Source organism: Protopterus annectens, chromosome 6.part0, assembly GCF_019279795.1.
Source record: "Protopterus annectens isolate FY-2018-M chromosome 6.part0, PAN1.0, whole genome shotgun sequence".
NCBI lineage: Eukaryota > Metazoa > Chordata > Ceratodontiformes > Protopteridae > Protopterus > Protopterus annectens.
This window is the reverse complement of record NC_056737.1, coordinates 1,316,715,859-1,316,787,947: the sequence shown is the minus strand read 5'-3', so window position 1 is coordinate 1,316,787,947 and position 72,089 is coordinate 1,316,715,859.

Sequence of the window (72,089 nt, the reverse complement as noted above, 5' to 3'; positions counted from 1 at the left end):
AGGAGTTCTATAGCCAGGGCAAGTTGAAGTGGGGACAATGAGTAGCCTTGATAAGTATCTCATGTATAAAAGAATAAAGGGAAAAAAGTTGCAGCAAATTTAAATACAGGCCTTGTCTTGATTGTAGCATTTCAGTTACAATGATATTATATTGTGGGAGAGTGATTTTTTTTGGTACCTTGAAAAGAAATGCAAACAAAAATGTCTGAAAGATTCTCTACATCTGAACTCATTTTTATAAATTAACATTATGAGTGTGTCATGTTGCTATACATGTTTCTGCAGTGAATAAATCCTGATTGATCCAGATGCTACAGTGTGGGGATAAGATTGTTTTATCAATTAACTGATGTATGCATAAATGTCTTGTAATCTAAGACATGGTGACATGTTGACTTTATTGCAATTGAACAACACAGGCATAGTGGTTTCCTTCCAAGATGGCAAGGCTGGGCCCTGCTTCCAGACACTGTAGGTATCTAAGAGACATGAGAGCAGCTGATGCGATACACCACCCATGCCTCCAAACATAGGTCATCAGCGATGCAGCCAGAAGTTTATTCCTGTGCATCATGGGACAGAATACACTGAGATAGCCTTTGTAAATACTTCTAGCTTTTCAGGAGGTTAAAGCAGAAAGGGAAAAATTAGATAAGACCTCTGGCTGTTATTTGCTTAATCACATAATGCTATATTAGAAAACTCTTGCCTTGTTAAGTTAGAGCAAAAAACACTGATTGTTCAAGACAAATGAACACAGTTTTTGGATAATTTTTCCTTTCCTCGAAGTTGTGCAATGATGGCATGGATATTTATAAGTTTGGGTGAGGAACCTATATCCTGTTTATACATGGAGAACATTGCCCCTCCAAAAAAAAGCTTTCAATCTTTCAATCTATGCCACTGGAATCAGTGATACTGAAGTGTCTGATCAGTTGCAGTTGTGATAACAGGGTTTGAGAAATTACATTTCAGCGTTACATACTGGAAGCAAAATCAGGTTATGCTAGCTGAGAAGAAGTAATTTTATGTAGTATAGTTGGATGCCTGATAGGGCTTACAGGGCTCCAGAATGGTGTCCCTGCTATTACAGAGATTTCCTACAGCATGAACAGTTATTGTAGAGTCTTAGTTCTTGATTCCTTTACTTTTAACATAAGAAGATAGCCCTCTAATGTGCCAGGGTTAAAGTTTGACATTCTAATTTAGTTTTCTCTAATATTACAGACATTTTCTGTTAAAGTGTTCTAGTGTAGCTTTTCACAGTGATCAAACTAATTAGACAAAACAAGCAAAAGAATCATGATGGTGACTCCCCCTTTTTTAAAGAATGGATGTGCAGCAAACTAACTCATGGCTCAGGCAGACTTGCTGGTCATGTACTAGAAAATAAGGTGTGAGATGTGATTCCTCACTCTGGCTATGGTCTTTTACATTAGCAAAGATTTATTAGCATAGATATCTCTAGACATATGTCTCAAACATTTTAAAATATAACAATGAGAGGCCAGTTGTATAAAAAGCTGTTAAAGATAAGTGTCATTCAATTTGGTAAAATTACTTTATGTAGCTTGTGATGCTGCACACAGGAATGGATGGATAATTCATAGAATAGGGACACTTGCAAGGTGGTATTCACCATACCCCAAAGTTACTTCAAAGCAGAGTACATTTTCGTTGCAGCTGTCACAAAAGGAAATACTGCTAGCCCAGCTACCTGGAATTTTGTAAATAAGCATATTTCATTTGTGAATATCCACATGGTTCATATGCTTGCCTTACAAATGTATTAGAACTGTATATTATGTGTATATTAAACTGCTGGTACAGAAGTGTGTGTTGAACGGGGTTTGTACAGTACTGAGCATAGAGGTGTGACCACAGTGTACCCTACCGGAAAAGAACAGAAATATATATACACTATTGTAGCTATGTAAATGTATATATTTTTAAGAGTGGAAACTGGAACATAAAAGATTAACTTGCAAAAATTAAGAATAGTTGATATTGAAGTAATTTATTGATGGGCCATAAACAAGAGATGTTATCTTTCAGTTTCAGTCAACAGAAGACAGGATGTCTACACTAATGAACTCTCTGTGTTGTTTTGGAAGTGTTTTATTGTTTTATGACTCCTAGCAGCTGCAAACATCTGACGGCTATATATTTTCACAGGGAAATGCTAGATGCTGCATCAGTGGGGGGTGTTTGTGAGCCTGGGAAGTGAAGTCAGGTGACAAAAAGTCATGTCATGCTGCAAGTATCCCAGTAGCAATAACCTGAGATATTAATTTAAGAACTCTCTGAGACAGAGAGAGAGAGAGAGAGAGAGAGAGAGAGAGAGGGCATTTTGTGTTTTGTCTTTGACCTAACAAGAACATCCACTAACCACCTCTGCACTTGCCTTGCAATAAGAAAGTTAGCTAGGGTACGGTAATTTCTCTTAGATACAGTTAGGAATATAGTGACGTATAAATGGATAAAATCACATAGACCACCATGCTGTGAACCATAAAAATGAACTTTAATAAAATAAAATAAAATCATGACATATGAAGAAAAAATGGACAAGAGCTTTCAGGTACAGCCATTCATCAGGTCCATCCAATCAATACATGCAAACATATATAGAAAACTATTAACCAATCGATGTTGAGAGCTCCTCCCCTTTAAGACTGGCTTACTAGGAAGCACATAGTTCAGGCCAGGTGGCTTATCAGCCATGAGTTCTGCTATCCAATTAGAGTCTGAACTCTCAGTACCATTTTCAATATCTCTGCCCCTTGCTGTAACATCGATTACTTGCAAGACCATAAAAGAAAAAAATATGGCTGTTATTCAAGGCAATACGTTGCACCCAAAAATTATATTTAGCTTCTACCCTTATGTCCCTCATATGTTGCAGGATCTGATCCTTCAATTGCCTGTTTATTTTACCTAGATAAAATGAGGAACATTGCCAGCATTTTCCTAGGTAAATAACATTACTGGTGCTATACTTGGATAGAAGAACTCATGGCTGATAAGCCACCTGGCCTGAACTGTGTGCTTCCTATTAAGCCGATCTTAAAGAGGAGTAGATCTCACCATTGATTGGTTAATAGTTTTCTATATATATGTTTTTATGTAGTGATTGGATGGACCTGAAGAAGGGGTGTACCTGAAAGTGCTTGTCCATTTTTTTCTTCATATGTAGCGCTTTTTTTAAATTTTATTAAAGTTCATTTTTATGGTGTGGTGGTCTATGTGATTTTATCCATTTTTTTCATTCATTATTTATTACTGTGGACCTTTAATCCTTCTTGGCCTCATCTTTTCTGTTAATATAGTGAAGTATAGCTTAGATGTTTTCTTTATTTATTTGAGACTGTCCTGCAATTTTGTTTTAAATATTTCCTCTGGTTTTGAACTCTGAAGTTACTGTGATGATTTATTTTCTTGTTCTTTTATTATTTATTATTAAATATATTTAAACCTATGTGTGTGGCTGATATTTGTAAGACATATTTAAGCTCTGAAATTACTTGCATATTTATTTGGTGACACTGTGGGACACTCCTAATAGCCTTGTCTCTTAGTCAAACTACCATTTGGATTAATAGTAACATTACACAGTAGGATTGGACACCCTTTGTTAAGGGCCTTAAAGTAGCTGATAAGGGGTTCTGGTGGCAGTGGTAACTACCTTATAGTATGGGCAGAAGGCTACATAGCTAGTAAGCCTGTGCCAGCCTTTCCCAGGTGTGTGTGTGTGTGTGTGTCTGTGTGTGTGTGTGTGTGTGTGTGTGTGTGTGTGTGTGTGTGTGTGTGTGTGTGTGTGTTTGTAAAACAAATCTCCATGAGTGTGTGTGTGTTTGTGTGTGTGTGTGTGTGTCAGCTACTTGGGCAGGGACACAAAACACTGGTTGGACAGAGAGAGTAATGGAGGACTTGGCTTGGAATCCTGGCTAGGGACCAAGCTCTATAGCTGTGCCAGTGGGGAGTTTACTGGGGATCTGGAGAAAGAGGTAGAAACCAGCCCCAGATTGACTGTGGTCTCTGTGTGCTCTTAAAAGAAATTGCACTTTACTATGTGTGTACTTATCATCATCCCAGTGTGTATGCCCTCCACTTTTGCCAGTGGTGAGGCTTGAGGTTCCTTGATTACTGGGCCAGTGCAGGGGTGTCACAGCAGCACATACAGAAGAAAGGTTATAAGTGAAGTGCAACTTTGTGGAGGTAACAAGTCATTGCATGGCTGGAAAATCAGAAGACTTCACACGCAGGGAAAAGATATCAGTTTTTGGTTAAGTGGGTTTGCATCTCTACTATCTTATTTGAACGCCCACTTCATGTTAGGTGCCTTTGTAAAAAAAAAAACAGCGCATTAATAGGGCTAAAGGGGTTGGAACCTTATGATGCAGAAAAGAAGATGTAGAGGTACTGTTAATAGGTTTATAAGTTCATAGGTAAATGCTAGAATATGTCAATAAGTATAGATCAGACTCAAACCCTATACCTTGTATCTGTGAAGAAATACCTTAATCATTAAGCTACCCCTACCTCCTGGCCTTTAGAGTTCTGTGAGCAATGTATGACAGTGAGGGATAGGATTATCTTTCAAACTCTTTGCACTATACTGCCTACCCTCAGTCACAAACAAGTAATTCATAAACTTTCCTCAGGATAACTGTTAGAAGTTTTGGGACTCAACTTGCTTGAGTCCCAGAACGTGGAAACTAAATGACAGAAAATCTACATTAAATATGCAAAGTCCAAGACTGACGTTTCTCTGAATATTCCCTTTTCTCTGAGGTAAGTAAGTTTTGGAGTTGGTGAATGTAAATTCAGGGGGTGTGGGGCGCTTGCCTCCACAGCAGGGGTGCATGAGGGCTTGCTCTCCTGAAAAAAAAGTTTAAAATAGAAGAGTGCTGTTCAGTTTCCATTCATCTCTTGTATTATCTGTCTTTTTTTTTTTTTTTGGTGTTTTAGGACTCAGCATTGCAAGTACTGACATTTCAATAGAGATTCCTTACTCAGTGATGAAACCTCTGGGACATTCTTGATATTTCTATCCTCTAACAGGTTAGACAATTGTAATCTCTCCCCTCTTCCAACAAAATGTCTCCTTCAGCAAAAACAATAAAAATATCCAAGAGGTGTAATTTACTTAAAACAGGAGACTTGTTACTCAGTCGTCTCTAATACATATAACAGGAAGGATTGGGGTTTCATTCAGATGCTTCAATATATACCAACACATCAGGATGGATAGCAGCATCATTAAATATGAACAAACTAGTTAACAAACAGAGCTTACATACATGCTTACATCTCAACAGTTAACTACAAAATGGCAGTCAGGCTTGCATGTGTTCAGTATTTATACTCTAGTGCAAGCCTTGGATAGCTTTTTAAAGATATATGCACATACATATTAATCTGCATCCTCCTTCTTAAAGATTGCCCCTTTATGCAAAACAATAGCAGAGATAGGCATGCATTACTATGTACATCAGAAACAAAGTACAACGTTCATGTCCAAGTTGCTTCAAATCTATTGCAACATTTAGAGATTTGACCAGATCTCATAACATAACAGTTAGGACTAGATTTAGCAACAGGGACAATCTGCAGTGCACAACTCATATCAAGAATTTCTGAATTTGTCATAGGAACAGGAATGTCCTCTGGAACTTCCTCTGGAATTGGAACACTGGACAGCTCACTCTGAGATAAAGAGTCTCTCTCACAGGCTATATGCTGTGGTATAGGCTCAGACACTGGTAGTAAATGTTTCCGATTCCAACTAAAAGTTGCTTCTTCTGATTCAACAATGTATGTTCTCAGCTCTGGACCAATATCCTTCACAACACCAATCCGATCATAATCTTTGGACGTCTGCATCCTTAACGCTTCTCCCTCTTGTAATCGCTTGAGTGGTCTACCGGTCTTATTGTAGTAGGACTTCTGGGTTAGGTGTTTCCTCAACAGATTGTGTTTCACTTATCTGCTTTTCCTGACACATGGAACCAACATTTGACTACTGAATGGTAATGTGGTTCTGGTTTGTTTCGACAGAAGTTTCTGAGCATGTGAACCAAGATGTTTACCACAAGGAATATTTCTGAGATTCAAGAGATTTAAAAAAAATCTGTAGTGTCTTGTTTTGACTTCTCAAGTAACTGTTTTGCACTTTGCACTGTGCGCTCTGTCAAGCTGTTTGACTGTGGGCACTCTGGACTGCTCATGACACGAGTAAAGTCCCATTCTTCTGCAAATCTTTTGAGCAGTTGGCTTGTAAACTGCATGCTATTGTCTGCATTAACTTTGTGGGGACTTCCATGTACAGCAAAATGCCATTTCATCTTAGTAGTGGCAGTACTAGATGTTAGGTTAAGAAGTAAGTCAATCTTGAACCAGTTGGAATAAGAGTCTACTAACACCAAATAATGTTGACCATTCCACTCAGAGATATCAGTGGTTACTGTCGACCAAGGTAGTTCTGGAACCTAGTTAAGCTGAAGTGGTTCTTTCTGTTAATGAGACTTTTTACTATTACATACTGAACAAGAAGAAAGTGCTCTCTCAATGTCTTGTGACATAGAAGGCCACAATACTACCTCTCTCAGTCTTCTTTTGGTATATTTGGTTCCTAGGTGACTATGATACAAGATAGTAATGTACTGAGGTGGCAAGGACTTTGGAACAATTAGTTTCGGACCTTTCATTATGATACCTTTGTCAGATAAAATCTCGTCACTGTATGCAAAATAATGTTGCACTTTTTGAGGTAAACTAGATTGCTTTAATGGCCATCCTTGATTGATAAACTGGTTGAGCCTTTGTAACACTGGATCTGTGGCTGTGTGACCTCTCAACTCATCAAGACATGTGGAAGAAAAATTTCTCACTTCCATGACTTCAAAATCATCAAACAAATGAGAATCTTGATTGTTGGTGTATTCAGTGGTATTTCTGGGCAATCTGGATAATGTATCAGCAAGATAAAGACATTTGCCTTTCTTGTAGACAAGATTGAAATTGTACTTTTGCAATCTCAGCATCATATGTTGCAGTCTGGCTGGAGCAGAATGCACTGGCTGACTCAGCATAGTGACTAGTGGTCAGTGGTCTGTTTCAATCCGAATAGGTCTACCATAAACATAATCATGGAACTTTGAACATGCAAGCACAATTTGTAAAAGCTCTTTCTCAATCTGGGCATACTGCTGTTCAGTTTGGTTAAGAGTGCTCGATGCACTGGCAACAGGTTGATCCACTTGTAAAATTTATTTATTTTATTTTATTTTACATTTGATAACTGGGAAAGTCTATCTGGACAAAACCCTTTTTCAGTGGAGACCTGGGGAGAAAAGCTCCACATTTAAGCACAAAATTAGTACAGATAAGAACAACGAATACATTTATGAAATAGTAACAATATTAGTACAAATAGGAATATAAATACATTTATGAAATAATTACATAAGTAAAGATGTACAGTATTCTTATATTATAAAAATATTGAGGTGAAGTCAAACAAATATATATCAAAATAGGTTACTATAGTTGTAGTACATACTATCATGTGTGGTTAACACTGCTGAATGGACTAAGAAGGAGATGATGCAGCATTTGCATTCTTAATCCACATGCTACCCCACTGTTGAACAGGGGCACATCCAGCTGCTAGTGAGGTGGGCTTTCAGGGCTCTTTTAAATTCAGTTGTAGAGATTTTGTTTGTTAGGCTGGTGGGTAGGGAATTCCATGCTCTGGCTATATAGGCACAGTCTAGGGATTCACCTGCAGAGTTAGAGGCCTTAGAGACTTCTAATAGATTTTTGTTATTGGAGCGCAGGACTCTTTTTCCGGTGTGTGGCTTTAGTATATTATTTAGAGCTGGAGTTTTTTCTGGGTGATGTAGAATCTTATGAGATAGGGATAGCTGGTTATAAAGTAGGAGATGAGAGAATTGAAGCCATTGTATTTGTTTTAGGGTTATACAATGACGTGATCTATAGGGTGAGTTGGTGGCAAACCTGGCAATTTTATTGTAGCACGCTTCTAATTTGCTGCTGTCTGTTTTTCTTAGATTAGTGAGGATAGGCGAGGCATATGTGAGTGTGGAGAGAAGGTGTGACCTTGCTATTGTTTCTTTGGTCCTTTTTGTTAAAAAGGGTTTGTTACTATATATGGCCCCGAGTTTACTGTGGACTTTTTTTATGATGTGGGCAATGTGAATGTCAAATGTCAAATTACAGTCGATCTCTATTCCTAGAAGTTTGGTGTGATTAACAGGTGAGATAATAGTCTTATGTTTGGTTACCATGTTGAAGGGAAGAGAAGGATATTTGTATTTAGAAGGATTAAATAGTAGTAATTTAGTTTTACTGGGGTTCAGAATTAATTGGTAGTCAGATAATCAAGATTCAACAGATAGGAAGGATGGTTGTGTGAGAGTGTTTAATTCTCGAAAGGTAGAGGCATTGCATATTAGCATGGAATTATCTGCATATTGTATGAGTGCAGCATAGGGTGTAGAGGTGTGGAGGTTATTAGTAAAGATGGAGAAAAGTAGTGGCCCAAGGATGAAGCCTTGGGGAACACCTAGTGTTACTGGGAGTAGTAGGGATATGTTGTTGTGCCACTGAACTGCCTGTTACCAGCCTGAAAGATAGCTTTGGAACCATGTAATAGTGGACTCTGATAGGTTTAGAGTAGAAAGGACATTGATAAGTTTATTATGTGCTACTGTATAGAATGGCTTTGAAAGGTCTATAAAGACAGCTCATATAAATTTGCCATTGTTTCTATGTTTATTTGCAGTTTCTGTAAATGACAAGAGGGCAGTAATGGTACTGTGAGCGGGATGGAATCCATGTTGTGGGTTAGTAAGTAGGTTGTGGGTGTTGAGGTAGTCCATAATTTGCTTATGTATACATTTTGGATAGCGCAGTTGTACAGCAGTAGCACTGACACATCACAGCAAGAGGTTGTCTGGTTCGAGTCTCAGCTGGGGTTCCTTCTGTGTGGAGTCTGCATGTCCTCCCTGCATTTGTGTGGGTTTCCTCTGGGTGCTCTGGTTTCCTCCCACAATATAAAGATACATCTGGAGCATTTCTCCATGGGCATCTGCTGAAACTTGGCTTCATTCTAAGTCAGTCTTTCCTGGTTAACAAATGTTAAATAAATAAAAAATCTTTCCAGAATTTTGGAGAGAGGTGAGAGGATACCAATGGGGCAATAGTTAAATAGGTCTTTTGAGGTGCCACCTTTGTGGAGAGGAATTACATAGAAGATTTTTCAGATATCAGAACCAGTGTTTTCAGCTATTAATTGGTTAATAAGAATTGTTACAGGTTAAGCTATGGCCTCAGCAGCTATTTTCAGAAAGTCTGCTGGAAGTTTATCTGCTGCTAATGTAGTGGGTTTAAAAATTTTTAACAAATTTTTTAATTGCATCCATATTAATGTGTTGCAGTGAGAAATAGGTGATATTATTGTCTGTATTGTAAGAGGTAATGAGAGTACAGGAGGGTTGAGGTTTGGAAAGGGCTAGAGTTGATTCTATAAAGTACCTGTTGAACTGTGTAGCTATGCTTTCGCTAGTGTTTTTTGTGGTGGGGGAGGAGTTCTAACTTTACGAGGTAATAGGATGTTGTTGATGGCAGACCAGAATTTCTGAGGGCTGTTTATATGTTTTTTCTGTATGTCATAATAGTAGTGGGTTTTGTCTAGTTTTACTGCCTTTTTTTACTTTGTTTCTGAGTTCCAGGTAAGATGTTTTGAGAGCTTGAGAGCCAGATTTTTATCCCAAAGTTTCATTAGGGACCTAGTTTCTTTGGTAAACCAGGGTGCATAGTTAGATTTGACCCTTATTTTTCTAGCTGGGTCAAATGAGTTTAGGAGATTTAGGAAAACTATTATAATAGTGGACAGCATCGTTAAGCTGGAGGGTTTTGAGTGGTTCCCATGTACAAGTTTTTAGGGTTAAAATGAATTGGTTGAGATTAAAATTTGTTTTGTTTCTTATCAAGTAGTAAGTGGCTGGTTTGGCTTGAAAGGTATGGAGTCTCAACATGAAGCTAGGATGATGGTCACTCAGGATGTCTGGTAACCAGATTGATAGGAGTGGGCTGGTCTATTTGTGAGGATCCAGTCCAGAATAGATTCATGCTTGGAAGTTTTGTCAATTCTAGTTGGTGACTGAATAATTTAACTAAATCCATACAGGTTTATGTAATTGGTGGGATTGTTTGTGGAACAAGCTAACCAGTCTATGTTAAAGTCTCCCATGATAATTGTTTCATGTGAGAAGAGATTATGGCCCAGTTAAGAAGGTTTTCTGGAATGACTGCATCAGGACCAAATTTCAAAGCATCATAGGAAAGTGTCATTGGCTTGTGAACATCATAGTATCTGAGAATTGGGGACTGGCAATTCTCTGTTTCAGGACATGAAATGCTCTTTGGTGTTGCTCTAACCAAGACCAGGATACATCTTTATGTGTTAGCTCTCTGAGTGGTACTGAAAATTGCCTCAAGTCTGGAATGAACCTGCCTAGGTAATTGACCATGCCAGGAAAATGTTGCAGGCCTTGAACAGGATCTGGAGCTGACATCTAGAGAATGGCTGTTTGTTTAGAAGGGTCTGGTTGTAATCCTGTACTCGTGAATAAATGACCAACATAAAGGAACTTTCTGTAGTCTGAATTTGCATTTTTGTGCATTAAGCTTAAGATTAACTTGACGTGCCCTTTCTAGAACTTTTCTGAGGTTTTTTTGTCATGCTCGGCTTCATCACGACCTCCTACTAGTATGTCTTCTACTATGATGTCATAAGGATACCCAGAAGAAATTTTCTCCATTGCACGCTGAAAGACTTCACTTGGCAGAATTTATCCCAAATGGTATTCTCAAAAATCTGTACCTGCCAAACAGAGTACTGAAAGTAGTGAGCAATGAGGATTTTTTGTCAAGCTGAATTTGCCAAAACAAACTCTTTGCATCTAAGACAGAAAAAATAGTGGCATTTGGCATCAAGACTGTGACTTCTCTGACTGTGCACATTGGATGATGAGGTCTTTTTAGCACTTTGCTCAAATCTTGTGGATCAGTACATATTCTGATGTCATCTGAGCTTTTCCTATGAGCTATCACCATGGAAGATACCCATTCTGTTGGAGTTTCAACTGGACAAATCACACCATGTTGCACCAGTTATCTAACTCGGCTTTAACTCTGTCCTGCATAGCTATTGGAACTTTCCGTTCTTGCCTGATAACTGGACTGACCTCTTGGTCTAACTTCATGGAGTGCAGAACTAGAAGTTTGCCTAGTTTGTCTTGAAACAGATATGCATAGGTAGAAAAATGTGCTGGGCAAAATTAGAGTAATAGTCTTATAAGCTAACATGGTAGACCTCCTTATTAAATGAAATCAGTACCATTTTCAAAGAGTGTCTGAGCCATATTATGACTGAATGTGCCTCTTGACCACAAAAAATAGTAAATTGAAGCTTCTTCTACTCTGCTGGAAGTAACATGAAAGCACTACTGAGCCATTGGTTTGAATTTCTTCACCTACGTAAACAACATGTTTCGCACACCTTGCCAAATTAAGCCTTTCACCTTTAAGCACTCTCGCAAATGTTTCTGCAGACATAACATTGCACTTGGAACCTGTGTCAACTTTGAGCTCTGAGGGTTTACCATTTATCTAAACAGTACAAAATACTTCATCTTGGCCCTTAAAGCAACTGCATTAACCATTTCATGAAGCACTGACACACCATCAACATAAAGAGTAGGCTGGTCACAGTCTAACTGATCAACTTGTTTTTTAAAATGTTCCCTTTTAATAAAAGAGTGCCCACATTCTTTTGACTTACAAAATCTTTTGAAGTGATTCCATTTATTACATTTGTAGCAATGTTGACCAAAAGCTAAACATTTCTCCCTTTTAGGTTCATAACTTCCACCACAACTACGAAAGTTGCAATGAAAATGGGTGGCACCTATTCACTCCCACCTTTATGCTTGTTTGCTGACTCACTGCTATGCTTCACTGAGGCTGTGCGAAGTCTGGAATTTGCGAGACAGTTCTGGGGTTTACTAATATGTACTGCAGGGGTTTCAGTTGCCATGTTCTTTTAATAAAGTGCTGCATACTATCAACATGAGGTTTATTACTGTGTCTTCTAGAGCTGCTCTCATTCATAAGCATAGTGTATGTGCTTTTCTATGAGCTCATATATCTGACAAATCACAATGGCCTTATTCAAAGTTAAATCACTGTCACAAAGCAAAATCTTTCTCACAGCATCATCTTTTATGCCACACACAAGTCTGTCTTTTATCAATTCATCCCTTAAGTCACCAAATCTGCACATTTTAGCTTTATTTCTCAGGTCATTTATATATGCTGCAAAAGTTTCACTAGGCTTTTGATCCCTTGTATAAAATAAGTGCCTTTCCATTGTAACAGTTGTCTGAAGGTTACAAATTTCTCTAAATTTACGTTTTAAGCACACTGGGTCCTTCCTTTTCTCAGCCTGTACAACAATATGGTGGTTTTCCCCCTCTCCAGCATAAATAGCAGGTGTATACACAAATTAGCATTCCCTTTCTATGGCTGCTGACCCAGCTAAATTAAGTAGAATAAATACCTTTGTATGATCATCTTTATCAGAAAATGCAGCCCGTATAAAAATGTCTTATTGTTGCTCAAACAGTCTCCAGTTCTCAGCAATATTACTATCAAACACAATTGCACTGTGCTTTCGAAATCCATCTGCCATGCCCATAAAGTATACACAAACACAATGAAAATATGGCCTTTATGTACAAACAAACTGTTCTGTGAGCTTGTAACAACATCCAAATGCACAATAAACTCTTTGAAATACTTTACTTTGAGAAATATGCTGTGTAATGGCTATACTCTGTGAAATATGCCTTGTAATAGCTGTACTTTGTGAAATAGTTTTACTGTAACACTGCACAAACATGCAAACCCTTCTGAAAACTCGGATATCTTTGCTTAATGCGAAAATACATATGCTTTGCAAAATGTGGTAGTTTCCCTTTATTTTATTTGTTTTATGCAATCAGACTTTATTTCAAACATTTCCTGTAGTAATTTGAATATTATTATCAATATTGTACATATCTGTTTATGCAAAAATTATTTAGAATGCTGCTGAGTAATTTGACTTATCAGCAGATTAGTTAGCAGCAATAGTTAGTTTGATCACTGGGAAAAGCTACATTAGAATACATAGAGTAACAAAAATGTCTGTAAAGTTAGAGAAAAAGAGATTAGAATATCAAACTTTAACCTTAGATCTTTAAAGGCTAGTGCATGGGTCATTAAAATAGGCATCGCCTTTCTCTTCCAAGAGATGTGAGCTGAGGAAACTTATTAAATCCATTGTTGGAGATCTTGTAATAAGAGCATATCTAGATGCTGACACAAACTGAACAAAGGATTCATGTCACTACACTGAGATTTTAGGATGACATATGCCAAGAGAGGACATGCCATATTAGGTGACTATATTTGCTTCTAAGATTTTCCAGAGTTGACAATGTATGCATTTGTCATATGAGCTGAGGACTTAATTTGCCTTAAAAAAAAAAGATAGCAAACCCCATTGTAATTATTACAGCAAATATTATGTGATTGTGTAGACACTAGGCATCCTGAAAAGTTCAGTAATCAAACAAGTCACTTTCTGAATCTGTGGATATAAATTATGCTGTTAAAGGATGGGGTTGGGTTATAAAACTCCTGTGTGGGATGAGTGTACATAAGGTCTACTGTCATGCAAGCTATTGATCATTATGTGCTGCAAGACAAACAGATGGTTTGCTCCTCAGAGGTAAAATAAAGTCTCTCAACTGATCTACTTCTTTAAAACTCATATAAATTAGTAAAGCTGGATGGAACAGGGTAGACACCATTTTGTATTATAGCTGCTAGTTTAAAGTGTAGCATTTTTATGAGACAGTGTAAGTGAATGATGGATTAATTTTAATGACTGAAAGCAGAGGATTATGGGGACTAAGAGCCTCTAATCGACACAGGTTAACTTGGAGGTTAATGTGAAATGAAGACTATGTAGTTCATGCAGCAAAACAAGCATTTCAAAAAGCTGAGTGACTGAATGGAAGTTCATATATAATATGTACCACTATAATAAAAGGCATAACCATTCAATAAGATCAGTTAATGTAGTACATAACAAAAAAAAAACAATTCAGTATTAGAAAGAAAACTCCATCTGGATACTGATGATACAAATCTATGACAGTTCAATGATAAAAATAATGTTTTCCTATCCTTCATGTTTTCCGTACAAATGGATCATAGACAAGTACCTACACCAACAAAAGCATGGCTTAACAGCAGAACATACTTTTTTCCTTAAAAGCACAATTGAAATTTCTCCAATACCTAGTTGCACACAGGGCAAATAGTTTGCAGTGACAAGCACTGTCCACATAGTTGCAAACCGGATATGCCTGATAGTGACTGATATTCTCACTCCAACTGTCTAAACAATAAAAAAGGGTCAGTTGCCATGGATATGAACTTTCCTACTGTCTCCATTACTGGCTTGGTGGGTATGGGCATCCTGAGGCAATGTAGAAATCATGTTTACTGATAGCCAGTCAGTTCTCAACCAAACTGATATGGTATGTGAGAGATGTATTTACACAATGTCATCTGTCACATAAAAGTACTCCTAATGTCAGTAAGGTTGTCAGTAGTAAATACACTGTACCCATCACACACAATTCAAAGCAAACATATAAACCCACATATGCTGGGGCACTTACGTGTAACCTTCCTAAACTACAAAGACCTCCTAGACAAAGTGCACATAACAAATAACCTCAGCAGCCCCAAGTGCACTCTTCTAAAATAGCACCCACATCAACACATATTGCTACTAAGCCCATAAGGCAAGTCACCACACAATCCAACATTCTAGTCATTGGAGACTCCATCGTAAGACACACTGATGTCCCTCTCACCAGGCTGAGTAAGGAGAAAATTACAGTCAGTTGCTTATCAGGGGCTAGGATCTGCCACATTATGCACGCACTCAGGTCATTGGACTACAATTACCAATATGACTCAGTCACAGTGCATGTGAGAGTAAATGACCTGAGACATATCTCCCTAGACTATATGAAGAGAGACATCATGGAGCTCTCAGAATATGTGTTTCAGGCTAGTAAGAGCCTAGCACTGAATAGCATTTTACCTTCTCCAAGGATGGTGCTACAATATGAATTGGCTTAGTTTCTGGTGTCATTCTAAGGGGGTGCAATATTTGTCAGCATGGAAGGAGATGGTCAACAGACCACTCTGCTTTGCCAGGAATGGTCTGCATCTCTCCCCTCTAGGCTTTCAAATATTAGCTAAAACATTGTCTTCCCATAGTGCCTTTTTTAGGCAATGCCAAACTGAAAGTACTTCCAACATAGCAAATCAAAACCAAGAAAATATAAAGGTATTACTGTTGTCGCCTCACAGTTAGACATTGTCTCATTTGATTCTCAGCTAGAGCGTCTTCTGTGTGGCAATATGCATGAATGGGCGTACCTTCGTTGAAGGTTGTGTGTCAGAGCTGGCAACTCGGCACGTAAAAATCTACTGCCAATTATTAGCGGACCGGAGTTCCGCTGTGGCGACCCCTTAACCGGGAAAAAGCCGAAAGACACAACAACAACAACAACTATTCAGTGCTAGGAGTCTAAACAGAAAACTCCACTCCCTATAAGCTATCTTTACCCTAGAGAATGCTGATGTCTGTGTAGTCATTAAGACATGGTTTAAAACTGCGGAGACCACACCAACAGTGCAAGGTTATAATGCCTTCTACACATTTAAGCCAGCTACTTCACAGGCGGGGACTCTGTTTACATCAAAAATAAATATACTTCAAGGCTGGTCAAACAGGACAATGCACTTGAGCTACTCCATGTTCAAATCACCATAGGTAAAATACAATACCACTTCCTTGGAAGCTATTGGTCCCCCTCTATGACACAGGAAACCCACACCAGATATTTAAACTTATTAGAAACACTAACCATCTAACCCAACACTATATTCATGGGTGACTTTAATTACTCCACTATTAACTGGGAATCCTATATGACACCAAACATACATACACAGAGATTCCTGGATTTTGTAAACACAAACTCCCTAGACCAGATAGTCAGTACACCAACCAGGTGTGCAACCATACTGGATCTGGTCCTCACTAATATGGGAGACTGCTGCACACCCCTTACTGTAATGCCTTCCCTGGTAAGGTCAGAATACAAAATGGTCTCCTTTGAAGTAAAAATAAACCCTGGACCCCCAGCTAAACCTGGAATATTCAGGAACTTTTCTAAGGCTAACCTCCTGCTATTAAGTGAGAACCTGGCAGAATTTCGGGCCCCCATAAACCCTGAGAGCACTTCTGCCCATGCAGAACTGTTTACACAAACCCTGCATAGAGGTAGCTGTACTGACCAGGAAGAAGTACATAACTAACTCAATAAAAAGCCAGCCTGGTGGAATCACAAAATCAATCATCTATATAACAGGAGGAAGAAAATCATGGCAAAAATTAGGAGGTGCAGCATCCAGCAGGATAAAAGCACTCTCATCAAACAAAACAAACAACTCAGAGGCCAAATTAAGTTTACCAAAGCTAAATTTAAGGTATGTTTGGCCTCCCAGGCCAAGGACAACCACAAAGCATTCTTTAGCTATGCCTGAAACCTCAAAGGCAATACACAAGTGTATGCTGAGCTCATTGTAAATGGAGCCACCTAAACTGAACCAGAAGATACAGCAAACCTCCTGGCTGATAAATTCAGCTCAGACTCTACTCCTCTCTCCCCCTCAACCTTCCCTCAGGAAATATCAGATATACCCACCCTACTTTCACTAGGGAACAGATACTTAATGCTCTCTCTAAGACCAAGAACACTGCATCAGTGGGCCCAAACAATATCCCAGGATGCTTTCTAAATAGTATGAAACATGACCTATCAGGGCCTCTGGAATTAGTATTTAACTGTAACCTCCAAACAGGCTTCATACCTCATGAATGGAGAAAGGCAGCAGTCATCCCTCTGCACAAAGGAGGGCCATCTACAAACCATGGAAACTACAGACCCATAAGTCTCACTAGTCTTATATGTAAAGCCATGGAAAGAATTATCATGGAGATGATCAGTAGAGATCTAGTAAACCTCCAGACACTGGACCCAACCCAGTTTGGATTCATCAAGGGCAGATCATGCCTACTCAACCTGGAGGACTTCTTTGAGAAAGTCACCAAAGCAATGGATGAGGGCAAAATCACTCACACTGCCTACCTTGACCTGGCCAAGGCATTTGACACAATACCCCACTCAGGCATTATTGACAGACTCAAGAGGTTAGGCACAAACCCATATGTCAGAAGGTGGATAGCTAACTGGCTCACAGACAGGACCCAGGAAACTAGAATTGGGGAGTCTACCACTACAAAGAGGCCAGTCACAAGTGGAGTCCCTCATGAATCAGTCCTTGGACATCTCCTTTTTGGCATTTACTTCTCAGAAGTCAAGGCCAATGTCGGTGGTCTCTGGCTGAATAAATTTGCAGATGATTGGAAATTAGGAGCTGTCATTGAATCTCACACTAGCACAAATGTTCTCCAGGAGGGACTGACAGAGATAAACAGCTGGTGTCAGAGCCATGGACTAAAACTAAATGCCAAGAAATGCATAATAGTATTCTTCGGGAAGTCATCCATCCCTGGTAACTATCATATTGACAAAACACCCCTTATAGTTGACCCAGTAGTCAAGGCCTTAGGGAGACACATAGATAGTAATCTAGCCTTTGGTTATCACATGTCTACAGAGGTGAGGAAGTCATTCTATGCTGCCCAACTTATAAACAAAGGTATGACATCTAAGTCCAAGGAAGTCATTGTTCCACTGTATTCGACATTCATCAGCCTTGTCATTGAGTACAATGCCCCCTTTGGTATGTACCTAACCAGGCATATCCAACAATTGGAATGTCCACAGAGTTCCTCACTAAAAAAGTATGGGGTGTAAGTAATATGTCCTATGCAGACCGCCTCAAGGCCTATCCCTGTATTCTGTCAACCTACAGGCTTTTGAGGGGAGATATATGCCTGGCATACAGGGCATTTTCAGACTCCACTCTGTTGGACCTCCTGCATATCCACAAAACAAACAGCACCAGAATTACCTGTTCAAAAGACTTAAACCTTACCTGTGATATAAATAGGACCTGGTGGAGAGATAGGTATGTATTCCAGAGACTAGCCCTTCTATGGAACAGGCTCCCCATCCATGTGAAGCAGAGTTCCTCCCTAAGCAATTGCAAGTGCAACTTGGACAATTGGATGGGAAACCAGAAATTCATGCATGGTTTTGGGCCTATGTCTCTAATGGACAGAGGTAACCTATAAATGGTTCATCTCTCAGGCCGATGCTTACATTTATCAAGTGTAGCAGAACTTGTCAGACATTTGGGATGCATGGCTAGGCTTACAAAGGCCCTTGTGGTCATTAGCATAGTAAACACCTATGAAGCTATGAACAACACAGCAGCAGCAAATTCAACCTGTGGACAGAGGAGGAAGACAAAGATGCATATGCTGTCTTAGTAACTAAAGACAAAAGTATTAAATTCAAAGGAGGATCTTCTGGGATAGCTCCACAAATCCACTCATGATACTTTTTGAAATCTAACAAAAGTTTAAACCAAAACAGTAGGCAATACACACCTAGCTATCCTTATGTCAACTAAACTGAATTGAGTCAAGTTAATTAACACAAATGCGAAGAGCCCCCATGCCCTGGTCAGTTAGAGAGGTAGGGTGAAGGGATCATACATGTTGGTAACACTTACATACAATAACATAGGTCATATTAAACATGCACATAAGAAAACCTGTACTGTCTATGACTCACCTCTTCTACAAGATGCAATGTCGGATTCTACAAGCTGCGAGTATAAATTGCAATAAGCATCATGGAACTTCTTCCACCAGTGGGAGGTGGTAATGATGACCTTTTTATTTTGAATTGATGGAAATGCCTGGTGACCATTTCCAAAGAAATTTACTTATTTATTTATTTATTTTACAGCCCAGTTTTTCAGCTGATTCAAGGTTCACAAGATATTTTAAGGCTTTGAATCTTCTTGCATTGAAGAATATATCTCTTAGTCCAAAAAATGTTGCCCTGCGTATTATATAAGGAAGTGAAAAGATAACTGCATGGTCTTCTATTGTTTAATGAAAAGGTAAAAATGCTTTCTTTTTTCCATTAGACATTTTGAATAGCTATTATCCAGAGTAAAATGGCTTCTTGAATAGGAAACATAAGCCATTCTCCAGACAAAGTGTAGAATCCCATATCTTTTCTTCTATGATAGGAAGGTCACCAGTCTGTTAAGGGTGGAGTGTTTTAGGAAGATCACCAGTCTGATGAGGGTGGGGTGTTTTAGGAAGATCAGTCTGATGAGGGTGGGGTATGTTAGGAAGGTCACCAGTCTAATGAGGGTGCGGTATGTTAGGAAGGTCACCAGTCTGATAAAAGTGGGGTATGTTAGGAAGGTTACCAGTCTGATGAGGGTGGGGTATGTTAGGAAGATCACCAGTCTGATGAGGGTGGGGTGTGCTAGGAAGATCACCAGTCTGATGAGGGTGGGCTGTGTTAGGAAGATCGCCAGTTTGATGAGGGTGGGGTATGTTAGGATGACCACTAGTTTGATTAGGGTGGGGTATGTTAGGAAGATTACCAATCTCATGAGGGTAGGGTATGTTAGGAAGATTACCAATCTGATGAGCGTGGGGTATGTTAGGAAGGTCACCAGTCTGATGAAGGTGGGGTATGTTAGGATGATCACCAGTCTGATGAGGGTGGGGTGTTTTAGGAAGGTCAGTTTGATGAGGGTGGTGTATGTTAGGAAGATTACCAATCTGATGAGGGTGGGGTATGTTAGGAAGGTCAACAGTCTGATGAGGGTGGGGTAGATCACCAGTCTGATGAGGGTGGGGTATGTTAGGAAGATCACCAGTCTGATGAGGGTGGGGTATGTTAGGAAGGTCACCAGTCTGATGAGGGTGGAGTGTGTTAGGAAGATCACCAGTCTGATGAGGATGGGGTGTGTTAGGAAGATCACCAGTTTGATGAGGGTGGGGTATGTTAGGAAGATTACCAAACTGATGAGGTTGGTTTATGTTAAGAAGGTAACTAGTCTGATGAGGGTGGGGTATGTGAGGAAGATCACCAGTCTGATGAGGGTGGTGCATGTTAGGAAGACCACCAGTCTGATGGGGGTGGGGTATGTTAGGAAGATCACCAGTCTGATGAGGGTGGGGTGTGTTAGGAAGATCACCAGTCTGATGAGGGTGGGGTGTTTTAGGAAGATCAGTCTGATGAGGGTGGGGTATGTTAGGAAGATCACCAGTCTGATGAGGGTGAGGTATGTTAGGAAGATCACCAGTCTGATGAGGGTAGGGTATGTTAGGAAGATCACCAGTCTGATAAGGGTGGGATGTGTTAGGAAGATCACTAGTCTGATGAGGGTGTAGTGTGTTAAGAAGATCACCTGTCTGATGAGGGTGGGGTGTTTTAGGAAGATCAGTCTGATGAGAGTGGTGTATGTTAGGAAGATTACCAATCTGATGAGAGTAGGGTATGTTAGGAAGGTCACCAGTCTGATGAGGGTGCGGTATGTTAGGAAGATCACCAGTCTGATGAGGGTGGGGTATGTTAGGATGACCACCAGTTTGATTAGGGTGGGGTATGTTAGGAAGATTACCAAACTCATGAGGGTGGGGTATGTTAGGAAGATTACAAATCTGATGAGAGTTGGGTATGTTAGGAAGGTCACCAGTCTGATGAGGGTAGGGTATGTTAGGAAGATCACCAGTCTGATGAGGGTGGGGTGTTTTTGGAAGATCAGTTTGATGAGGGTGAGGTATGTTAGGAAGATTACCAATCTGATGAGGGTGGGGTATGTTAGGAAGGTCACCAGTCTGATGAGGGTGGGGTATGTTAGGAAGATCACCAGTCTGATGAGGGTGGGGTATGTTAGCAAGATCACCAGTCTGATGAGGGTGGGGTATGTTAGGAAGGTCACCAGTCTGATGAGGGTGGAGTGTGTTAAGAAGATCACCAGTCTGATGAGGGTGAGGCATGTTAGGAAGACCACCTGTCTGGTGAGGGTGGGGTATGTTAGGAAGATCACCAGTCTGATAAGGGTGGGGTATGTTAGTTAGATCACCAGTCTGATAAGGGTGGGATGTGTTAAGAAGATCACTAGTCTGATGAGGGTGTGGTGTGTTAGGAAGATCACCTGTCTGATGAGGGTGGGGTGTTTTAGGAAGATCAGTCTGATGAGAGTGGTGTATGTTAGGAAGATTACCAATCTGATGAGAGTGGGATATGTTAGGAAGATCACCAGTCTGATGAGGGTGCGGTATGTTAGGAAGAGCACCAGTCTGATGAGGGTGGGGTGTGTTAGGAAGATCACCAGTCTGATGAGGGTGGGGTATGTTCGGAAGATTACCAATCTGATGAGGGTGGGTTATGTTAAGAAGGTCACCAGTCTGTTGAGGGTGGGGTATGTGAGGAAGATCACCAGTCTGATGAGGGTGGAGTATGTTAGGAAGATCATCAGTCTGATGAGGGTGGGGTATGTTAGAAAGATCACCAGTCTGATGAGGATGGGGTATGTCAGGAAGATCACCAGTTCAATGAGGGTGGGGTATGTTAGGAAGATCACCAGTCTGATGCGGGTGGGGTATGTTTCTATGGGCTTGTTTCAGATGTACATCACTGAAAGACCACATTTCCACAAACTTCTGTATGCATCCATATTAATTATTAATGGATGTATACATTTATGTATTTATTTATTTTTAAGTTTGTGCAGTTTAAGAGGGTCATGTTTTATTGAATGTATTAAAATTTTACTGTTAAGAGGCATCACTGTCAAAGAGATTTCTCACTTTAATATAAGATCACCAGTCTGATGAGGGTAGGGTATGTTAGGAAGATCACCAGTCTGATGAGCGTGGGGTATGTTAGGAAGATCACCAGTCTGATGAGGGTAGGGCATGTTAGGAAGATCACCAGTCTGATAAGGGTGGGATGTGTTAGGAAAATCACCAGTCTGATGAGGGTGGGGTGTTTTAGGAAGATCACCAGTCTGATGAGGGTGGGGTGTTTTAGGAAGATTAGTCTGATGAGGGTGGGGTATGTTAGGAAGATTACCAATCTGATGAGGGTGGGATATGTTAGAAAGGTCACCAGTCTGATGAGGGTAGGGTATGTTAGGAAGATCACCAGTCTGATAAGGGTGGGATGTGTCAGGAAGTTCACCAATCTGATGAGGGTAGGGTGTATTAGGAAGATCACCAGTCTGATGAGGGTGGGGTGTTTTAGGAAGATCAGTCTGATGAGGGTGTGGTATGTTAGGAAGAGCACCAGTCTGAGTAGGGTGGGATATGTTAGGAAGTTCATCAGTCTGATGAGGGTGGGGTGTGTTAGGAAGATCACCAGTCTGATGAGGGTGGGGTATGTCAGGAAGATCACCAGTTCGATGAGGGTGGGGTATGTTAGGAAGATCACCAGTTTGATGAGGGTGGGGTATGTTTCTATGGGCTTGTTTCAGATGTAGATCACTGAAAGACCACATTTCCACAAACTTCTGTATGCATCCAGATTAATTATTAATGGATGTATACATTTATGTATTTATTTCTAAGTTTGTCCAGTTTAAGAGGGTCATGTTTTATTGAATTTATTAAACTTTTACTGTTAAGAGGCATCACTGTCAAAGAGATTTCTCACTTTAATATAAGATCACCAGTCTGATGAGGGTATGGTATGTTAGGAAAATCACCAGTCTGATGAGGGTGGGATATGTTAGGAAGACCACCAGTCTGATGAGGGTAGGGTATGTTAGGAAGATCACCAGTCTGATAAGGGTGTGATGTGTTAAGAAAATCACCAGTCTGATGATGGTGGGGTGTTTTAGGAAGATCACCAGACTGATGAGGGTGGGGTGTTTTAGGAAGATCAGTCTGATGAGGGTGGGGTATGTTAGGAAGGTCACCAGTCTTATAAGGGTGGGGTATGTTAGGAAGATCACCAGTCTGTTGAGAGTGGGGTATGTTAGGAAGATCACCAGTCCGATGAGGGTAGGGTACGTTTCTATGGGCTTGTTTCAGATGTAGATCACTGAAAGACCACATTTTCACAAACATATGTATGCATCCAGTTTAATTATTAATGGATGTATACATTTATGTATTTATTTATTTCTATGTTTGTGCAGTTTAAGAGTGTCATGTTTTAATAAATTAATTAAAATTTTACTGTTAAGAGGCATCACTGTCAAAGAGATTTCTCACTTTAATACCTCCCAGGGACAGAATCCATTACAGAGGCCTTGCTGGCTGTTACAAACTCTGCTTCATTATGGTTCTGACTTTTCTCCTGACATTTTACTACTCCTGTAGGGAACTAATGCACTGAGGAATGTTGTAAGACCAACAAATTATGGCTTTGCTTTTGTACCCTACTAGGTTTTACATCTGTCTAAACACTAATTGTCTTGTTGCAGTTGTTTGGATCTGGAGGAGGAGAGGGATTTTTGTATTTTGGGTAAGGTTGTTGTTGTGTCTTTCAGCTTTTCATAGTTAGGGGTCACCACAGTGGATCACTGGTCCACTTATGATTGGCAGTGGATTTTTACAGCTTTGAGTTGTCAGCCCAGTGTCTAACCTTCAAAGAAGGCACACCCACGTATGCATGCACCTACCTGCATGTCTTTAAAGTTCACTCGTCCATGGGGAGGACATGCAGACTCCGCATTCATATTTCATCAGGCCTGCACAACCACGGCTCTAATAAGTTGTAATGTCTTTTTTTATAGGTGCATTTTATACTCTATGTAAGATTAGTGTTTCACCAGCCGTAATTTGATTTTTTAGACTGTAATACAATCATCCTGGTTACTAAGTTAAATAACATAAATAAAATAAATTTCTTGTCCTGCACTGAGCCAAGTATTTCTTGAACATTAAACAGTGACCTATCAAGCTATACTTAGAACTGTCTGAAACCTCTTCTTACAGTAAAACTTGAGTAAATTCCTTATTTACATGCTGAAAGAAGAGCTGCAGCTGCATTTTAGAGTTGCTTAATGAAAGATTCAAACAAATGGCAGTCATTTCTATGGACCTACTTAGCAACAAATCATAGGGCAGAACTTGTCAACTACAAACGCTGAAACTCAGGTTCCCTATACTACATTAAAAAATAACCATTCGAAATCACACAATGTCCAAATAACAACGATAAAACAGCAAACATGTTGTAACATTTTTTATGCATTCACTTTCAAGCTACCATTATCTAAAATAATTTACAGGTTAGAGCTACTGTCATCTAAAAAAAAAAAAAATAAACTATAACCCTCCCAAGCAGTAAAATGTCATCTACGTATCCCTTCAACAGCATTATTAATCTCTTAGATACATTCCATTTATCTATTAACAAAGGAAATGTAGTATTTACACTTGATGGGCATTAAAACTGTCCTTCCTTTTTAAGTCAGGAGGCATCACACTGTTTCAGAAATTAAACACATCACAGAAAACAAAAATCTGCCAAACACTTGGTCTATTCCTTTCTTAAATAGAGAATTAAGTGACAAATAACTGAAGGAACTGCTGCCTTTTATTTTTCTGTCTCGTATTGCACTATACCCCAGTTTTAGCTGCTGATACAATACAACTACAGTTCTATAATAGACGTTTTTATGTAGGGCTGTAAAATTCGTCATCTGGTCTTCAAACATCATTCAGTGTGTTAAAAAGGACAACATTCTTTTTTAATTTTCAGCATCTAACATAAATAGATATGTGACAATTCATTTTCTAACATTTCCTTTAAAAATCACCGTCAGTTTACCTCAGCATTCATAATTTAAAACAAAGTATGTCATCATCATCATCAGCAGCAGCAGCAACCCCCCTTTTCCCATTGTCTACATTGGTTTGGGGTGTTGTGTCAACTCAGGCCATCTATCTCAATTCAATGTCACTTTGCAGTTTCTTCAGCACTTATGCCTGACTATCTCAGGTCTTATCTATCACAATCCATACATTTCTTTGCTGGACACCCTAGTTTCCTCTTGCCTTCCTCCTGTCTGTCCCAAATCTTCTTCACTAGATTGTCTTCTGTTTTTTTTTCACATATTCCCAAACCACTGTATTCTGTTCCTTTTGACTTTCTCTGCAATTGGAGCTGCTTTGGCTTCTGATCTGATGTCCTCATTTGCTCATCTGTCCCACAGTGTGCATCCTACCACCCTTCTCAGGCACTTCTTCTCCATCATCTTTAGCTTCCTCAACTGCTTTGCCTTTACTGCCCAGGTTTCTGTACCATACAGTGGTACTGACGGCACTACTGTTTTGTACTCCTTACCTTTCCGCTTCTTTGGCATTCTTTTGTCATACACTACCCCTGACATTCCATGTCAGTTGGCTGCAGTCCTTCTGATTATATGGGCTTGTTTCAGATTCAGACTTCCTTTCTCCTCAGCCACCCCTCCCAGATGCTTGAAGCTGTAAACCTATTCCACAATTTTTCCCTTCTATCTCACTTCTCAGCTTCTTCTGATTTTTCCCCATTTGCTGCTATTAAACTGTCTTATTTGTACTCAGTTTCACCACATGTGCCTTCACTTTTGCATTCCATTAGCCTATCCTTCACTTAAGTTCTTGCTCAAAATCTGCCTGTAATGGCACATTATTTGCATACATCAACTTTGTATCTGTCCCCTCCAACCTACTTGCTAATGTATGGCACAGTGGTGCAGCGGTAATGTTGTCACCTCACAGCAAGAGGTTCTGTGGTTTGATTCTCAGCTAGGGTGCCTTCTGTGCAAAGTCTGCATGTCCTCCCTGCATTCATGTGGGTTTCCTCTGGGTGCTCCAGTTGCCTCCATGTTATAAAGACATGCATCTAGAGTGTTTCTCCCTGGGCCAATGCTGAAGATTGGCTTTGTTCCACATTGGAATTTCCTGGTTAACAAATGATAAGTAGAAAATGTAGTCCTTCAGTAGTATGCATAACAGGAGTCTCAGAGCTGAAAAGTGAAACACTGCCACTCCAACTGGGAACCCCTGTGTGTGCCACTCCAACTGGGAACCCTTGTGTGAGACCAAATACCATTCATACTTTGATCATTGCATCCTTGCACATGGCTCTCCCTAATTCTACCAATGTCTTTGGGACTTTGAACCACCACAGGAATGCCCAAATTAGCTTTCTTGGGCCCTTGTCATATGCTATCTCCAAACTTAGGAATGCCCATTTGGACTCTTTCCTTATCTCTTGCTTCTTCTCCACTATCTGTCCCACTGCAAACACTGGGTCAGTTGCATGACATCCTGATCTTAATGTGGACCGCTCATCTCACATCTTACTTTCTGCTACTCTCCATATTCTTTTATCAGTCACTTTCTCCAGACCTTTCATGCAGTGTAACAGGAGTTTGATACATCTGTACTGCTCACAGTTCTGAATGACGTCTTTGTTCTTAAACACTGGCACTAGTATGCTTATTCTCCAGTCGTCTGGGATATGCCTTTCTACCCATAATGCTATGAGAACCTGCAGGTGCCATTTCTCCCTGATCTCACCCAACATCTTGATCATATCTGCTGTGACCTCACGTGACCCTGCTGCTTTCTCTGACTTCCTCTTCCTTAGTGCTGTTCTTACTTCTTCTAGAGTGGGCTCCTCCTCTTCTTTCATCACAGGCTGAGTCTGGGTCAGTACAGCTTCTCTGTATTTTTCCTCATGTATAAGCTGCTAAAATTATTCCTTCCATCTGCCTTTGATGTCTGTGGACTAATGTGCAAGTTTTTGCTGGCATTCCTCATGAAGGGTGTATGACTATCTTCTTTATCTTTCAGTCCTAATACTGTTACTGATAGAGATTCTTTGTGCTATCTAGTGAGTCACTTTTCAGAAATTGCTATGGTGTCACTGATGCCTTGTTCATTTTATTGCAACTCCTCTCTTAGCCTCCTTGCTAGCCAACCAGTACTCCTTCCTAGCCTGGTCTGTCTTTTGAATCTCCTACTTTTTCCTGTATTCTTTCTTTCTTTTGATGTCTTCCTGGACTTCTGCATTCCACCACCAGCTTTCCTAATGTACTTTATTTCCACATCTGCCTCATCTGCATATCTGTTCTATAATCTGCACACATGTTGTTTTGAGGCAGTGGCCATTCTTCTTCAACTCCACATATTTGCTGTTCTTCCTGAGGTGCTAGAGCCCTGAGTAACTCAATGAACTGTTGAGCTTTCTCTCCAGCCAACTTCCAGATCTTTGTCCTAGTTTCTGTTGATCTTAGAGCTTTCTCTGACCACTGATTGCAGCTGATCATTTTGTAGCCAGTGGTTTATGCTATGGGCCGACTGTTTCACTGGGGATGGTTTTGTCATCACTGTTTCTACCCTAGTGCCCTTTTCTTACTAAGAGGAAGCATATTTGAGTTGCATGCCGGTCACTCTTGTGTGTGATCTTGTCTCCCTTGCCGAACCATGTGTTGGCCACAACCAAGCCATTTGCCAGAGAGAAGTCTAGAATGGCCTCTCCTTTATTTCTGTTACCCCGCCCATGTGTACTCAGGCAGTCCTTATCATACCTCTCAACCTCTTAGCATAAGAAATCTGAACATAGCTAAAAGAAATCGGTGGACATAGGCCCAAAAATAAGGACATATTTTAAATATTAATCTTATAATTTTAGAATGTTGTTAGAATAAAAGGCTTTGTATGAGTATACATTTTCTGAATGGTTTGAAGTCTTAAATTTAAATGTTTGTCATTATTGAGTGGTGTCAATCCTTATTGATTTGCCAGAAAATCACAAATTTTATAATGAACGGATTAAAAACATGAGTCAAAAACCTGGACATTCTGTGAAAATCTTGACAGTTGAGAGGTATGATCCTCATATCTAGTTCTGTCTGTCCCGATATGTGCAGTTGTGTACCCATTATCAACATCAATTCACGTTGTCCTGCTTTATCTAGTAGGTCCTACAACTGCTGTCTGAATGCACTATTTTTCTTACTATCACAACCCTATTCAGGGGCATAGGCTGAGATTATGAATACTGCCTTGACCTTACAGTGGAGTCTAATTGCCAAGAGTCTGTCACCAATTTGAATGACATCCCTCACTGCTGTCTGAAGCCTCTCCTTCACCACAATTCCCATACCATTTCTAGTCTGTCCTCCTCCTGAGTAGTAGACAGTGGATCCCAAGTCAAGCGGCTTTGTTGCATTGTCCTTCTATCATGTCGCCTGAATGAATACATTGTCCTTCCATCATGTCTCCTGGATACATTGTCCTTCCATCATGTCTCCTGGATACATATGATGGCCAGCCTCGTTCTTACCATCATGTCATCTACTTCCAAGCTGCATCCTGTCAGTGAAGCTACATTGATTGTGACAATTCGTAACTCATGTTTGGCAGATTGATTGGTCTGACATCTAGATTTTGCTCAACAGAGCTGTCTCAGGTAACCCAAGCCAGGCATCTGAACACCATCTGGTCAGTGGCTTACTGACTCATGGCTGTTGGGCTTTACAGTACCACACACTGGCTAGTAGTGGGATATAAACCCCTCCCACCATTTTCATGCATCCCTGGCATACATAGAACTAGGCCAGGTTCTCAACCCACTTATCACTGGCAAATACCCATTCCCATTTGGCAACATTAGCCAATATGACTGAATCACCTAGAGGCATATTTTACACCAGTGAGTGGTTAGCCCTGGCATGGCACATAGTTTATGATCTGTGTTCTCCTATCTTAAGGATACTGCATACCACAGTTAATTCAGAATTGGTTGATTTATATTAACATTTGTGCTGCTGTCCACAACTCCATTTCTACCACAAAACATAGTCAATATTTCTTATAAATAGCTATGAGATATGTAAATTAACTATTTAAATTTTATTAGCCTCCTAAGGCACATGCAAGGCACATATAACTCTGACTTGTCATGCATGTGCTGTGCTTCCATCCTATGCATGTTGAGTTAAACATGTCTTAGCCTTGTCTGCATATGGCCATTGCCAGTAGGGTTCTATATGTGTGGGCTGCTCTTTTCTGTATTTGTCCGCCAAAACAAATACTTGCTGTTCTTGCATATCTCTTGTGTACCCTCACTTTAACAACCTGGATACTTTCACCTGTGTCTACCTGACATACTGTATAGTTTGCATGTTGTATAATAATTGTAGGTGCCGTACCATAAACCATGGTGCTAAGCACAGATTTTGACACTCAGTTTAATGGCATTCTCCAGCTGTCTGTTGTGCAATGTTTGTTTCACTGCTGTGCAAGGTCTGAGCATTCAGATTTTGAATACATATTGCCTATTAATCTGTATGAGCAATTTAAAGATTCAAAGAAACTATATTGTCATTTAGGACCACACAAGTGCAGCCTAAATTAAATTACAAATGTCAGCTCACGAGAGAAATGCAGTGCAAATAATTTCGCTACAGCGGTATCAAAGAATAACGTAAGAAAGAAAATAACACGTATGACATGCAAGAGATAGTTCACATTACATAAACACATTCAATACCCATTATCCAGTGATAAATAATAAATAAATACCCACCACCAAACCCCTACACTGTTAAGATAGAGAATAAATAGAGACTAGTGAATAGCAGCTGTCTAATTACCATATTGAACTTGTTAACCTTAGATGTGACTCAGTATAGCCATCAGGGTTTCTACTGGAAGAACGAAAGTCCAAAATATCGAATGGCTGTATACGCAAAAATGCTGTTCATCGATATGTTTTTGTGAGATTGCAGTACGGTGACGATCTGGAAATTTGACCTTTCCTCGCTATAGTGCGATCTCGGAGTTGGTATATATAATAAGTGGGAGAAGTGGGGGGTGCAGCCTCCCACAATAAAGGGTTCGAAATCCGGCATTTTCACTGTTTACAGCATTCGATTATATGAACTTTTGTTCATATAATATAGACCCTAGCCATCGTATTTCATAATAGTAATGCTGGCAGTAACTGCTCAGAGGAGCAGGATTAAATGAAAAAAGAGGCTTCAATGTATCAGGTATTATGGTTGGTGTCCGTATTAATAAGTCTCACAGCTGTAGGATACAAACTGTTCCTGAATCTAGTAGTCCTACAGCGCAAGCTGTGGTTCTTCCTTCCAGACGTAAGCTGTGAGAACCAGTTGTGGGCCAGAAGGGTTGAATCAGCAAGTATTTTATATGTTCTCTTTCTTGCTCTTGTAAAAAAAAGCTCCAGAATAGAAGAGAGGTTTGTGCCCAGGATTCTTGAGCCACCCTGACCACCCTCTGTAGTTTCTTCTTCTCAGCAACTGTGCAGTCGCTGAACCATGCTATGAAGTTGCTAGTGAGGATGCTCTCAATAGCTCCCCTGTAAAAAGTAGCAAGAGCCGACAGTGGGAGCCTGGCCTTTTTGAGCTTTCTCAACCACTATGTTGTGTAAATTATAATTGTCTTTTTCTTAACTCTTCTGCACTTACTGACCTGTCACTGAAAATCAGGTTATGTCCCAACTCACCAACGTGCTACAGTTGAAAACCTTCATAGCTCCTTAATGGGCAATCCTAGACATGTTCCTTCAACAATCAGGCCACCTGATTTCTCAAGAAATTGGCTTTGTGACATAATTTTTATGGAGTCTAGGATGCATCATACTTTGGTAGCAAGTGTTTATGAGCTCTACCTTAGATGTGAAATGCACAATGATAGAATGTCTATCACTCACCCTTGCTTAACTGCTGAGCTTCAAGGCTTCTAGTCTCTCTAACGGAGGTCTCATAGGCAGTGATTCTTCTCAAACTATAACCTGATAGAGAGGACTGGCCATCAACTGCATCATCCTATTCTCACAAGTGGTCCAACAAGCAATCTGAGCCTGTTCCTCTTCTCAGGTCACTGAAGGTACAGAAAGATACCCTGTATCTGTCCCACTGTTACTTTTTTAATGATTTGGTGCTGTGTGTAATCCAGTTGCATTATAATGTCATTCAAGGTGCCCACCTGTATTATTCTGTACCACATTTTATGTGGTACAATGTTTCTCTTAGCATTATGCCTGGTTTGCTCAGCTCTGTTTAGATTGTTTTGTGCTACACCATGTTCCCTGGTGTAATGTTTGGTGGTTATATTATGTTATATAGCTACCACTTATAGATAATAGCTCAATAATGCTAGTGTTGTATGATATCATTTCTTTTTGAAAATTCAACCCTTAGCTTTACGTATGCCTTAGTATATGTATAGGTATCCATTATTAATCAAAATAATTGAAACAATACATTTCTGTGAAGAGCAACTTGTCTATACTCAACACATTTTTTAGAATTAAAGCACTGAATAGTGATGTTAATTGTTTTGTTTGGTGGAAGGGTGCTAACTTCAAAAGATAGCTTTATGTAAATGTTTCAACCTATGCACATTAAAAATTACAGCACTGGTTTTAAAAATTATATCCAGGCAGTCAGAAAGAGAGACACTTTCTTATTTCTCAGAACTGAGGGCCTTCAGATATTACATATTAGGGTTACCACCTGTCCCACTTTGCGAGGGACAGTCCCTCTTTGGGCAGTTGTGTCCTGCAAAAAAATTGTAAAAATGGCAAATGTCCTGAGATTTTAGGACACACATATTTTCTATATTTTATATAATAGTTGCATAAAACAGTTATTCTGTATCTGAAACACCTAAATGTTATAAGAAACAGAATAATCAACTAAAACGCTACAAGAATAAGCTTTTATTTAGGCAAAAAAGTGAAGTTATGTGCTTTGTACTAGCCATGGGTATGTTTTAGCCTGCAAAAACTGACATTTGTACCAAAAATGTCCCACTTTGGGGATTTGAAAAGGTGGCAACCCTATTACATATAGAATTGCTATAGTTTGTAATAGGAGAAGCAAATCTAAATCTCATGCTCTGATCATAGTCATAATATTCTGCTTTAATAATAGCAGCTGACAGGTATACCTTGAAATCAGAGAAGGCACCAGCCTAATTTCCTTTAATGCTTTTGTTACTTGGGGTTCAAGATAAAAACAGAATCCAGGCAAAACATGCACCACTGTGAAGGGAAACCAGGACTTGCTTCATTTATACTTCACCGTCTTGGCACAGGATTTTCAGGTAGCATATTATTCTACATAGAGGACAAGGCCACATACTTTATTATCCATAATGTTTGGCTTCCTTATCATACCTGACAGTGATAACAGAGATAGCTATTCCTGAGTCATGAAAAACAATAACTTTTGAAGGACTGAGAGTTATTTAATCATTGCAGTCTGTTCAGTTCCATTCTTTTCAGTTGTCTGGTTTCATTTATAGTAAAACCATACTAAGAGTCAGTTATAATCTCATAAAGTAGCTGTATCCCTTAGATATGTGCATACTTTATATTATATACTTTGAATTTTACCAGTCAAACATATTTATGAGACCTTATCTGACTTCTTAAAGGATCATATAAAGAAAGAGAACAACTCATGGTATCATACCATGATTCATCACTGCAAACAGCTGTATAAATATTCATCCCTTTTTCATGCATTTAAATGTCAGAAGAATTAGATATTCTTAATCAAAGCATTTTTATAATCCTTTAATGTTCTTAATTTCTGTTTAAGAACATTCTGCAATACTTAAATTGGAATTGGCTGATAGCATAGCTTAGAAAGATTAAGCTGCAGCTGCCCTACACTTGGAAGAGCTGGGTTTAATTCTAACAACCCCAATTTGTATATTCTGTCACTCTAAACAGTTTGATCACTACATCTCCCCTAGAATAAAGCACATCTGTTTAGTTAGTCTTGTTAAGGGTTCGAAATAATAAAATAATCAGTAAACAAGATAATGACATATTATATTATAGGTTTATATGTGCATACTAGACTAACTGCCCTAAAGGGCCATTTTAAAACTAGCCAGTAACTCAAGGCCAAAATCAAACCTTGCATTTGGTGTTGAGGTAAATAGCTTAACCTTTATTGCACAGTAAGACATGGCATTTCTGTCTGATTCACTGAATTGAACGGAAATATTTCATTTTCCTGACACTGACGTTCTAGCTGGCCGGATTTATATATTTTTTTATATGACTTTGTGCTTAGTCATAGCTACCCTACTGAGAGTAAAATAAATGGATTTCTATCTCAACTGTTGGAAAAAAACCTTACTTTTTCATCTCTGATAATGTAAAACAAATAAACCATGCTGTTTTTGAAATTACATGCTTTTTCAATAATATTTATTCTAAACAAAGTGATGAGCTACTTTTCTGCAGCTGAAGCATCTTTGGCTCACCTAATAAAAGGTCATGCCATTCAGACAGACATTGGTTTAAAAATACAGTTGGTGTAGGTGGATTCTTTTTTACAGTTTAACCTTCCTACTTAATTATAATCTTGATAGTTTGTTAGAACTTGTGACTTTGGTGAACCATACTATTTCATAGTTTAACCTTATCATTGATGGAGACAAAACTCACTTACCAGTTCACAACATTTTTAATGTATCGCAACTTTCAGTTTAGCCTGACTTTTTCTCTACAAAGTTTGAAAGTACTTAAATGATGTAGCACTCAGTACAGCTTAGCTGGTCTTGCATTTCTTAATTGTTTGTTTTTGTAGTTTAATAAATTTAAATTTAAAAGAGCTATAGAGTTGAGAAATATGATAGAAATATCACTATTTAGATATGAATTATTTTTGCTGCTCTTAGCTTTCAAAGAATCCAGTATAATTATAAAACACTTGTTTTATTTATAGTATTACAAAGTTTTCCAAACAGTAAAAAATATACCAATAACTATATGGTGCTTAGTATAATCCCTTAGCTAAAACCTAGGTTTTGATTTTGATCTGTCTTCTTTTAGCTAAGTATATGAAACTCTGTAAAAAAAAGGTAAAATTATTAAAATGAAGGCAATGATTTTTTTTTTTTTTTGTTTTTTTTGTATCACAGCAAAACTAATCAAGGCTTTTCCAAACTGGCAGATTTATGTGACAATGTGAAGCTTTAGGTGAAACAGATAAAGCAGTTCAAATACTTCAAAATTTTGTTAGCTTATAGTCTCTTGTTACATAGATACCAGTTTTGTTAATCTCTCTCCTCAAAATAAGATGGAAAGCTCTGTTTCTAATTAACTCACAATTAAAGTGGGGATTTTAGTCTAAACTGAATACAGCTTACTTTGAACCAATGATCGTGTTCTCTGTTAAGAGACAAGTCCTTCAAACTATGGTTAAGAATTATGCAGATAAACATCTCTCTCTCTCTCTCTCTTGCAGCAAGAAACATTGGTATACCACTCTGAAGTGAAATCACACCTGCTTCAACCATTTTATAGTTTCTTGTCCAAGAGGCAATTAAAAACTATCATACACTTAAAAAAATAATTGTTCCTTAACCCGCATTTGCCAGCTAACATAATTACTAGAAGGTCCTGAGACTCACAGACACAGACACACACACACACACACACACACACACACACACACACACACACACACACACACACACACACACACACACACACACAGGCTGCTACAAAGTCATGGTATGTACCCTTAGTAGAGTTTTATTAGTCCAAACTGTAATGCGTTGCTTTGTTTATGTCAGAGTAGAAAGGAATCCACTGGATTTGTTTGCTCAACTGACTGCCAAAGAATCAAGTCATAGGCAGAGACAAAAAATACTCTCAACTGCTTTGTCAGAGTTAAAGGCAATTGCTAGCAAATATCATCACATTCTGCAAGAATAAAGCATGTGAAAGCATTTAGTCTGCAACTTATGTAGCAGACTATCATATTACGCTACATAATGTGATAAAAGGAAACAATGAATATAGTTGGCTAATTTATAGCTGTTGCTTCCTTCCACCAAAGGTTGCCCGCCATCTTCAAGATATCTCATGCCATCTTGAAGGCCATATAGATTCTCAAGCCAGCTCTCATTCAAGAAGAGCATTTGAAGGGTCTACAGAAAAATGTACTGTCTCAGATCAAAGGTACAGTGATCATCTATGAGATGGTGGCCTTCTTCCTTACACTTGCTTTACTCTACAATTCATCCACCTCACATATTTGATGTATCAGCTTTGGCATCCATATCATATCTACACACACACACACACGCACACACGCACACACGCACACACGCACACACACACACACACACACACACACACACACACACACACACACACACACACACACACACTCTCTCTCTCTCTCTCTCTCTCTCTCTCTCTCTCTCTCTCTGTGTTTCTGTCCTATTTCTAGTGTGTCAGGTCTAGTGCTTTTGAGAGGTATTTGCACTCCACATCTTTGATGAATTCCAGTGTCTTTTTCTGGATGTTTTCTTGTTTGCGTCACTGTATTTTCCCTATAAGATATTGTCTCATTGCATGTGAGTAAAATGGCAAAAATATGCCTTATGCAGTATTTATTTTTTATGGTCAGTTCACTCATAGAAGAAATATCTGAAATATTTGCTTAGTAAAGGGACTGTGAATGACTATTAATATTATATGTAGCATATCCTGAATATTCACTGGTTGTGAATACCTATACCTGCTACACAGAATGAGGACTAAACTGTGATGGGCTTGCAATTATTATTCACATTAGACTGTCACGTAGTTACCTGCATTTCCTGTTGATTCCATTGTTCTACCATAAGCGTCTAAACTGTGGAGTTATTCACATGGATATTAGAGTGCAATGCCTTACTGTGGAGTTTTACTTACTTATTAAGCTATCTGAGTCATTTAAGAAACTAGAATTTTTTTCTCAAGTTGCGTCATCTGCTTTTTAGTAACAAGGATTAAAAATGTTAAAGCTTTCCAAGGACATGCAAACATTTTTGAGAAAGAGGGAACAAAAGAAGAAAACTGAAAGTGTAGGCAGTCTACAGCCTTTGGCTTCACTATTGCTTGTCAGATGTTTTGTCTTTGCTTAAAATATTGTAACCATTAAGTCATAGTATTATGTTGTCAGTGCAACATTGTACTCAGCATTGTAATTCAGTATGGGATGTCAGATGACTGAGAGAGGAGAGAAAGTATGACTTTCTTTTCTAACATTTCCCTTTTCTCCAACTCTGTGTGACTACTGAGGTACAATGTATAGATATTGGGGGGGGGGGGGCAGAACCCCCCCCCCCACAAAAACAATTGCTTTGGCATGTTGTGTGACATTTGCCTGTGGAATATCATAAGGTACAATTTTATATTATTTAGATGTTCCAGTTAAGATGTTTCACATCTCAGCTAAGAAGGGATCTAATATTTCAACATATACCCAAAGCCTTTACATGATAATCCAGATTTAGGAGGAAAACATTGCAGAAGAGCAAAACATATTTTTATTACAAATAAGATCAAAAAATGAAACCACATTAAGAAAATCCTTGCAACTGTATTTGGAGACAAAACCTTCCATTTACTGAAAAAAACTTCTGATACTTCAGAAACAAAGAGAAAACAAATGAAACATCAACAGTTCATAAATGTATTAAAATAATTTAAATCTTAACATATCAAGAAAAGTAAGCAATAAGATACTATTCTGAGACTTAAATGAGGACACACTGAATGTGTGACTAAGCATGTGGCTAAGATTAGAACATTAAGTCAACAATGAAATACTAAGACATTGTAAGAGGTGTTTAGCAGGAGGACTGCATGCAGAATAAATGATGAGCACATATAGATATTATCAGATATAATCTTAATACTTTAAATATCATTTTATTGCTGGAAAATGAAAACCAATTTTTAGAAGAGAAATAAACAGGAGTGCCATAAAAAAGTAAAGCAATACATTTGTAAAGGTATAAGGGTATTTAGAAACAAATCGAACAATGTCTTATGCATAATAGTAAGCAGAGTGATGGCATGCAGGGAGAAGACAATTTAGAAACATATGTAGTGCAAATATGCTTTTGGTAAAATAGAGCAATATTCATTCCATGCAAATGACCACATAATGGCATGAAATGAGTTTCAACTTACTAATGAGAACAATTGCCATATGCAATGGATGTAATCAAGGTTGTTGGTTGGGTTAAGAGAGTTATAATATTAGCGAGATGAGTTGTGCTGATCAGTTATCTGAATGCCATCATTTTTTGGTGTACAGGGGTATTGTCTAGGCTAAGTTGCTAGTAATAGCATCTGTTTTAGCATGTTAACATTGGGAAGCTGCCACCTTGGGAGCCAGTATCTAAGATGCTGAACATTGCCAACCCCCATGTTTCAGAAAAGACTGTCAGTGACTGACACTATCACCTTTATGACCAGAACAATGGTAAACACTACTGAGTGGGTGTAGACGTCATGCAGGAGTCAGAAGATGTGCCACCTTCACACAGAATCATGGACAATATGTGGACTTCTTATCCCAGTGGATATGAAGGTTTCCACAGTATTAAAAAATGTTGCTATGCAGACCCTTCAGCATCTAAAAGGAAACATATTGAGAGCTTTGCTACATCGATCTTGAGGATTCTACAGTAGTTCCTTGACATGATGTTGATGTATGGGGAGCAGTTAGTTTCCCCAGACAGTTGAGCACAGAACCACCATTATGTGAGCATTCTACAATATATTCCATTTTCTAAGGTCTTGGAGACCACTGTCTTCATTAGCATTGTTATCAAAATGCCATCTCTGCCACATGGTATGTGGTATAGCCACTGAAAGGTCTTTTACTCTGTCAGCTACCACATGGTTTACAGTGCAAAAGCCATTCTATACAATGTGTCTATACACCATTCAAGTATTTCCCATGATTCCCTGGATATGTTGTGAATTTTGCAGACTTGATATAGCAGAGCTAAAATCTCCTGGCTGTGTTGGACTTTATTACCATCTGATATCCCAAACTGATAAGTACACTTTTTTGCAGCTCAATTTGCACTGTACTGTATTTATATAACTGCTTTATTATTTATATATTTGCTTTATTGTTTCTGTCCTTTTTTGTCTGCACTGTTTGTTTCTCAGGGTAGCTCAGTAACTAGTTTAATGTGGGGGATGTTGAGCCAGCCTATCTTAGGTGTTAGCCATTGCCTAAGGTGTATTTTCTGTGTTGTGCTTCTAGTACAGACTTCATTTCTGTGAATTTGTGCAGAGCTGGTATAGCAGAGCTAAAATCTCCTGGCTGTGTTGGACTTTATTACCATCTGATATCCCAAACTGATAAGTACACTTTTTTGCAGCTCAATTTGCACTGTACTGTATTTATATAACTGCTTTATTATTTATATATTTGCTTTATTGTTTCTGTCCTTTTTTGTCTGCACTGTTTGTTTCTCAGGGTAGCTCAGTAACTAGTTTAATGTGGGGATGTTGAGCCAGCCTATCTTAGGTGTTAGCCATTGCCTAAGGTGTATTTTCTGTGTTGTGCTTCTAGTACAGACTTCATTTCTGTGAATTTGTGCAGAGCTGGTATAGCAGAGCTAAAATCTCCTGGCTGTGTTGGACTTTATTACCATCTGATATCCCAAACTGATAAGTACACTTTTTTGCAGCTCAATTTGCACTGTACTGTATTTATATAACTGCTTTATTATTTATATATTTGCTTTATTGTTTCTGTCCTTTTTTGTCTGCACTGTTTGTTTCTCAGGGTAGCTCAGTAACTAGTTTAATGTGGGGGATGTTGAGCCAGCCTATCTTAGGTGTTAGCCATTGCCTAAGGTGTATTTTCTGTGTTGTGCTTCTAGTACAGACTTCATTTCTGTGAATTTGTGCAGAGCTGGTATAGCAGAGCTAAATTCTCCTGGCTGTGTTGGACTTTATTACCATCTGATATACCAAACTGATAAGCACACTTTTTTGCAACTCAATTTGCACTGTACTGTATTTATATAATCACTTTATTATTTATATATTTGCTTTATTGTTTCTGTCATTTGTTTTCTGTACTGTTATTGTTTGTAATTCCTGCCCTCCCTTCCAAGTGTTGTTGTAGTCTTAAACTTGATGGCTTTGCAATTGCCCACCCCTGCTGTAAATCTAATTTTGGTCACTCTTCCCAGTCCAATCTCATTTAATAACTCAATGTAGTGCAGTGATATCATTTGGGTAGGACTACCACCTTGCTTCTTTGACTTTGGACACCCCTGCCTGTCCTGTCTCATCAGCTCAGTGTACTGAGTAGAGAGAGACCATTTGGGAAGGCCAAACCCCTTAGTTCCCTAATCTTGAACTATCTTGTTTTTTCTCCCTCTCTACTTTAAAAAAAAATAACACTTTATTCAGCTGCTTTTAGTGTAATTGTGTTCCTCATACTTTATTACCTTATTTTGCTGTGTGCTGTTAAGTGTTCAAGTGCTTTTATTCTGTGGCATTTATTACTGCTTGCTAGTAGCCTGATTAAATTTATCTGTTATTCTAAACATTTTAGTATTGGTTTTAGCTATTGTGCTTCTGGCCAGTTACTTTACATTTAAGAAGGCTCTTGTGGTCTACACTCTTGTGGACAAACCTTTATCAAAACCCTCTCTCCATAAGTCTGCCCAAGCATTCGGAACACTTTTTCTGGACAATTCCCATGAATTTCTCCTGCCAGCCTGGTTGACATGGGCATACTGAGACAGTGTGGCAACTGCCTCAGGTTTACTGACAACCCTCTTCTTCTAGCACTTAATTCTTCCACCTGCAAGAAATGCATGTAAATCAGTAACCTGGAGTCCATGCTGTCTTGTGCCACAGTCAGTACTCCTGACAAAGAGGAGGTTGCCAGCACAAACACCACACCACTCACATCACATAGCCAAGCACAACACACACACACACACACACACACACACACACACACACACACACACACACACACACACACACACACATCTATGCAAAGGTTCTCAATAAAAACTTACCTAAACAGCAGAGACCTCCAAAACACACTCACAAACATTCCACACACAACACCAAATACATCACACACAGCAAAGAACACAACAGTGTCTCACAAATACAGCCCATAAGGTAAAACAATAAACCATCACAGCCCACAAGACATAACAATAAACCAAACATACTAGTCATTGGTGACTCGATTGTGAGACACACTGATGTCCCCCTCACCAGGCTCGACAAGGAGAAGGTCACACTCAGTTGCCTGTCTGGTGCCAGAATCTGCCATATCATGCATGCATTTAAGTTTCTCCACAAGTACAAGTATGATGCTGTAATCTTTCATGTTGGTGTGAATGACTTGAGATGTACCTCCTTGGATTATATGGAGAGACATGATTGAACTCTGAGAGTATGTGACCCAAGCAGGTAGGACCCTATCCCTAAGCAGCATCCTACCTTCACCAAGAATAATGCCACAATACAAACAAAAAATAATTGACTTCAACAATTGACTTGTTTCTGGTGTCATTCCAAGGGGAGTATCTATCTGCCTGGGATGACATGGTCGACAGACTTCGATACTTTGCCAGAGATGGCCTTCACCTGTCTTCACTGGGTTTCTGGATCCTGGCCAAGGCTCTCTCCTCCCTCATTGTGCCTTTTTTAGGCAATGTCCCAAAGACAAACCTTCCAACATAAAAGATCTGTCAAAAAGCAAATTGAAGTTCATGCTGCTTAATGCTAGGAGCCTTAACCTGAAAATGGACTCACTGGGGGCTCTCCTTACAATGGAAGATGCCAATGTCTGTGCGTTCACATAAACTTGGTTCAGGGCTGCAGAGAGCACCCCTGTTTTACCAGGCTATACCTCATTCCACACATTCCAACCCCAAAATGAGGTCATGAAGGCTAAGGGTGGTGGAGTCTATGTTTTTATTAAGGACAGGAACACCTCCAGACTGGTTTCCCAGCATGACGCACTGGAACTAGTCGAGGTACAACTGACAGTTGGCAAGACACCCATCCAAGTTATAGCCAGCTATAGACCCCCCTTTCATGACTCAGGATACCCATTCCTCTTACCTGGATCTACTTGAGTCCATCAAGGTACCCCCTAACACCCTGATCCTTGGTGACTTCATCTACCCCACCATGGACTGGATGAACTATTCTTGCACTAATGCCTCGACTTTATCAATTCTAATTTATTAGATCAGCTCGTCTCATCCCCCATAAGGAGAGATAACATTCTGCACTTGGTTCTCACCAACATGGGCGAACGCTGCACCACATAGCATGTTCTTCCCTGGTGAGATCAGATTATTGGACTGTCTCATCCGAAGTTCCTGTCCCACTCAAGCCCCCTGCCTGAGCCATAATCAAGCTAAAAACCTTCTCAAAAGCTGACTACAACCTCCTAAGGGAGGGTATCTTTAGCTTCACACCACCGCTCCCCTCACAGGATGCAGACAAGTATGCTGAACAGTATGCCAATGCAGTATACAAGCACCTGTACAACTGAATAGACTCAGCTATACCCAATAGAACTAAAACCTGCTTCTCAAGGAAACACAAACCTGTTTGGTGGACATCCTCTATCAGTAGATTTTACAACAAAGGGAAAAAACTGTTGTCCAAGGGTAAAAAGGAACAAATTCCAAATTGGAAAAACTCCTTAGTCTCAACAAGCAAATTAGATTACTAATAAAAACCTCCAAGGCCAATTATGAATCAAAACTAGCCTGCAAAACAAAGGGAAACTATAAACTCTTCTTTAGTTACATCAGGAACCTTTATGGCAAAGCCCAGATTTGTTCCAAATTAGTACTTAACAGTATCACTTAAACTGATTCTGCTGACTTACCCAACCTGCTAGAAGATAGGTTCAGTGCAAACGTCACCCCCTTGTCCCCCCAAGGCCCTTTTGACATTGCCAATACTTGTCCCGCACCTCACATCTCCATAGATTAAGTGGTGTTACAGACCCTGTCCAAGGCAAAGAACACAGCTTCCATGGGACCTGATAGTATCCCAGGATATATTCTGCACCATCTCCAGCAATAATTGGCTTCGCCATTGAGCACCCTATTTAGCCACAGCCTAAGTACAGGCTTCATTCCAGCAGATTGGAGAACTGCCATTGTCATCCTCTTGCACAAAGGTGGTGCCACTACTGACCCTGGGAACTATCACCCAATTAGCTTGACAAGTCTGATCGGTAAAGCTATGGAGCATATTATTATGGAACTCACAAACAAGGACATAGGCAATCTCCAATCACTTGACCCCACCCAGTTTGGATTCATCAAGGGTAGATCTTGCCTGTTGAACCTGGTTGACTTTTTGAGACTATCACAAAGGCCCTGGATGAGGGAAAGTCAGTGCATACAGTTTACCTTGACTTGGCCAAGGCCTTTGACACAATCCCCACTCAGGCATCATTGAAAAGCTAACACAACTTGGCATAAAACCCTATCTCATCAGGTGGGTGGCCAACTGGCTCCCTGTCAGGACCCTTAAAGTCAAAATAGGCACCTCCACCTCTGATAGCAGACCTGTCACTAGTGGAGTTCCCCAGGGATCTGTCCTGGGACCCCTACTGTTTGGCATCTATTTCTCAGAGGTCCAGACAAAGACAAAAGGCCTGTGGCTGACCAAGTTTGCAGATGACTGTAAGTTGGGTAATGTTACTGACTCCCCAAATTATGTTAACATGCTGCAAGAGGGGCTCACAGCAACTAATGCCTGGTGCCAAAGTCATGGCCTCAAGCTAAATGCAGAAAAATGTATCATCATGCCATTTGGCAAAAACATGACCCCTACTGATTACCACATCAATGGCAACCCCCTAAGCACACAACCTGTGGTGAGAGACCTGGGCACTCAGGTTGATAACAACCTCACATTCAACCATCATGTAGCGGTAGTGGTCAGAAAAGCCTTTTACTTGGTTTATCTCATAAGTAAAGGGATTGCATCCAGAAAAAAGGAGGTTATTACCACTCCATACTCTTCCCTCATTAGTCCAATAATTGAGTATAGCACCCCATTTGGGAATGTACCTCTCCAAACATCTGCACCAACTGGAAAGGCCACTGAAATACCTCACAAAGAGAATCCATGGCCTCCAACACCTGTATTTTGTGGACAGGCTCAAATCACTATCACTCTACTCGGTATCATACAGATTGCTCAGGGGTGATCTGTGTCTTGCCTACAAGGCAATCTTGGATCCTGCCCTACTAGAGATGCTCCATATCTGTAAGTCTAACTCCTCACACACTACCCGCTCAAAAGGCCAGAATCTAATATGCAATATCAACAAAACCTGCTGGAGAGACAGGTTTGTTTCCCACAGGCTGCCCTGTCTCTGGAACAGACTTCCTATACATGTCAAAAAGACTACCTCACTGACCCTCTTCAAGCATAACCATGATGAGCAGATGGGAAACAACAAATTTTCCCAGGGGTTCCATTTGTGTCCCTCATTGACAGGGGTGCAGGTGCTAACTGAGGTTTCTTTTTGGGGATAAACTCTTGGTTAGGCTTGTAAAGGCCCCAGGGCCATTAGCCTAGTAACCTCCTATGATTCTATGATACTATGAACCATGGCTGATGGCCCATATCTACTGCCTCCAAACAGTGATGGAGATGGAGTATAACAGTGCACTGTCCCAGAGAAAGAAGGACATTGAATGTGTATTCAGACAACTTAAGGCTTACTTCTTTGCTGGGATGCATAGAATGGTGCACTGCAGTATGCTCTGGAAACCTGCAACAACATATGGTGCTTTGAAAGCAGTTACAACATGGGCGTACCATAGTGCTGCCTGACATACCTGTGGCAGCAGCAGAGGCAAAGGAGACAGTGGGGAGTTGTTGGAGGAAATGGCAGAGTGCTGTATGAAATAGAAGCAGGTGCAATACGCTGTGTCACTGGCAAAAAAGTAGCATTTAGTGTCTACGTATGGATCATGACAAGACAAACGCAGAATAAAACTAATACATGCAGAAACATACCCAGGCTGTGCACTGCAGTGCATTGACTGCTGTAGTGTGCATTAGACACTACCCTACCCATAAAGGCCAGAAGGATGGGCAAGGCATAGACATATGGATAGGGGATAGCAACACTAGCATAGCTTGAAGGTACTTACATGGTGGATGCAATAGCCATTCACATGGATAAAAGGTTGGGTTGAGTCAGGAATCATATCCTCCAGTGATGGGGTGGAGACTTAGTGAATAGAACACAGGTTCAGTGTACTATGAGGCCTTTCAGTATCTGGACTGAAATATTTTGTTCAAGGGATGGTGTACCACATCAGGAGTGTGTAGTAGAACCCAGCTCTCAATTTCAGTGTTGTGCTCCAGTAGAATGTTGAACTCCATGATCCCAGTAATTAGCACAATTAGGTAATGCTCACAGTAGGGCTACAGGAGACTATAATGACATTGAACTAGTGGACTATGATTGGCTTGGTCAGAAGGATTTATCCATGGTGGAGCTGAAAGAGCATCTGCAATGTCCATGGGATTGTCCATACCTAGGGCAATGTCACCTATGGGCAGCATGGAGAGTGATGCTTTCTTCATCATTATGTGTGCAATCTGCATAGCCTCACATGTGATATGACCATGTACATCTGTTCCAAGCACAGTTATAGTAGCCAGTTACCCACATCCTTACCGATGCACTAATAGATGCCAACTGGGCTAACAATGTTCTTATCAAGTGCATCGATGCCATGTCCCTATATACTATGTCACTCTGTTGCTCCACACTTCTTGCAGCAGTTCCTGCAGCATTTGCAGTTTCTCATACAGATCCAGCACCACACTCTTCATTTCTAGCCTGAATCACAGACCTTTACATCCACGGAGGCCTGAAGTCACTAAACAATGATAAACATTTGAGTTTCAGACCTCATCTATCTCCAAAAATGTACATTAACACTAAATCAGTTGCTCTAGCAACTTTCTAAGCTTATAAGAGCAATATTTAAAATCTGTCCCTGTTTTGGGCTTTTATCCCCCCCCCCCCCATTATTTTTGGATTTGTCTAGATTTCTTGTGTTATGAGGCAAAGAAGTATCCTTTCCTATGTTTGATGCACAGACCTAGGAGAAACTATAGACGTCTGATGTCATTCGTGGTGGTGCAATCTGTGAAGCAGGTGTGCAGCTGATGTGGATTGAGCAACCTTTGCTGAACATAGGTGATGATGGAAGTTCCTTCTGCCCATCTATCCTCACCACAGCTGCATTTGAGGTGAGTATGCACTCCACTGTAACACTGATAACAATAAAAGTGCATCACTGGACTATGCCATATGCAGAGAGCCATCATCATCAGCCACCGGTCACCTAATGATATGAGTCATGTTCTGTTCTGTTGTGCTGGATCCTATCCCAGAAGAGAGCATGCAGATAATATACTTGTGGCAGTGGATCATAGATTAGACTTTCCCCACCATGTGGCATACAGACTCCTGAATGCAATTGTTTACATAGACTATGAGGCAGGTTGTCACTAGCCCCAGTATTGAATAGATGACCAATGCATATGTGTTTGCCTGAGTAAACTATTCTCTGCATACACTTGGACAGACATCACCAGCCTTGCTTTCACTTCCAAGCCACTGCCATTTATAATGGCTCTCTCACTTTCCCCACTGAGGGATACCAGGATTTCCTCCATCTCTATGATATATTTCTGTGCTTTTGGTGGCCCAAATCCAGTGGTCAAGCTGTCTATGACAATTTTCTGTCTTAGTCTTGGCATGTAGTAACATATCAGTGATAATGTAATGCACCCAAAGTACAGTCTTATTATAGTCATCCACTGCACTGACGTCCAGCACCTGTCTCTGCCACAGTTGGTCACAGAAGGCCCTCTCAGCTTTTCCCTTCTCAAGGATTGGTATGACATGTGAGTGTTGAGCCTGTAGGTGAATCCATCTCCTGTGTGGCAAACTTCTCCCACTTTTGGCTTTCTTTCTGTCCCATGAAAAAACATGTACACCTGTGGACTACACATGAGAACTCAGATTGTATACATGAAGAACTGTCTATACCAGCTAACAAGTGACTCCGTGCTGTCCACAGTCCACTTACAGTCACCACAGCCCTGTGTGCTTCTATAGTGTAGCCATTTCAATGCTCTGTTGTAATGTGGCAGCTGTGCACACTTTAGCCATGTTTGCTGTCCGTCTGAACTGTGCAGATACCACAGTCTGTACCTTGTGTACTGGAGGTTCCATATTCCCTGTAGCACATTGTGATGCCTATGCACATATGTAACAATTCTTTGACACCTGTACAGCAGCACAGGAATTGAGCAGGTGTGTTTTCTACACTATGACAGGCTGAGCCTTCACTGGCAGCAATGTAACCTGTAATGCCCAATCCCCTGTGCCCTGAGAAGTTCAGTCCCACCCTAGTAAGACTGTAAATTCTTTGTTTCAATGCCCATAACTACCATATACACTCATGTGGTCACTACAGTCTTGATATCCATTACCAGAAGTCCTGTCTGCTGTCAGTTTGCCTATATGGCAGTGTACTCTTATATCCATTGCATTCAGGTTCTTTAATTTGATTACACAAAACTTTATCCCACAAAATGATGACCTTGTTTTTTATCATGCTAAAACAGGGTGTGTAGTAATCAGATTATGTTGATGAAGAGATTTTATGTGGTTGCTTTTTAATTACACTTATAACACAATGTATTTTTATCCCTAGTCAATTCTCTAGCCCCATGATTGTTTATTCCCATGGTAAGAGTTCATGTAACATGTGTGCACATGCAAGGGCACTATGAAAGGTGGCCCCTGCTGCAGTCACTTTTCGTCACATTACTGGCTATACACATTGCATTACTGTTAATAGGCATGATGTTCCAATGCTGCACATCAGTGTCTATTGAATAATTCATTGGGCGGCTCACTATATTCCTGTTATAACTCCAAGCTCTGGAACACCATCCCTATACAAGTAAAATGATTAACAAACTTCCATGCTACAAAATCCAGATGAAACAATACCTTACCCAGTCTTGGTCATATTCATGTACATCACCAGATTCAGACCTCTATTAAAAGCAGACTTCTTATTGCTAATCACAAACTTTTTGCCGTCTTCTACTTGTATCCTTATATCCCTAACAACTTTCCCTCCTGCACTTAAATTAATACATCCCTTTTCATCCCCCCAACAACACTTCCCATCTTTCTCTTTTTCTAACTGCCTCCATCCATCACTCTGCTTCTATCATGCACCCCCATATACCTAAGTTATAAACCTTCTAGATACACCAAATTGGAACAGGCAGCCTAAATAGAACTAATCCTATACTGTGCTCTCTCGGTCATATGCTATTACCAATATCCTCATGTACACTCTGTCTCCCCTTCCCTCCTACATAATTTTATAACTTACCTCGTTATATCTCTTGATCTCTGTACAAACGTATACAATACTAAAATCTCCCTTTCTACATAATTTTATACCTAACTTTATTACGTATCTTGAACTCCTTGCAAACCTTTCTTTGCTGAAATGAAAGGACACTAAACTTCATAATGTTTCGCTTATGCAGCATCAGTCCATTTACTTCTGCAAGGTTTTACAGCTGGAACAACTGTATAGACTTATAATTGTTGATGTAAATACTTTACTGTATACACCTGTAACTGCTTTTGCTGTTTCATGAGAAATGTAACTGTAATTTTTCTGAGAACTGTAGGAAATTCACTTGTTAATATAAATGTACTGTGGTGGAACTTTGCTCCCTGGGCCTCCACTGAAAATGGGTTGTGCCCAGTCAACAAAGACAAATGTTGTTTAATTTCACTTTTTCTGTCTTCCTTGTTAGTATAGTGGTGAGTATCCCTACCTGTTACACAGGAGATTGGGGTTCAATTCCCTGACAGAGAGCATGTATCTTTGGATGGCACAGTGATGCAGCGGTTAGTGTTGCCAACTCACAGAAAGAGGTTTTTGGGTTCATTTCTTGGCTGAGTGCCTTCTGTGTGGAGTTTGCATGTCATTCATGTGGGTTTCTTCTGGGTTCTATGGTTTCCTCCCATATTACAAAGACGTGTCTAGAACATTTCTCCCTGGGCCTCTGCTGAAAATTGGCTTGTTCCAAGTCGGACTTTCCCAGTTAACAAATGAAATGTTAAATAAATAAATAATAATAACTAAATAAATGTCATTTAGAGTTGCCACCTATTCATCTTTTTCCAGAACAGTCCCTGTTTAGGTAGTTACATCCTGTAAAAAAACAGAAAAAAATGCAAATGTCCTTAGATTTTAGGGTTAAAAATATTTCCTAAGTTTTTTCTAACAGATGCAAAAAATATTTTGCATCTGAAACATGTTATTATTATATGAAACAATAGAAACAACAGAAACAACTCAAATTCTGCAAAACTGAGCTTTTGTTTTTGAATCAAAGTGAAAACTCCATCTTGCATACTGGTTGCAGTATGATTTCTCCTGCAAAACTGCGCATTGCCATTAAAATGTTCCACCCTGGACATCTAAAATGGTGGCAACCCTAATCAACTGGTATCCACTTTATGTGGCCATATATACCAGGCTACCATTTTTCTCCAGATTTAGACATTGGCATGGTGCAACGGGGAGTGTAAAATCATTTTTCACCTGCTAAACATGGACCATCAGGAGACCCTAATGTAGACGTGAAAAGGCCCCTTTGGAAAATTGATGGCTGGCACCAGCCAATCTATGACCTGTGGAGGCAGCAACATGAGAGAGAGAGAGAGAGACTCCTTTTATTGTAAGCATTATGTTCTTGGTATGGCCATGTACACTAGACCTAGCACCTGCAGATGTAACTGATTTCTGTTTTCAGGGATATTCCATGTTCAATGGTCTTAGTTTTATTTTTTCCTGCACTTTGGAAGATCAAACAAAATAGGTGGCATGCCAGAGGAGATGGGTTAGGCTTTCTAATTGGTGGGTAAATGTGTATTGCTGGCAATACTGTAATATTTTAATAAACTGTAACACACATCACTAATCTGGTGCATTTTTTATCATGGTCTCTTTTTATTCTTTTATTTTTCACCATTTATTTTTTCATAAGGATTGGCCACATTACAGGCAGATGCAACCACTATGCCTACTGCTAGGTTGTGAGAATTTCATAGGCCTGTATCTCTGTGGGATGATGAAGGTTATTCTGTGAGTAGCAGTCTGGGGGACCTGCTGGGAGCCTGTGGGGCCTTACCCTTAGGAGGGGGCTGAGGATTTCTCATCTGAGACTAGTGTATAATGACTCCTCTGTATCACCCAGAAGAAGTTCCATGGCTAGTGAGTACCACAGTAGAACAGTGACTGGATACCTGCGTCATCATCCTGGAGTGCCTCCTGATGTGGCTTGCGAAGTCATTCAGCTGGCTGGCTGGTTCCAACAATAGTGCCTCCAAAGGTTTAGTCCACTCGTGATGTAAACCACTGACGTGATTGACTTCTGGGCTGGTGCCCATCTGGGTCACTTAGGCCGGCCCTCCTCACCTCTCCCTATCTCCCATAATTGGGCTACTTATCCTTTTGTATCACTGTCCATCCCATGCTTGCTGTTCAGTCCTCCCAATTACCAGTTTTCCATTCTCTATCAGTCCGCATCTCCAGTTTTGTCCCCTTATGTACCACTACCTCCTCTACGAATCTTTGTCTGCATTCTGTGTTTGATTGTCTACTCATGATTCCATCCTACGCATACACATTCCACTCTTACCTTCCTCCACTATCTTTCTTTTAAATAAAATGAGTTCCTTCCCTCAAAATAATGTATTCCATTATACCCCCACACCACTCTCTCTCCTTTCCTTGTTCTTCCATGTGTTCCTGTGTATGTTCTTCCCCATTTCTGCCTGTCCTACAGTCTAATTTCCTCCCCATTTACATGATAAAGTAAGTTGGCACATTGCTGTGGTACAGTAGCTTGGGCTACCTGCTGTGTTGTATGGCAGCTAAAGGGGTGATTTGATGCACTTGTAAATGCACATTGCATTGGGCATGCCGCCTATATGTTATTTTGCCATGGTCCTCCTGCTCACTCATAATGAGATCAGTCCAGCAACATTGTTGTTATTGTTATTGACACTGCCAAGACTAATTATGAAGAACTACCCTTAGCAAGACCACACTATGCCTGCACTCATGCATATCTGATCACTGTTGGACATTGTTATGCTGATTTCATCTTGATATTTACTGATGCTTGTTCAGGTTATTCTTTTTTCTGAATATCCCCTATATATATTTAAATTCAGGAAAGAATTAAAGCTTAGTCATATCAGTGGTACCTTGGGGCACCATGCAGAACTAGACTATAAGTTCTAGTCAGGAAAATGTCATCCATGTGATAGAATTTGGTGCAAAACAAAAGCTTATAAAAATGCAATAACATATTTAAAGAAAATATGTCAAAAGGGATAAAAATATATTTAGAAATGGCTGTTCACATACTGGTCCTCCGATAAATGCAGTGTGGAAAGCCCATGAAAATAATATAGTGCATAGTGTGAAAATGAGTTGTATAGAATAAATAAAAGGAAGCTCATAGCAAACAGGAACACAGATTTACAGGTTTATAATAAGCTTTTAAGGGACCATATAATTTCTAGATAGATTCCCAGAGAACAACAAGCAGAACTCATTCCACTCCAAATCACATTAAACAGAATCAGCTGTTCCAGGACATCCTCGTGACTCCTAAAAATTATGTAAGGTTCCCAAAAGTACTTGATGAGCTCCCCTATAAACAAGAACTCCATTATATTGGGAGACTTTAACTATCCCTCAATAAACTGGGGTGCATAAACTTCCAATATAGGATATACCCAAAACAAAAATTCCTTGGGCAAGATAGTTAAAAAACACTAACAATATAATCTTGACCAAGTCCTTAAATTTGTTTTTTCATAAACTATTCCCCTGGTATCTCTATCCCTATTTGAGTTAGTTCAAAAACTATTGACCATTACTTTCAGCATCTCTAAAACACCTGAAACCAATATCTCAGAATTAAAGGATTTCAACCATATTAATCTCATCAAATTCTATGTCAAAGTTTCAAAATTCACATATTGCGGCATCACCTCAGATGTTGTCACAGTAGGTAGCTTCACAAAGAAGTTCTGTGTCCACATACATGTATGTATAGAGCTGAAAGTTTCAAGTAGATCTAAATATAATGGGAAATTTAAAAAGCAAACCATACCAGTGGTCCACCAACATAAATCAACTCTACATTAAAATTAATTAAAAAAACTACTTAAAGTATAAAGCAGATCAAAAGGCCATTATATCAAGGATAACATCAGAAAATTGATTAAAATTTAAAAAAATTCTGTTAGGTCTGCTGAAGCAGCTCATGAACTTAGGTTAGTATCTAAAGCTAATAAAAACTACAAATAATTCTTCAACTATGTTAAAAAGCTAAGAAGTAGTGCCTGATATTACTCTGAATGTATTCATAATGGTACCATATACTCTGACCCAAAATACATTGCCAACATACTAGCAAACAAATTCAGTGCAAATTTTACCCCAGTGATAACTATCCAAAGACCACTTATTTCTGAATCTCTAAGACCACCCACCTCATCAAAACTAAAAACATATACTGAAAGTGCTCTCTAAAACCAAAAACACTTCATCCATGGGAAATAAAAATATAGCTGCCTGTTTAATAAACAGCACTAAACAAGCCCAGACAGAGTCACTCCTTAAATTATTTAACCTTGGTTTAGCCACTAGCTTTCTCTTTGAGAACAGTAATGATGATACTCCATAAGGCTGGCCACACCACTGACCCAGGAAATTATAGGCCAATAAACCTCACAAGTGTTATTTGCAAAGCCATGGAACATATAACTAACAAAACAAAGCATGATGTTAGAAATCTTATCTGGTTAGATCTGCAGTAGTTTGGCTTTGTCAAGGGTAGATTTTTGTCTAATAAATCTGGTTAATTTCTTCTAAATGATAAAACAGGCTGTTGACTGCACTCATGATGTCCACGTGGTATACCTTGACCTGTCCAAAGCTTAGGACACCATCAGCTATGCTACCATAATTAGTAATCTTATTACAAATAGACCCCTATCCGTAAAAATGAACAGCAAATCATCTAAAAGACAGAACCATACCTCTCAACTTCTTAGCACAAGAAGTATGGACAAAGCCTAAAATAATAAAGGGACAAAGGCCCCAAAATAGGGATAACTTTTAAATACTGCTCTTATAAACTTTGAATGTTGCTGGAATAATACAATTTGTGTTGAAATGCATTTTCTGAAGGATGTGAAGTCTGAAACTGAAAAGTGTGTCATTTAATGACTTCAGTCCTCAATGATTTGCCTGAAAACCACAACTTTTTTGAGGAACAGAACAACATATGAGGCAAATATCTGGATATTCTGTGAAAATCTGGATAGTTGTGAGGTGCAGATCCCATGTGGTGCAGATATCTGGTGCCTCATCAGACAGCATGATTGTGACCAATGTTGTCCCAAAGGGCTCATTGTTGGGACCTTTTTTATTCAGTATTTACCTTTCTGATCGTCAGATCATAAACCGAAATCTCTGGCTAAATAAGTCTGCAAATGATTGTAAACTGAGAGTCATTCTCAAGTCCCCCTCTGATGCCCAAACTCTTCAGCAAGAATTTATACTCTTAAATGACTGGTGCACTAATAAAATTCTGAAAAGTGTAATATTGTCACATTTGGTGCAAAGCCCTTCCCCTAAGCATGCAACGTAGTCAACATTCCACCCCAAAATGAGGATGTTGTTAAAGAACTTGGACATTGGGTTGATAATGATCTGTCTTTTGATTAATAAGTAACAACAGTAGTCATAAAGTCCTCCTACCTAGTGCAGCTAATTAGGAGTATCATCTAGATCAATAGAGATCATTGTACCCCAATATTCAGCATCGATTAGGCTAAATATTAAACATAATGCTCCTGTTTGATGCACTTCACTAGACATACTAAACAACTAAAAATATCCAGAGAAACTAAGAAGGCTATTGACTTAAATTCCTTGAACTGGCAGCATGGTTACTTTCTTTAGTATGTTATAGACAACTTAGAGGAGATCTATGCTTTGCCTTCTGTGCCACTAGGGACCCAGTGGTCCTGGATCAACTGTATCTTCAAAAATCAAATAGTCCAACAAATACCAGAGCCAGGTCTGTAAATCATCATAAGTAAATAAATAGCACACTGTGAAAAGTCAGGTTCATTGTACTCTACCTTTCCCACATCTGGAATACACTCTTGCAAATTAAGTAGTGTGAAATATTATCTTCCTTCAAATGGAAACTGGATGATTCATCCTGGGCTTGACTGGCCTAACCCTCCATGTAAAAGGGCCTACAGTTTAAGAGTGGGCAGTGGCAAGGCATAAATGGTCTCAGGACTCAGTAGCCTTGCATGTCATATGCTGTAATATGGCAAATATTACATAAAGGTCATTCTGTAATGTTGAGATAGATACAATAGTGAAAGTCTGGACTAGATCAAGATATGAAGAAGGAAGCAAATCACTACTAATTGATCTCTATAATCATGGGAAATGTCCTGTTAGGCAATGGTCTAGTGAACATATGCTGTGGTGACTCATTCTTTGGAAATGTGCTTTTGGTTTTGACAAATGCTTTTTTTTTAAACTGGTTGATGTCTACGATGCCATGAATTCTAGGGATTTCTCATGCAACAACTGAAAATTGAAGACAATCTTTTACTATATGTGGCATTATAATAACGTTAGTGTCACCAGTCTGAAATTTACAAACTTTATAACTAGTTGTGTAACTACTCCCAAAGTCTGTATATCATTTAATGACCTGTCGTGAAGGTTGTTCAGATGCTGAAGGATTGGATGAAGAAAATAAAAGGAAATCATGGAAACAAAACACCCACAATTTTTATTTAAATACAGAATTACCTGTCACATGACTACAAGTTTGCCTTCTCAGCAGAAGATTGATAGCAAGTTGGCTAAAAGATAGAACCCTGCCCGAAATGAAAACTTATATAACTGAACTCAATAATTACTTTATCGGTATTACAAATTGCCAAGTATGTGAGTACCTGAATGTCCAGCTACACTGCTACAAAAGTCAGATGTCAACAGGCTAAAAGAGTAACACACAAAGATGTGTAACTAAAAATATATGAGCTTAAAAGACCTGAACTACCGAGAAAGACAGGAAGCTTTACCTCTATTAACAGTGTTGCCTTCACTCCTTAGGTACAGCTTGTGCCTTGTTTGCAGGGCTGTAAGGGATACTGTAGCCCAGAAAACCTTATACCTCCAAATGTCAAGCAGCCCAGATAATACCAGGGCCAGGTATCTAAATCTACTCTAGCAAATAAATACGACAAAGATGAAAGAAAGATTTGTCATGCAGTGCCTTCTCCCTTGTTGGAATAAACTCCATCTCCAAGTTAAACAGTGTAACACACTGTCTGCCTTTAATAAGGAGCTGGACAACTGGATAGGTATTCATGAATTCAACCGAGCTCCTCAATGACCCTATTTAAGCATAACCTGGACAACTGGATGGGAAACAGCAAATTTACACTGGGGGTTTCACCTCTGCCCCTCTTAGACTGGGACAACCCGTGCTGATCTTAGATTAGCCTGAAAACATAGACTATATACCTTAGTCCATAAGGGAACAAGGGCATAACATGGCTAGGCTTGTAGAGGCCTTAGGACCAATAGCCTAGTAACCTCCTGTGGTCCTATGATCCTAAGATCCAACACTAGTAGAACTGGCCTGGTCATTTTTGAAAAGGGAGACAAGGCTTAAGGATGTACATAGCAGGTCAGAAATGGCCTTGTGTTTAAGTTGCCTTGTAGCTCCTATGAACCTTTGCATGGCTGAAACTGCAAGTAAAACTGGAAAGAAATTTAGAAAATAAATGTAAAAATATTCAGATACTTGCTTAAGGAAACCAGGAAGCCATGCATGTCCTAAGTCATAATCATGCATTGAATAATAGGGCTCTAGCTACATCATTGCAGTAAAATGGCTTGTGAACAATGCTACACTTAGAAAATCATGCACACCATTGAACATTTGGCGGTCGGAAACATTCAGATACGTTTAAGGTAAAAAAACAGTGTGCATGCATCAAACCACTTTCATCTAAATAGCTGTAGCTTTAACAGAGGATACCCTCCCACTTAAGAAAGGAAGCTTTGGAAATAGTGCAATTTTTTTTTGTAGACAGTGCAATAGTTTTACAGCTTATACTGTTAACAGTTGCATAGGATAATGGAATTTAAACTGGAAATGGAATAAACACTATGCAGTACACAGAACCAGCTGGGAAGTGGCAGCCATGAGCAAATTTGATGTATCATACATTTTGAAGTAAAATGTTTATTTTTTTATGTTAATTCAACTACCAGTTTTATTTATTTGTCATCTATGTAAATGAACTTGCCTCCACTCTCCTTTCAGTCATAACTCAGCCATGCAGTGAAACATTTATGCAATACAATTTGATTAGACTTTCAAAACATTTGATAACATCCAGAAAAAAAAAACATATACATATAGACATATTAAATGTCATACTCACAGTTTTGTTCCAAAGTTGTAAAACATGATATACATTTCAGAAACACTGGATGCATAATATTACTGTATTCTAATGAGAATACACGTTGAACTGGAGATGGGATGGGGAGCCAAGTGAAATTCATGTTTTCCATCTATAAAGCTGCATTTATTAATTCATGCATTTTGCTGATTATGTATTGTAACCTTGTACAATTTTCTTTTTGAATGCTTTATTTGGTAGGCTGCATCAGCTAGGGTTGCAGTTAACATAATTTAAATGGTTTATAAAAATTCATAACAACCTGCATATGCAAATCCTCTCAAAGTACAGAAGAATTTTTTGCAATCAGCAGACATGTCTTTCAAGAATGATGCCTACCTGTAGCTAATCTATATGTTGAAATTATGGAAATCCATCATTCATTACTTGTGTTCCAAGCAGAATGTGCAAATACTGAATAAAGATCTGTTGTCTAACTGTAATATGTCAAGTCAGATAAATTATATTGTCTTACTGCTCATATAAGTTCCCTAAGCTATCAACATTGTAACACCATTAATGGGGATATGTAGATTAATATATGTTGCAGTTTTATATAGTTTCTTTGTACATCATACTATAGCTGCTATCAAACAAAAAAAGAAATATATTCCACTGTTCATGAGAAATGCTTTTCCAGTTAGGTTTTGAGCATATCTGGTAATATTTAATGAAAACAAGTTGTGGCAGTAATTTATCACAAAGCAGTGCAAACAGAAAAATGAATCGGGATCGATTCTATATTTGGATGACTCAGACAGCAGATCCTTGAGAATAAATGAAGACAGATAAATTAAGTTACTTATGTCTGGTTAGCTGAACAACAGTTTATACAGTACATCAAGACATGCATTATTGTAAGCAATGGCTAAATCATTATAACATTTAATGGCCTACAATTGTTTTAGGGTTCAGCAAACAAACAAGTGTATCTTCCTACTTAGGAAATGTTTGTTTTGCAGTTGTAAATCATAATTTTTCAGTCGTGCTGCAGAGGTACTTAATCACACAGTAGCTGCCACATTGCGTGTGTGTGTGTGTGGGGGGGGGAGTAGTAGCTAGGATTCCATCAATCTGTTCTAATAATGCATGGATCCATATTACATGCCTATACATAACTATGTTTGTTTCTGCAAAGCACTAGATGACATATTTTCACTGGCTTGGTCCTCACAAATATAACAATGTTATGCACTGTTCCCTGGTATTTCTTTCCCCTTTAGGTCAGATCATAAACTAGTGAATTTCAGCTTTAAACACTCTAAACCTGCAGAAACAAATATCTCAGAATTCAAGGAGTTTAAATGTAATCTCATTAAATTCTTTGATGAAGTTTCAAAATTCACTTATAGCATCACCAAGGAGTTCTAGAGTTCTATGCCTTACTAGGTAAATGTAAAAAAATGAGACATTAAAAAACAACCCCCTGGTGATACACCAACATAAATGAACTGTACTTTAAAAGACAAAATCCTTAAAGATCATCTGAAGGATTCAATAAAATCCATGTAGGCTCCGTGTTGAACCTACACAGAATGCATCCATGTAAATGGCCATGGTTCCTCCTCGGCAGCGAGCTATACATATTAATTATGGCACGCTGTCAAGGGAGATCACAGTAACATGAATACTGAATCCGTGCAGCAATAGTGTAGAGGCTGTCCTGTACTTGTGAACTGCCCAGAAAAATTCTGGACAGTTGGTAAATGCAGCACAATACTGCCAGGACTGAAAGGTGAAAAACACATTGTATTACATGAAATTGTAATTTAATTTTTTTTTTACGTTTATGTGATGTTTGCACAGTGTTTTGTAGTACTTAGTGATGCCAAGTTGCACTTGTACATGTACAGCAGACATCTGTCATATATCTAAAAATAGAAACAGGTTCTAATCAATTTTGTTTTCTTTACTTTATTTATTCCTCCCTGTTTGTATGGTGTGGTGCTTAGCAATGCTGAACTGTGCTCATACATATACAGCAGACATCTGGTATATATCTAAAAATACAAACCGGACGTAATCAATTTTAATTTATTTTCTTGCTTGTTTACATGGTAACATGTGGTGTTTAGCTATGTTTAGCTTTGCGTACAGTAGACATCCACTAGACATCTAAAAATAGAAACCATATATATTCAATTGCTGTAGTTAGCAACGTGCAAACTCATGCAGTGAAGCTGCACAATGTTAGCAGGCATCTTAGTAGTATATGTAAAGATATACTGCTTCCTTTTACTATCCAAGTGGCTAGATAGGTTGAATTATGACCTACAGTGTAGTAGGTCCAGGGGTCGACTCCTGAGCAGTCATGTGTTTTAAATTTATTGCTGTGAAAATGTGTCATTTGACTGAAACATTGGTTTAATTTAAAATAAAAAAAATGTTACCTTTAGAAAAGCTGCATGATGCTAAGCAGAGCTTAAACATGGTTAATGGTCTACTTTAATTTGCACGTTATTAAGCTCTGCTTAAACATGGTTTGTGCATGTTTGTGTGATGCTAAGCAACATGGCACATTTTTGAAAGTTACAGTATGATGTGCAAGGGCAGGAATGCAGCCTATATAAAGGCCAATAGGGGGGAATTTTAAAGCATTCTTTGGAGACATCACTTGGCTGTCAATATACCTGGTGCTGTTGGAGAGGGAGTGTGCTGTCAGGCACAGAGGTGAGCTGTGCAGGAGTCCAGAGGTTTTTTTGGACTCCTGGTTAAGGATTATGAACCCTGGCTGCTGCAGGTCAACTACCAGAGCTCAGAGTGTAAGTCTGAGACCTGGGATTGATTGGCCAGGGAACTTACCAGTGCTACTGGTATCCCCAACACTGGTGAGCAGTGTCGTTACCACTATGATGACCTGAGAAATAGGAAGAGGGGAACCTTGGATACCTGGGTCCAAGAAGTTAGGGTTGGGAAAACCCCACAGATAGGTAAGTATGTTTGGCAGTACTTTAGAAATATACAAACTGAATCTGTGCAAAACTGGTATGCATAATAGTTTGTTTCTCTTACAACAGCTGTAGAAGAGAGGGCTTGCAATGTCCAGTCCCACACAGGGGGCCTGACCAGGATGAAGCAATCGTGTGGTAAGTAGAAAAACATCAAAGTAATAACTTAATGCATAATGTAATTTTGCAATAAATTATTTACAGAGGTTGCAGTCTTAACAGTCAGATATGACATACCTGAGACATTTGACATCTGTAGTAATGTGTCACTACCTTCCTGAAATGGTAACTCAAGTTAAGGCAGGTAAGCATGCAGTACTATGTAGCACAGCCCCCCCCCCCCTCCACACAGACGGGATCAGGAAGTTCAACTGCAGAATCATACACTAAGGCAATGTACGAGCACATCCACTCGTGCATGAATCATGCCATCCCATATAGAACCAAGATGCTCTTCTCCAAAAAAAGGAAGCCAATCTGGTGGTCCCCTGCTATAAACAAACTATACAAGAGAAGGAAGAAACTGTTGCAAAAAAGAGGAAAATCCCAGGATGCAAAAAAACTCCCTCACCAGCCTCAGTAAGAAGCTGAGATCCCTCATAAAATCCTGAAAAGCTAGTTACGAAAATAAAATTGCCAAAGATTCCAAAGACAACCACAAGGCATTCTATAGTTATGTCAAGAATCTAAATGGCAATGCTCTGATCGGCTCTGAGTTACAACAGAATGGCATTAAATATACTGATCCCAAGGATATTGCCAATATCCTGGCAGATTGATTTAATGCCAACTTCACCCCACTCTCACCCAATAAAGGGCCCATCTCAATACCAAAAGATTGCCGAATTCTGATAATCATGGCCACACAGGTAGAAACTGCACTCTCCAAAGCTAAGAATACAGCATCCATGGGACCAGATGACATCCCAGGCTGTGTACTACATGAACTACAAAATGAACTGGCACCTCACCTAAGTGTCATGTTTAATCATAGCCTCACCTCAGGCTTCATGCCCACTGAGTGGCGCACAGCTCAGTTATCCCGCTCCACAAGGGAGGATCCACCTTGGATCCCAGGAACTACCGTCCCATCAGTCTGACAAGCCTGATTTGCAAGGGCATGGAACGCATTATCATGGAACTTATAAAGAAAGACATTGGCAACCTTCTAACACTGGACCCCACCCAGTTTGGGTTTGTGAAGTGCCGATCTTGTCTCCTGAATCTGATTGACTTCTTTGAATCTGTCTCCAGAGCTGACGACAAGGGTAAGGCAGTCCACACAGCCTATCTGGACCTTGCCAAGGCCTTTGACACCATCTCCCACTCTGGAATCATAGATAAACTTACAAAGCTGGGCATAAATCCCTACATCACTCGATGGGTTGCTAACTGGCTTACTGACAGAACCCAGACAGTAAAAGTAGCCGACTCCAAATCCATCTCCAGACAAGTGACAAGTGGAGTACCTCAGGGTTCAGTCCTGGGACCACTCTTGTTTGGCATCTACTTCTCTGAAGTACAGGCCAACACTAAGGGACTCTGGCTAACAAAGTTTGCAGATGACTGCAAACTGGTAGCCGTTATTGAATCCCCATATGATGAGGATATTCTACAAAAGGGCCTTACAGAAACAGATGCCTGGTACCAGAGCCATGGGCTCAAGCTTAATGCCAAGAAATGTATAGTTATCCCCTTTGGAAAAAAACATGTACCCATGAATTACCACATAGGTGGCAGGACACTAAACATCGAAAGTGTGATGAGAGACTTAGGGACACAGGTGGACAGTGGTCTCACTTTCGATAACCACATTGCCACAACAGTCAGGAACTCCTTCTATGTGGCACATATCATCACTAAGGGCTTTTTATCCAGAAAAAAGGAGGTCACTGTCCCACTGTACTCATCCATCATTAGACCCATTATAGAGTATAATGCCCCATTTGGTATGTACCTCACAAGATATCTGCAACAGCTGGAAAGGCCACAGAAATACCTCACTAAAAGAATCACAGGCCTAAAGCAGATGCCATATACTGACCATCTAAATAAACTCCAGCTATACTCTGTGGCATATCGTCTACTCAGAGGCGATCTCTACTTAACATACAAGGCCATGTCAAACCCTGAGCTGTTGGACATGCTCCACTTAAAGAAATCCCAGTCCTTCAGAGCCACACGCTCCAGGGATCTAAACCTTGTCATGACAATGAACAAAACATGCTGTAGGGATAGGTTCCTGACCCAGAGACTCGCCATACTCTGGAATAGACTGCCCATACATATCAAGCAGAACGCCTCATTGGCCCTCTTCAAAAGGAACCTTGATGATTGGATGGGAGATAGGAAATTCACCCCGGAGATCATGTCAGTCACCCTGCTAGACAGGGGCATGGAGAAGTAAATATTGTGGGAAGAAATATCCAGGGAATTGTTATGGCTAGGCTTGCAGAGGCCCTAGGGCCGATAGCCTAGTACCAACCTATGAACCTATAAGATCAGTTAATGTTGGGGTCTACCCAGATTAAGGGTCACTGTTCTAGTCTGCTCATTGTTTGAAATATGCTGCAGGCTGCACTCAATAAATGAACTCAGTATATGGGTTACTTATCAGAAGTCTCACACAGCTCTCCAAGGTCTACATGCCAGAACTGAAGCAACATTAATCAATAAATTTTAAAGGGTAATGGTGTTTTTGATATGTAATGTTTTCAAATAAAAGGTGTTCACTATTCCTGTATTCATTGCATGTGTGTTCTCATCTGACACCAGTCAACTGTTAAATGTAAATGAATAAAGAATGCAGCAACAAGTGTCTGAAATTAATGCAATGCAATACCCAGGATAGGGTTCAAGCCTGCGTTCTGCACATTTTGTCTGAAATAATGCTCTATATTCCACCCAGTCAATGAACATGGTATATGGGTAAGGTAACTGAAGTTCTGGACAGCTATCCATGTGTCTAAATGCCAGATTTTAGGGAACATTATTAATTAAACTTAAAACAGGCTTGTTCTTTGATAAGCAATCTTTTCAATTAAGTGTTCATTAGTCTTACAGTATATTCACTGCATGTGTGTTCTAATCTTGCATCAGTCAACTTTTAAATGGAAATGAATAAAGAATGCAGCAACAAATGTCTGCAATAAATATAGTGCAATACCCTGAGTAAGGTTCAAGCCTGTGTTCTGCTCATTTTGTCTGAAATAACACTGTATATTCCACCCAGTCAAGGAACAATGCATATGGTTAAGGTAACTGAAGTTATGGACTGCTATCCATTTGTTTAAATGCCAGATTTTAAAGAACATTATCAATTAAGTTTAAAACAGGATTGTGCTCTGATAAGTACTCTTTTCAAATGAGTGCTTATTATTCCTGTATTCACTGCATGTGTGTTATAATCCAACAACAGTCAACTGTTACATATTAACTAAGAAATAATGAATAAACAAATTTCAGAAATGCATGTAGTGCAGTACCCAAATTAAGTGTTAAGCCTCAGTTCAGATAATTTTCTTCGAAATATGCTGTTCATAGCACTCAGTAAATGAACAGGATATACGGTTAGATCAACAGACATCCTACACAGCCATACATATGTGTAATTGCCAGATTTCATGTGACATTAAGCATTACAGTGTAAAAGGAGATGGTGCTTTGATAACTACTGTTTTCAAATAAAGTGCTCATTATTCATGTGGTCACTCATTTGGTTTCCAATGTGATACCACACACAGCTATGCATGTGTGTAAATGCATGATTTCACACAGAATGTTGCAATAAAAGTCTTAAAGGAGATGGTGTTTTGAGAATTCATTATATTTGAATGAAGTGCACATTATTCCTGCAGTTACTACTTGTGGGTTCTAATCCCATGGCAGGCAACTAAGCAATTACCAGCTGTCTAGTATACTCAGTGTCACGAACATACCTCTCAACTGTCATGACTTTGCAGAATGCAATGACTAGTACCCCATATGTCTGGACCTTGATTAGCAGATACATGACATTACTTGGTATGCAATATAATGGCCACTCTGATATCAGAACCCCTTGCTACTAGTGAATGAGTACACTATGGAAAAATGTTCCCTGTAGTTGTGCCTCTGTATCATCATGTGTTAGGGCTTGGCCCATACTGTCCCATGCTAATAGATTAAGAGCTATGCACGACTGCACGTGCAACATCAAGTATACGATAGTTTTGTCATTGTACTCACAACTGAAATTGTACAAATGTAGAAGTATGTAGTAGTAGTCTTTGCAGTAATATTACCTGCAATGTTACTAATGGTATTTTTTCTCTCTCACCCCAGCCCTTCTCTTCTTTAATTTATTAATGTCATTTATTATTATGATTTGATATTAATACATATTTTTGTAACTACTTCTTATGTTGGTCTTATGTATAATTTCATATTGCTTTGCTGTTAAATACTTTCACGTTATTTATTGTTGTTCCTCATTATATTCCTTTCTATTTGTTCTGATTAATCATTATTGTCTTCTATTATGTTAATACTTAGATTTGCTTGGTTATGTTTATTTTCATCTTATGTTTATATTTAATTTACTACAGTGCGACAAGGTAGGCCAGTTCCAGGCAATCCAGCTACCTTAGCTCCCCTGGCTGTGGCACTGGGGCCCAGCACTTCTAGGCCGCAGCCTGGTGGTGCCCTCTCTGTTGCCCCTGCACTATCTGCACCATTGGGTAGTTCTGCCTCATAGGCTGGAGGTGCCCCCCCTCTGGGAGTGGAAGTGGAGGGGGTGATTATGTCACCCATGAGGAACTGCCAGGCATGGTGCATGGGTTGCTCCACCAAACTGTCACTGCACGCTTACACTAGATGGAGAGCATACTGTCAATCCTGGTGGGGCAGCATCACCCCAGGTGCTGGCATCAACCACTGCCTCAACCTGAGCAATGAAGGAGTAGAGCTGACAGTCCCATGGGTGAGGCCTTGAGTCACACTGCTACCATGTCTGATGTCCATTGGACTGGGATTCCACATCACCCTCCCCAGCCAAGGTGTTCACCCCCCCTTGTGTCACACATCAACCCTGTCTACTGTCTTGTCTGTCTGCAAAGCCTTCCTCACCTTTCCAACTTACTTCCCCTATATGTACCTATGTCCCTTCCCCAACAATCCATGCTCTTCTTAAAAAAAATGAGCACCTGTCCCACAAAAAAATATTGTCCCATTCATAGCTCCCATTTCGCATGTGTCCACTAAACACACTTAATTTGGTCCAATTGACTTGACAATGCATTTATGTTGTCATCACCCCTTTCTGAGGATGACAGTCCAAATTCAGCTGAAAAACCTGTTAAAGTGCACAGTTGTTGCTATTCACCAAATGGATAGCTATGGTTCTTTTCTACTCCCTTCCTGCACATACCTACCTGCCTTTCACTATCTTTCACCCCCCTGCTTGCACCCCATTTCACCACTGCCCTATCTCCCCATTTTCCTTTTCTTTAAAGATTTTTTGTACAATGTGGCATGACACATGGCATTACTTAGTCATGCTAAATAGAGCCAAGGACCATTGCACCTGCAGAGCAGTGGATCAACCCGCCAAGCCACACAGCTGCTAATTAACGCAGGAGTTTTAATCAAAACATACTAATGCTAAAATTCCCATCATTAAGTGTGTTTAAGCGATGTTGCGCATTGTGCCGCACCATGCAAATCAACTAGGAGATTAATAGAAAAATAGTACTGCAATTGGGACTCTAGTAGGGAAATACATCACTATAAAACCATACACATAAGAACAGAAGTAAGTGAGGTACCTAGTAGCAAGTAACTCTGCAATTATATCTACAACATGTAAAAATGCACTTGCTAAAACATTAATGGAAAAATAGGATTTTAACTGGGACTCTGGTAGACAAATACAGCACTATAAAGCCATACACATAATAATAGATGTAAGTGAGGTATGTAACAGCAGATAACTATGAAATTATATCTATAACATGTAAAAATACACATATTATAATAGTACATCTGTAGTTAAGTCTGTAAAATGCTTTGAGAACATTACTTTTTCGGTCCACATGGTTCTGGGTTCAACTACAGCTGCATTTAGCATTGAAAATACATGTATGTGGACATCAGCATTATACATTTTGATATGTATGACTGTCTCATCACCTATTTATCCACCCAAAGCAGTACAGATGGAATGCCTGCTTCGAAATAATAGAAGTCAAAGGCCTACAGATAGGACCACTTTAACTACTCCTATTACAACACTAGAAAGTACAGAGAATGCCAGGTCATGCATTAGCCTGAATTTCCACAAGATTTTGAAGTGTACACTGAAATTGTAGCCCAGTAATATCAGACTGCAGCCCACAATGATTTGTTAGTGATATTACAGACAACCACAGCTGCCCAAGTAACATACATATATGGAGGTTGTGCTAGATGCAAGGGTTGCCAGCACACACATAACAGGGGACTACCATGACATAACACTTGACTTGGCAGTTGTCCAACTGCTTCACATAATGGTTAATGTACCCCCTATGTTTTTCTAGGATGCACCAAGCATATTGCCTTTTATTCTGTTAGTGATATATTTGGCTAACATACTTACCTTCAACACATAACTTAATTTCCAGTGGGATGGATTCCCTCAATCTGGCTCTGGCTATACACCAAGGCTGCCACAGATCCCACACTTGCTCTTAAAACGTGTTGTCCTGCAAAATGTTCCCCCTCTCTGCCTATGCCTATTGCCTGCAGCATCAGCTTCAGCCTGTAGCATACACATCTGTATGTAAAAAGTAGCTGCTACAGACATTTTCTCTGTGATGACGTAGTATCTTTACCTCAGTAATTTCCATCCCAACATATGGGAAAAAGGGTTTGGAATCTACATTGAGGCCTTATATCTTGTTCAGTGGTTGCATGAAATTGGCTGATTATACTGCAAATCAGCTGTGTACGCTGCAATTAGCATTTCAGAAGCACATATTGGTTTAGAGGCAATCACCTGCTAATGAGAACCATGTTAAAATGGCAAACTTCTAGCTGAGGAACCATTGTGTGTGTGTGTGTGTGTCAGTTACTTTGCATGGTGAACTTGTTGGCACAACATTTATATATCTGTATCTTTCAACAGAGGAGTATTGTACTCCATCAGTACGTAACCATTTTGTTTTCAACATGATGCATATGTTTGAATATACTTAGGGGGAATGGGGATTACATCATTAAGTCTTTCATAGAACTGTACTGATGACATGGCATTGATCTCCAGACGTGTTACATGGCATTGATCTCCAGATGTGTTACACCTACAGAGGAAATAGACTACAGTAAGGGTAGAATGCTTTGTGTTAAATATTTGCACCTGTCTCCCTGATATTTCCCTTGATAGCAGTTGTAATAGTACACTGCTATTTGTCTGGCACTGTTGCTTTTATATATTATAAGGGGGGGTTACCCCTAGGGGACACACTATGTTGGGTGTGTGATAATAATTCAGTATCTGTCATAGCACAAACAGGAATAGCTGACTATTGCTATCCTAGTTGCATCCACATTCTTTGTATGTTTGGCACACTGTTGAATATGAGACGTGTAATCAATCAATGAATACTGCTAGCCTTACTTTATTGCTGTATCTCTACATACTGTACTCCCATGTATGTGATCCAGATATGTGTTCTCATGTTGTTGTTTTTCAGAAAATATGCATCCCCGATGCTGATGTCCTTTTATAGATGCTGAAAATGACATCATCCTGGAGGCCTTACATCAACACCATCAACTCCTGCTGTCCAGGGGGAGGGTAAACAGGGAAGACCGAGCAGCATTGTGGACTGACCTGGTTCACAATGTGAATGCTATCAGTCACCAGAGCATGACATGTAAGCAGGTGTGACACTGTGCCACTGATATGATCCACGCTACACACAGAGGAGCACCGGATGTGGCCGGGGATCATGGTGTCACTGTTGGAGGGCCTGTGGCAGAACAACCACTGTCAGCCACTGAGGAATTTCTGGTGTACCTAGGAACACAAGACAGCTCCCAGGCATGCATCACATAGTAAGTAATGGATGTGGGTACCACAGTTTCCACACAAGTGGAGTGTCCAGGTATGCTTAGTTGGATCAGCATTGGAATACTGCAGCATTCAGTATGTCAGGGTGTAAATAGTTTACGTGGATGTCAGGTGTTTTTTTTGCATCTATATCATATTATCATATGATGAAAATAGCGAACACTGTTTCATTGTACTGATAATATCGAAACAACAAAATATCGAACAAACAGAACAGCGAATTTTTTCCCAGGGAAAAAATTCGCTGCTCCATAAAAAAACAAAAAAAAAAAACAAACACAAATTGTGCTCCCCACACCCCTCTACTTAAATATACCAACTCCAAGATCGCACCATAGTGGAGGAAATGGCAAAGTCCCGAAGACGGGCCACCAAATTTTTTCCCTGGGAAAAAATTTGATGTTCCGTGACTTCGCTATTTTGACATTTCGACATTATCGGATTGACTAAATAGCATTCGCTATTTAGTCCATTCGATAGCGTCATATAAACCCTTTTTTTTGGTTATGTCAATTAGCTAATAGTTATGTAAATTTGGTTTTAGCCGACTGGGAATCGCAGGTTGTTTTTTCTGATCATGCATATAGGCAAAATCTTATTTAGTATAGGCGTTTTGTTGCTATTTTTATTTTATGGGAGTGTACGAACGCTTTATTGTCTGATTTTGTTGGTCCAGGGAGAGAATTGATTTTTTTAGATACAGCTATAGTCATCAATTCTGATGGCAGTATTGACTCATGGCTACACAGGAAGGAATGTAGGAAAAATAACGTGTTGGCTAGGAGTAATATGCATCCTACTAGGATATTCAGTAACATCATGAATGTAACGTTCTTACGCATGTCCAGATTGCATACATGTGGCAGTGACTTCCTACAGGCTATGAGCCATTTAGCAGATGAGTTGACAGGTAGGGGATATCATGAAGCTGATGCAGCTCTGAAACTAGAAGAGGTCTATGACCATAGACAAACTGCAGGTAGACCTTTCCTATATAGGAGATTGGCATACCACCATAATAATGTCAACAATAGACCTAGGTGTGTTTTTTCTCTGAAATATAGTAGTAATATTAACTTTATCTGTGAAGTTGTTAAGGGTAATTGGTCGATTCTTCAGTCAGATGACACCATTTGGAGGATAGTTGGTGAGGTCCCTAGCTTTATTTTTAGGAACAATCTGACATTAAAAAGGGAGCTCTATTATAGACCTTTTAGGAGATCTAGTAAGGTTTCAACTAAATTTGGTACCTTTCCCTCTAGATTGTGCAAGGCATGTGATTTTATGTCATGCAGTAATACTTTTGTTCACCCATCTATGTCTAGGCTATATAAGTTTAAGGTGCATGCTGACTGTAAGTTGGTTAATTTAGTTTACTTGGCAGCCTGCATGGACTGTATTTTTGTTCTGTGTAGGTAAGACTAACCAGAGGTTGAAAGACCGAGTGTTGCAGCACCTGGGTGATATAGAAGAATGAGTTGTTTGAATGCTTTGTATAAAAACATTAGAGACAATGTGGGTCATTCTTTTAAGTTTACTGTTATTGGCATTGTTAGTGAGTCTGCTAGAGGGGGAGATATCATCAATGAAACAGGGTTATTAGAAATGCAATGGATAGCAACACTCCAGGCTCATAGGCTACCTGGTTTAAACTATACTATACCTTTAAAACCTGCTTTGAAATCTAGACCATTGCATCATTAATTGTTTGAATTTTGTGATTGGCTGTCCTAATTTTAAATAGATTGTTCTGTTTTTTGTCTGTTAGGATCTGATGAAACATGACATGTGAAAGCGCTTATCCTTTTACAATTCTGCTTTATTAAATAAAGCTTTTTATGGAGGCTCTTTGTTTTTATGCCATTTGCCCTGGTTGCTGCACTGTTTTATTTGCTGTTTGTTATTTACTCTCATACCTATGCCTTGTAGGTGTGACCACACTGACAGATTTGACAGTATTGTCAAGGCATTACAGATTGCCATATATGTCAGCTGTGCAGAGTTTTGCCAAATGTGAAGAGTGTACATCATTGTTGCTCATGATATTCTTGCTTAAAGAGCTTTTATTTACAAGTAACTATAGATTTTTCTTGGAAAATAATGCCCTAAGATCCTACTATATGAGGCTGGGGGGTTAAACAAGTCTGTAATAGTGATAGCAGTATGTACAGTTTAACATATATTAAACATAGTACTGCAGAGCATAGTAGTGCAGGTATTAATGTACTGCTTTTTCATTTTTATCACAGGTGACTATGGGGTTAGTCTCTGTCCCCTTCATAACCTGATATGTGTCGCTTCAGACATGTTGATGATGATGGTGGCCAAAGTGAGGCACAGGTGGGTGTTGCAGGGGCTGAATCAGAGATTTACATCCGTCTTCTGCCCTCAATATCACTGTACACAGTCAGTATGCCTATGCATACCCAGTTCCCTTAGGCCACAGATATTGGACAGTTGGAGGGTGGGGACATTGAACAGAGAAGTATGTCTACTATGGCTGCAGTGAGTGTTGATACTGGCCATAGTCAAAGAGCTGGTGAGGTTCCACATAGGCTGATCAATAGGAGTGCTTGTAGGAGGCCTGCTGTCTCTCCACCACCTGTTGCAGGTGTCTCATTATGTGTCACTCAGCATATGTATAAGGCCATCATGGAGGCACAGGCACATTCTGAATGGAACTCCAGATGAATGCTCAGAGTTATGGATGCAACAGTCTGACAATTGTGACTACCTCCACTGCATTGCTAATACCTTGGATCGCTAACTGATGCAGTGGAATGACATTAGTCTAAGACAGATTGCACACTACCTGTCTTGGAACGCACATTGTCTGTGATGGAACTTCTGGTTAGAGTTGAGCACCAGACTCATGGATGTAGGTCAGTAACTACATCTGCTGAGAGTCCACATGGTTGTGCACAATCACGCTCCCATAGTGGCAATACAGGGGAGTGTGCAGTCCACACCAAGATATGGCAGACCATGGGCTCATGGTCCTGAGTGTTCCAGTGGAGGACACGGTCCCAGCAGACAGCAGTCACCCTCAGGTAGTAGCCCCACATCTGGCCATGGAGATGGAGGTACCAGTGCAGCTCCTGGCAGAGCCAGTTCTCGTGTTCAGGGGTAGAGACAATGAACTGCCAGCTCTACCATGCACGTCTCAAAAGCTCAAAAGTATCCAAAATACAGACATGTAGGGCTAGCACTGAGCTTGACTATGTTCACGCAGACACTCACACACCACTGTCACAATCAGGTCACCTATAAAACACACACACCACATTTCCATGCTCCATCTTGCCTATTTCCCTTCCCGACTCACACGTTTAATAAATACAAAGTTGACCAACACGGCTGTAGAGCAAAATAACTCAGTGATTTATTAAACAAAATTAAGCACTTTCACAGCAAACTGCTGCTTCATCAGACTTTAAAACATAAAATAAAATACCATATTTAAAACAAAGAACTACTAGAACTAGAATTTGTTTGATCTGTGATTGTTATTATATAGGTAAAACCAACCGCAGTCTGACAGAGAGGATTTTAGAACATGTGGGTGATATTAAGAAAAATAAGCAGAATAATGCACAAGCTAAACATGTGTCTGAGTGTGGCAATGACCATAAGTTTAGGTTTGCAGTTTTAGAAGTGTTATGTGAAAGTCTTAGGCTCGGGGATATTGGGAACCTAACAGAATATGCTGAATTGAGATGGATTGTCACCTTTAATGCAGATACCTTTCCAGGTATGAATGGGCATGTCTCCATCAAACCTATTCTTAAGAGCAGGAATTTGTTTAATTGATTTTAATGATATTTAGTAGTTGGTTTTATGAATGAAGTTGTCATAGCTTGTTATTGGTAATTCTTTGTTTTAAATATGGTGTTTTATTTTATGTTTTATAGTCTGATGACACAGCGGTTTGTTGTGAAAGCGCTTATTTTATTTAATAAATCATTGAATTATTTTGCTCTACAACCATGTTGGTCGACTTTGTATTTATTATTTTAGTTTACATTTGCTCTGTATACTCTATCGACCTTTACTGACTGCTAACATTTTTTATTTTTTGCTCACACATACATGTTTGTCAACCTATTGGGTCAGCCGGGGCCTCCTGCACCCTCGCACAACACCCTGTGCAAGTGATGATACCTCTGCACATTCCTGTCATCCTTGTTATTGATGCAGGGAAGTGAAGCTATGTGTCTGATGCAGAGGGTGAATATCTAAGTTTATATGCATTTGTTTCATCCATAGTTGCCTTTAACATGCCACTTTTACTGGTCACTGACAGATATTGTACGCTGTCATTTGTAATGAATAAACCACATTATTTTGTGTGCATTACACTGGATGATGTAATAGCTGCATACTTACACAATGAATGGTGTCTCATGGAACTATCTATGTTTCAGTTTCAGGATTGTGTAGGACATACCTATGGGTACACAGCTACAATAAACCCATTAACATCAGAGCACAGAATGGAATGTCAGCACAGAAGAAAAATGTATTTAGAAAGGTACAATAGTATGGATGCATGGCTCCATAGGTTCATATGTGTATAATAGGCTAACACAAACAATTGCTTCTTTCAGCCTAATCATGCATCCTTAATCTCTGACAAGGTCTAATACCCTTGATAAGTGTAAGCAGGGTTTTGTGAGCTGAGACTTCTGCAAGCTGTGGCATGGGAGATGAGCCATCTACAATTTCCCTGTGTCCATTAGAGACACGTGTTCTAAACCAGTTACGATTGTCTCATTCCACATTCCAATATGCAACTTGCACATGATGTGTGTTATAGCTGAAGTGTGCTTTCCATGGATGGGGCGCCTGTTACATATAGGGTGTAGTCTCTTGGTTACATACCTGTCTCTCCAGCATGTCCTAGTTATACCACAGTAAAGCTGTATGTGTGTAGAACAGGTAATTCTCATGCTAGTCCTTTCTTGGATATGTAGGAGGTACACAGTGGGATCTGACACCTCCCTGTATGGCAACCATACACCTCATCTCCAAAGCATGTAGGAGACAGAATACACAGTTACGGCCTTGACGTGATCTGCATAGGACATATTATGTGCACTGTGTATTGGTTTACTGTGGAACATCTGTGGCTGTTACAGTTGCCAGATATGCCTGTGTTGGCATACCAAAGGTGGCATTGCACTGAATGATAAGTGTGACGAATGCCAAATACAGTGCAACAATGACTTTCTGGGATTTACATGCCATAAAAGTCAAAGGCTAGATCACTCTCTAAAGGCTAGATCACTCTCTGTGTCCGTAAGTCCCCGACTACTGGGTCAACTGTTAGAGAT